At 41.9% G+C, this 63106-nt stretch overlaps 7 protein-coding genes across 11 annotated transcripts in view; 5 read left to right on the top strand and 2 right to left on the bottom strand.

Annotated features, from left to right (window-relative positions):
* The window catches only part of LOC122333310 (zinc finger protein 239), a 2851-nt gene extending 1740 nt beyond the window's left edge, over nucleotides 1-1111 (top strand). For both annotated transcript variants that reach the window (XM_043230867.1, XM_043230868.1), the window contains exon 3: nucleotides 1-1111. This exon is cut by the window's left edge and continues 514 nt beyond it. In XM_043230867.1, the coding sequence (XP_043086802.1) occupies nucleotides 1-364 (364 nt within the window). In that variant the 3' untranslated portion in view covers nucleotides 365-1111.
* Nucleotides 1112-1332: 221 nt separating this feature from the next.
* On the top strand, nucleotides 1333-14335 carry LOC122333307 (meiosis regulator and mRNA stability factor 1). 2 transcript variants are annotated; one of them, XM_043230864.1, is made up of 27 exons: nucleotides 1333-1463; nucleotides 1572-1638; nucleotides 1744-1821; nucleotides 1927-2274; nucleotides 2413-2530; nucleotides 2608-2810; nucleotides 2884-3001; nucleotides 4799-4971; nucleotides 5233-5640; nucleotides 5874-5974; nucleotides 6106-6219; nucleotides 6301-6478; nucleotides 6581-6759; nucleotides 6840-6920; nucleotides 7021-7254; nucleotides 7385-7504; nucleotides 7962-8143; nucleotides 8219-8439; nucleotides 8997-9139; nucleotides 9218-9351; nucleotides 9642-9844; nucleotides 9914-10141; nucleotides 10289-10522; nucleotides 10929-11153; nucleotides 11233-11293; nucleotides 12172-12249; nucleotides 12321-14335. In XM_043230864.1, the coding sequence occupies exons 4-27, from the start codon at nucleotides 1936-1938 to the stop codon at nucleotides 12662-12664; spliced, it is 4419 nt and encodes a 1472-aa protein (XP_043086799.1). In that variant the 5' UTR covers nucleotides 1333-1463; nucleotides 1572-1638; nucleotides 1744-1821; nucleotides 1927-1935; the 3' UTR covers nucleotides 12665-14335. The 2 variants fall into 2 exon arrangements, with proteins under 2 accessions (XP_043086799.1, XP_043086800.1); XM_043230865.1 differs by lacking the exon at nucleotides 5233-5640.
* Nucleotides 14336-16354: 2019 nt separating this feature from the next.
* On the bottom strand, nucleotides 16355-25460 carry bmerb1 (bMERB domain containing 1). 2 transcript variants are annotated; one of them, XM_043230873.1, is made up of 6 exons: nucleotides 25221-25460; nucleotides 20283-20403; nucleotides 20110-20183; nucleotides 19872-19986; nucleotides 19720-19781; nucleotides 16355-17280 (listed from the first exon to the last, which is right to left on the bottom strand). In XM_043230873.1, exons 1-6 carry the CDS (start codon nucleotides 25306-25308, stop codon nucleotides 17168-17170), a joined length of 573 nt encoding a protein of 190 aa, XP_043086808.1. In that variant the 5' UTR covers nucleotides 25309-25460; the 3' UTR covers nucleotides 16355-17167. The 2 variants fall into 2 exon arrangements, with proteins under 2 accessions (XP_043086808.1, XP_043086809.1); XM_043230874.1 differs by having other exon boundaries at nucleotides 20283-20398; nucleotides 25221-25445.
* A 976-nt stretch (nucleotides 25461-26436) lies between these two features.
* On the bottom strand, nucleotides 26437-28003 carry LOC122333311 (mpv17-like protein). Of its 2 annotated transcripts, none has more exons than XM_043230870.1 (4): nucleotides 27328-28003; nucleotides 27147-27217; nucleotides 26848-26877; nucleotides 26437-26673 (listed from the first exon to the last, which is right to left on the bottom strand). In XM_043230870.1, the coding sequence occupies exons 1-4, from the start codon at nucleotides 27629-27631 to the stop codon at nucleotides 26551-26553; spliced, it is 528 nt and encodes a 175-aa protein (XP_043086805.1). In that variant the 5' UTR covers nucleotides 27632-28003; the 3' UTR covers nucleotides 26437-26550. The 2 variants fall into 2 exon arrangements, with proteins under 2 accessions (XP_043086805.1, XP_043086804.1); XM_043230869.1 differs by having other exon boundaries at nucleotides 26437-26766.
* Nucleotides 28004-28440: 437 nt separating this feature from the next.
* Nucleotides 28441-49973, top strand: LOC122333308 (methyl-CpG-binding domain protein 5-like). The gene is made up of 10 exons (XM_043230866.1): nucleotides 28441-28734; nucleotides 31070-31569; nucleotides 32017-32119; nucleotides 34918-35098; nucleotides 36762-38579; nucleotides 44831-45045; nucleotides 45130-46086; nucleotides 46408-46481; nucleotides 47288-47363; nucleotides 47476-49973. The coding sequence occupies exons 2-10, from the start codon at nucleotides 31463-31465 to the stop codon at nucleotides 47533-47535; spliced, it is 3591 nt and encodes a 1196-aa protein (XP_043086801.1). The 5' UTR covers nucleotides 28441-28734; nucleotides 31070-31462; the 3' UTR covers nucleotides 47536-49973.
* A 1097-nt stretch (nucleotides 49974-51070) lies between these two features.
* sowahcb (sosondowah ankyrin repeat domain family Cb) lies at nucleotides 51071-53796 on the top strand. The gene is given in 2 exon segments (XM_043230840.1): nucleotides 51071-52387; nucleotides 52389-53796. Coding segments are annotated over 2 exon segments (1494 nt in total). The 5' UTR covers nucleotides 51071-51901; the 3' UTR covers nucleotides 53397-53796.
* Nucleotides 53797-56432: 2636 nt separating this feature from the next.
* On the top strand, nucleotides 56433-57293 carry crygm4 (crystallin, gamma M4). Its single transcript, XM_043230893.1, has 3 exons — nucleotides 56433-56441; nucleotides 56601-56840; nucleotides 57018-57293. Exons 1-3 carry the CDS (start codon nucleotides 56433-56435, stop codon nucleotides 57291-57293), a joined length of 525 nt encoding a protein of 174 aa, XP_043086828.1.
* Nucleotides 57294-63106: the final 5813 nt, after the last annotated feature.

Here is a 63106-nt window from a genome sequence, read left to right on the forward strand (position 1 = left end):
GCGCATCCACACAGGCGAGCGGCCCCACCGCTGCACGCTCTGCGAGAAGAGCTTCTTCCGCTCGGGCGACCTGAAGCGGCATCACAGAACGCACACGGGCGAGCGGCCCTACCAGTGCTTCCAGTGCGGGAAGAGCTTCTCGGAGTCGGGCCACCTGAAGGAGCACCGGCGGATCCACACCGGAGAGAAGCCCTACCACTGCAACCAGTGCGACAAGAGCTTCTCGCGGCTGGAGCGGCTCAAGGGCCACCAGAGCATCCACACGGGCGAGCGGCCATTCCACTGCTCACAGTGCGGCAAGAACTTCTTCCGCTCGGGCGAGCTGAAGCGGCACCAGAGGATCCACAGCGGCGAGCGGGCGTGAGACCGCGGCCTTCCTCCTCGTGTCCTGGTAGAAGTCGTTATAAATGTGTTCGTCGTTGTCGTAGACCGTATGAAGCGCTACCTCTGCACGCCTCGCCCTGATCTCGCCCGGCTGACTGATGCTCATCACACTGTCCGTATGTCGTTGAGAAATATATAGTCCAGTGACTCTGTATATTGTACAGGAGGATATTATTACTGTGTGTGCTCACATTCCTTGTATTTAATGAACCTCCCTCAAACTGTCTGTGGTTATGTTTTCTTTCTTTTTATATAAACCGAACTGTTTTACTGTCGACGTGAGCGGACGCCGCTGAAGCGCTTCTCGATGCGAGCGTCTGTGTGTTTTACTAGCTGCTGCAATGAAACACAGAATTACACAGTTATTGTTTCACCGTAACATCATTAACTGTCATAAAAGACATTACAGCGTATAGATGTGCTCTAATAACCGTTTGTGATCAATTTCTGAGCACCAGGTGATTAATGTAGAAACTGAGCTCATGAACCATATTAGATTTACCTTTTAACTTTTTAAAACTAGCTCTTTGCATTTACTATTGTTTAGAATCGTCCTCTATTTTTACTTTCTATTATGTATTTAACCACCAGTAGCTCAGAAGCTTTTTTTTATATATAAGAGGTGTGTGCAGGATTGAATTATAGTTGTTTGGGTTATTCATGTGCATGAATGTTTTCTTCATATGTGTCATCATCCTTAATAAACACTTCACCTCTAATTACAGCCGCACACGTGAACATGCAGTTTATTGGCTTTGTGTAACACCTCTGACTCCAGACTGCATCTTTATATCATTAATAAACAGTGTGACGTGAGATGAAGCGAGTGACTAAGGGTTGTTTAATGCCGAGCGGGAGTTTAGTTTTTTCACATATTTTCATATCTGTCACAGTAAGTTACTTACTGATAATGTGAGCTTTTTCGCGTATATTTCACGGTTTCGTATTTAGAAGTAAGCGCTGCAAAGCATTTCCGCTCATGTTGACTTTACGACATCCGTGTGCACTTTACGGCACGGATCGGTCGGAAGTTCGGTAACCAGGGAAACGCTTGGAGGTTTTGCAGCCGGAGGGAGACGGTGAGCGGCGTTTAATTCAACATTTGCCATCAGATGCGTTGAACTGTGCGTTTTTCCTGACCCAAAGATTATGATCTCATGTGTGTGGTAATGTTTCCCCGCAATCAGAAACCGCGACTGACGGGCCGCGCGCGGAGCACGGAACAGGCTCGAACAAAAACAAGCGCAGAAAGCGGTGAGAGAAGAGGGTCATGTGGGCGTCATTAGCTTTGATTTGACTGATTGGCGGCCGGTCGCGTTAGTTTCCGTCATTTACCTGCTGTGCTGGTGTTTTGGTCAGTGGTGTGAGCTGGTCTGAGGTCAGCGCTGATGGCGGACAGGTGCGGCGCTCAGGTGTTCTGACGACGCTCGCGCTCAGGTGAGAGACGCTTGTTTGGAATCTCATCAGAGAGCGGAGGGACTCTGAACCTTTCGACTTGACACGAACGGTTTTGACTCGTTGTGGTGATCTGTGTTTCTCCAGAGCCGCTCCATGGAGGTCCGTAAGCCGGTTCTGGAGCTGAAGGACGTTCCTCCGCCGCCGCTGCACGGTCCCGGTTCGCACCCGTGTCTCGGGCCGCAGGCGCCGCCGGGCAGCCTCAGCGTAAGCGTGTGTTCGTGCTGCGCAGCCAGCGTCCAGCTGCGGCAGGGTGCAGGCCTTCCTCTGTACCGGTCTCCTCCTCAGGCCTCGGCTGCGCAGACCCCCGCCGGCTGCGGGACACACTGCTGCGCCTGCGCCGTGCACTCTTTCACTCTCGGTGACCCGTCCTCACCCCCTCACCTCTGCCCTCACTCTGTGCACACTCACTGTCTGCAGGACCGCTGGAGGAAGGTTGGTGGAGCGCACCGCTGCGGGTGTTTTTGGGAGCACTGCTGTTCTTCAGTTAGACGGACCGTGAGACCGCGGCCTGGTAGAACACGTCTGCGCTGATCCCACCTGAAGCCTGACACCAGTCTCCTCTGCTTTCAGAGTTTACACGTGGACTCGGAGAAGGTTTGGCCGAACATTCCTCCGCCGGCCCCTGTGTGCAACGGCTGCAGTGACGGTCTGCTGGGGGTCCGCCTGGGCAGAGCTGTGCAGAAATACGGTCCGTACCTGTGCTGCTTCTGCTGAGTGTGTGTGTGTGTGTGTGTGTGATCTGGATGGGCCGCTCTGTGTCTGCAGGTGCTCCGGAGGAGGCGCTGCCGCCCATCGGGGTGTTCTGGGACATCGAGAACTGTGCGGTGCCCAGCGGGCGCTCGGCGGCGAGCGTGGTGCAGAGGCTCCGGGAACGCTTCTTCCAGGGACACCGTGAGGCCGAGTTCATCTGCGTCTGTGACATCAACAAAGAGAACAAGGCCGTCATCCAGGAGCTCAACAACTGCCAGGTGTGTGTCACTCTCGTCATCTCTGTGTGTGACCGGTGTTCAGGTGACCATGGCTTGCTTTCTTTCTGCTCAGGTGACCGTCGCACACATTAACGCCACCGCCAAAAATGCAGCAGATGACAAACTGCGGCAGAGTCTCCGGAGATTCGCAGAGACGCACGCCGCTCCTGCCACGGTCATCGTTGTTTCATGTACGTGTCTGCAAATGCCCAACTCTAGGTTCAAAATATTAGGATATTATGAGAAATCAGATTTTTTTTTTTTTTTTTTTTTTTAATGTGCTGTTTATATTTGGTTTGGCCATAAATGTAACTAAATGATGCACATTTTAGGTTTATAATGCTGTTAAAATCTTACAGAACCCTTATTATAATATAATGCAGTAGCATTAAAAAAATGTTAATTATAAAAACCAGAGGTTGTCAAACTCTTTACAGTGACGTACTTCTTGGGGCGTTTAAGGGCATAGTGAGTAACCCTACTTAGGCCACAGTCACATCTTTGCCATTACGGGTCAATATTTTCCACCTTAAAGGTATTGTTCACCCAAAAATAAAACTCTTTGTCATTTTACTCTCCCTTGAGTAGTTTCAAATCTGTGTGAATTTCTTTCTGTGAACACAAAGGAAGGTATTTTGGACAAAAGGCTGGGGTAACCGGGCTGCTTTGGGTCACCAGACTATGGAAGATAAAATATCTTCTTCTGTTATGTTCAGCAGAACAAATAAATTTGTACAGCTTTGGAACTACAGGAGGGTGAGTCATGGGTGAATTTTTACTATTCCATTAAGTGTATTATTAAATAAAGCAATAAGTGATACTTCAGTAGGTGTTGGTGAGTCACTGTTTAAATGAGCGAGGCATCGTTCGTTCGTTCAGTAAGGAGGCTGTATTCATGGTTCGTGAATCACTGACACACTGAATCGTTTAAAGCTAACGTTACAGATTCCTTCATGAGACGCAACAGTTCTGATGCAGATTTCAGTGGAACTATTATTTCGTTTTAAAATATAACTGACTATTGTTTTGAAAATGAATGGTACATTTTAAAATGTAAATCTTTACATTTTGTTACATAAAATCAATGTCACGTTTACAATCGTTTATATATTCAGATAAAATTGCAAAATCGCACGGGTATGTTTCTGTATCTAAGGGTTTTTTTTAATTGATCTCTGTGTAGTCTGTCAAGATGTGTTCTTTTATGCTGTTAAGTGAAATCTACTTTCTTTAAATTAAGCAGCAGTGTGATTTGCTAAAGCTGCATATTTAGCGGTGTCCTGTCATATGTGTGCTGCTTGTGGTCATTTGACTGTTTACATCACTCCAATTTTCCAGTTTTTATACTAGAAGCCACATTTTGATTTGATTTGGTTTTAATGTTACTTTTAAGTTGGTGTAGAATTAAATGACTGGAACACCTTTTGTTTACGTATCCCCATCTGAGAACCAACCCCTGATAAACTGCACCTGTGTGTCACTGTCAGTATGGCTCCCATCATTCAGTATTTCTTCCACTTAATCAAGCTACTCTTTCTTTAAAGCATGCTGATGTTTTTTTCACATCACTCTGTTTTTGTTTTTGCACTCATCTACAACCATTAAGAGTTCTACAGCATCTGTTTCGGCCCACATGATTTTCTGTGAACTGCGTTCTCTAGTTCTAACTCTCCAGAGGTTTGCCCGAGCGTCACACTTACAGTGGCCAACATTGGAAGTGGATCAAAAAAAGGTAATCTAAATTGTTTGGAGGTCCTACGGCAAGGACCGGTATTGGTTTGGCTTTAGGACAGCTTTGATGAAAGGTTTTGGTTCACTTCAAATGTTTGTTGCTGCGTTTTGCATTTAGTAGAACAGAATGAAATGGTTTTCCAAACTCTTTGTTCTTTACGTCATCTATTACGTCTTCTGTGTGGTTGTGCACATGTGCAGCTTAGGAGCAAGTGTTGAGCATCATAACGACAGCTTTCTGTCTGTCCTTCACGCAGCGGATGTGAACTTCGCCAGTGAGCTGAGCGACCTGCGACATCGACACGGCTTCCAGGTGATTCTGGTTCACAAGAGCCAGGCCTCGTCTGCCCTGCTGCAGCATGCTCACCTGCGAGCCGCCTTCGAGGAGTTCATCTCGGACCTTCCACCCGGGATGGTGGTCAAATCACAGGTCAGCCGCCACACCTCACTCCCTCTGTTCCTGATCGTACTCCTCACAGGTGAACACTGATCTGATGACCGGCTGACCGGTGTTTCTGTTTGGAGAGAGAGCAGTGCTTGGACGCTGCTTTTTAGAATGTGATCGTAAGCTCTTGGCTGTGACTCAGTGCTCTGAGATTTTAATGGAGTTGGTAGAGAGTTGCGGGCCTAAAGCTGAACTCCAGCACCATCTCAGATCTCCCAGAGTGCTGTTTGTGTGTCTGCTCCTCAGCCCAGTTTCAGCCTTCTGTTTGTGCACCACCTCCCCACGCACCGCGACTCCAAGGCGGTGGCCAACCGTCTGCAGCGTCTCTCCACTAACTGTGGAGGGAAGGTGTTGGGCGTGTCGGGCGGCTGCGCCGTACTGCGATTCTCCAGTGCTGAGGCGGCCGAGCGCGCCCGCAAGCGCATGGAGAACGAGGACGTGCTGGGTCAGCGCATCGTGCTGTCCTTCTCTCCGGACGGACCGGAGGAGGAAGAGGAGCGCACCGCTGCCTCCGCCGTGTTCCTGCCGGTGGAGAAGCCTCGCTCGCCCCGGCGGCTGCGGGCCTCTCGCTCCTGCCATGGCGGAAGCCACGCCCCCGAGCGCCCCTATAGCCACGCCTCCTCGTGCAGCCCTGTGACGAGGCCCCTCCCCCAGGTCAGCTGTGTACCCGCCTCTGCCCGCCTCCCCCCCGTCATCCTCCAATCGCACGCTTGCTCTTCTCATTGTGCTTGCGCTGCTCGCCTGCCGCCGTCCGCTGCTGAGACTCATCTTCCTCTTCCTCGTCTGTCTCCAATCACACTCCTGTCTCTCGCCTCATTGGGAATTGGCCGTTTGCTGCTGTGTGTTAAAGTTAGCTCTGTGTGTGTGTGTGTGTGTGTGTGCTGCAGGCTGTGAGTACTGTGACCCGTACTGCCAATGCATCTCCTCAGAGTCTCACTGTCCCGTCTGCAGCTGGTAAACCAGCAGAGCAACAACAGCGCAGTCGCAGGTAACTCATACTCACTCATAAACGCAGTCTTTTGGTCTTAAAAGGCATTAAAGTGGTTGCTGTTGTTGTTTGTCATGTGACTTGTGACTCGAGAGTTTGTAATTGGTGGTTTTGTGTGTGTGTGAGAGAAGGCGGGACTCTCCTGCACAGCCATTTCAGGTCAGCACTCCTTCAGCGTTCAGTAAACTAAGTTTGCAGCGGAGCTTCAGTCCCATGATGCTCTCTCAGAGCTCTTGGTCATCACGGTAAGTGAACACCGTTCTTTTAGATGTTTTGTAAAGCTGTCTGGCATCTAGGTCACGTGTGTGTGTGTGTTTGTCTGCAAGGAGCGCATCTCCCTGCCTGTCAAACCGCTCGTCTCCTCTAAGCGCTCCGTCTCCCAGCGGCTGCGCAGATGAGCCCTTCTCTGACGGAGTGGACGTTCAGGTCACTAATCTGGACTACAGGATGTCACGCAAAGACCTGCAGCAAATACTGAGAGATGCCTTTGCTAAACATGGCAGAGTGAGTCACATTTTACTCAAAATCCAACTTAAGCATATGGAAACAATTTCATTATTGTGTGTGTGTGTGTGTGTGTGTGTGTGTGTGTGTGCGCACTCGCAGGTGAAGAGTGTGGATCTCAGTCCTCACACAGACTATCAGCTGAAGGCTCGGGTGCACATGAGTTCTCTCCAGCAGGCCATCGGAGCGGTCAGCCTGCTGCATCGCTATAAAATCGGCAGCAAGAGGATTCATGTGTCTCTCATCACCGGAGCCAGTAACAAGTCTCTCACCTGTCTCAGGTATCATGTGGTGTCTTTCTCCATCTGCGTTTGTGCTTGGTCTCTTTCTATTGTAGATGTGGCCTGTGTTTGTTCCTTAGCTCCGAGATCATCAGTATCCTGCAGGACGCTCCGGCCAGCTGCCTTCCGCTCTACAAGTTTACGGAGACTTACGAGAGGAAGTGAGTTTCCTGACCACAGCTCTGTGTGTGTGTGTGTGTGTGTGTGTGTGTTTGAGTGTAACTGAGTCCTGACTGCTGTGTGTGTGCATGCTTGCTGCAGGTTTGGTCGTAAGCTGGTGGTCAGTGACCTGTACCGGCTGCCGGAGGTGGTGTGTGTGCGTGAGCAGGGCAGCGGGCGGCTCGTGTGTCTTCTGTCCAGCACTCAGGCTCGGCAAAGTCCGCTAGGATCAGCTCACTCTCATGACAGCTCCAACACCGCTAGTCCGGTTCTGTTTGAGGAACTGGAGTACCACGAGCCCGTCTGCAGAAGACACTGTTCTCAGCAGGACTTCAGGTCAGGCACACTCGCGTTTTCATTTAAGTTCTAGAGCTCAGAATGTCGTTTTGGAATTTAGTTTTAGTAAATGTTGGTTTTTGGACTGAAGGGAAAGATCTTGCTCATAATGGTTCTCTTCTGGTTTCAGTGAATCTGATTTTGATCCAGATTCTTACATGATCCCGTTTGTTGTGGTGTCTCTGAAAACTCTGGCTGCTCATGTCCACAGTTTACTGCAGAGTCACGAGGGAACTGTACCTCTCCTCAGGTATACAGGGATTCTCCATAGCCATAATGCTTTTCATACTGAATGAACTGTATTTTATAAGCAAACAAGAAAAATATTTAAAACATTGTCAAAAAAAACCCTCTGCACAACAGTACATGCAAGAAATTCTTGCTGCTGTTTTGTCCACTGGCTGATGGTGTTTGTGACAGGCTGATTCATATCTTCTGTTGTGACCTTTTTTCCTTAAAATGTGACTTAGTTTTTCTGCACTTGGTAAAATGCCATAAAATCTGGTTTAATTTGGAATTTAGGGTAATAAGCCATTTAATGTTTGAGTAATCGTAGTGCACTAAGAGATGAGCATGTGCACTAACTCTCACAGACATCTGATAGTTTAGTTCAAAAACTCATTGGTCAATTATGGAACCAGTTCAGTTAATCTATAAAGCATCCCCTGATAAAACAGTCTGTGTTGATCTCTTGCACATGTGAACAGTTTCCCAGAATGCTATGCAGCAGAGTTTGGTCCTTTAAATGTTGAAGAGGAGGGAAAGCTGGAGGGAAGCGTGCCATTAGAGCACCTCATCACCTGCATCCCTGGAGTCACTATCGTAACAGCCCAGAACGGCTTCAAGATCATCAAGTGGATTCACAACAAACCCCCGCCACCCAATGCAGGTGTGTGTGTGTGTGTGGTGCTGGTGAGAGAACACATACACAGTGTAAGTGAAAAGGCCTGTGTGTGTTTGTCAGATCCGTGGCTGCAGCGCAGTAAGAGTCCGGTTGGGAACCCACAGCTGATCCAGTTCAGTCGAGAGATGGTGGATCTGATGAAGAACCAGCCATCCTGTTTGATGCCCATCACAAAGTTCATTCCAGCATATCACCACCATTTTGCCAAACAGTGCCGTGTGTCTGACTACGGATACTCCAAACTGCTGGAGCTGCTGGAGGCCGTTCCTCACGTGCTGCAGGTCTGAACGCCACACACCTTCTCATCCAGGCAGTGTTTACACAAGGCATTAACATGTGATCTGCTAGATCAGACCATCAGTCCGGACACTTGATAACATCAGCTGATTTTTGTGTCTGGATTATTCATTAGATCAGTCTTTCTTGCCCAAAGGCTGTAGAAGATGCCCCAGTGCAAAGTCAGACAGAAGTGGTGTTTTTTTTTTAATCTGTTATTAATTGTGGGAAATTGTACAAATCCAAATGAATCTAAAAGTCTCCCTGCACTCCACGGCCCGGAGTTCTTTTCTCTGTGGACAGTTTACAAGAGAGGGCCGAGGTTTTGTGATGTTGACCTGTGAATGCAGATACGATAGCTGGATTGAGTTTACTCTACACTGAGATCCGATCACAGCATGATTACCTCTGGACCAGGACACTCTAATCAGTAGCCCGTTCATCTGTGTGTATGTGGACATCATCCAGATACAGGTCGCATGTAAATGCCAAGTGTAAACGGCCTCAGTTCAGTTTTGAAGTTTCCTGTGATCTTAAGCCATGCGTCTGTATGCGCTCGTAGATCCTGGGTCTTGGCTCCAAGCGCTTGATGACTTTGACCCATCGTGCTCAGATCAAACGCTTCACTCAAGACCTGCTGAAGCTGCTGAAGTTTCAGGCCAGTAAACAGGTGGTGATCAGAGATTTCACGCAGGCATATCATTGGTGAGCATCTCTCTGTGTGCTGCAGGAGTGAGAGACACCGCCGCTCTGTCCTGAACTCTGTGTGTGTGTGTATATTAGGTGCTTCTCCAGGAACTGGCAGGTGGTGGATTATGGGATGTGTGATCTGATGGACCTGCTGGCCGAGATTCCAGACACGACGATCACGGTCTCTCAGCAGGACAGTGACACCCTCATCTCCGTTCCTAAGAGAGGTGAAGCACTGCTGCAGATGCTTGAATGTGTCTGTGGTTTGTTTGTGTGCTTCAACACACTGCATCTCAAGAAAGTAAAAATCATGGCTGGAATACATTACACAACTTCAGAACAGATATCAAAGCAATAAACGGCACACTCTCTCAAAGTAAAAATGTTTACAGACGAGCGCTGTGCATCATGTGCTAAAGAGGCTTTCAGGAAAAAGGTTAAATTCTTTGAGCACTAATTTGGTCTGAAGACATTTCAGTGTGCAGGACCAGTCAGCTAACGGGTCTGTCTCCTCCAGAGCGGACAGCGGAGGAGCTGGAGCGCACGCGGCAGTTTGGCAAGGAGGTGGTAGATCTTCTGAGACATCAGCCTCACTTTCGCATGCCCTTCAGCAAGTTCATCCCCACGTATCACCACCATTTCGGGCGTCAGTGCAAGCTCTCTTACTATGGCTTCACCAAACTCATGGAGCTGTTTGAGGCCATACCAGACGTCCTTCTGGTAGGTGGGCGGCCTCGGAGGAGAGGTGCTGGGGCGCTAGCGGTGTCTGACGCTGTGTTTGTGTCTCAGGTGCTGGAGTGTGGTGAGGAGCGGCTGCTGGCGCTGACGGAGGTGGAGCGTGTCAAAGCTCTGGCGGCTCAGCTGGTGAAGCTGCTTCGAGCCCAGAGGGACTCGGGCCTTGCTGTGAGTCAGCTGCTGAGTGAATATAGCAAGACGTTTGGCTACAGCCTCCGCCTACAGGACTACGATGCTTCCACACTGCCCGCTCTGCTCAGCAAGCTCTGCCACGTGGTAAAGGTGACTTGACTTCGAATCACTTCCTTCCCGATCACGGCTTCACTTCCTCCTTTCCTCTTTCCAGATCTCAGATTACTTCCACACTTCCCTCCAGATCACTTCCTTCTTTTTTGGCATTTTTCCCTCTGTGTGTCTCTCTCTCTGTAGGTGGTGGACACTTCTGAAGGGAAACAGGTGCAGCTGATTAACAGGAAGTCCCTGCGTGCCTTGACGTCGCAGCTGCTGGCACTGATGATGTCACTTCCTGAGGATTGCGATCAGCTCGCAGTGGAGGATCTGAGGAAGCGGTACGAGCTTAGCTACAGTGCTCCGCTCAACCCCTGCGAGTATGGCTTCATCTCTCTGCCCGAGTTGCTGAAGAGCCTGCCTTACCTGCTGCAGGTACGAGCGACAGCTAGCGCTGAACGATTACTCAAGTGGAGTAGTCAGTAACGCTGTGATCCGTTGTGAACCTCAGATATGTGCTGTCAGATGGAGCAGCATTTACTACACAGAGCTGGGGTTCACTGAGGAACTATACTCATCATCACATTTATAATTGCAGACTGATCGTGCCATTTATGAAATCATTCTGAGATTCTCAGTCTCAATCAACTACGGCCTTGTGTAGAAAATGCTGCTCCATCTGACAAGTTTTACTCATTTTACAGTTTTTATTCAATTCACTTCATAGTTGTGCATTTATTAGTCATGCTAGCACTACAGGGATTGCCTGGCTTTCTTCTGTGGAGCATACTGATGACAGAACCGTGCTACACTGATAAGACGTTTGTCTCTTGCTCCTCAGCTCTCTGGAGACGAGCGGGACGATGGTAGAGACGAGGAGAACGTAAGGCTGACTAGACTCTACCAGTTCGCCCGTGATGTCCGTGCGCTGCTGCACACCTACCATTATAACCAGATCTTCCTGTCAGAGTTCTGTGGCGCTTTCAGCAAATACACCGGCCGAGAGTTTCAGCCGCAGACGTATGGCTACAAGACGCTGGAGGAGCTGCTCGCCGCCGTGCCTCAGGTGCGTTAGCGGCTTTGGTTTGACTCCACACACATATTAATGGCTCGGGATGAACACATTCTGTTTTCTGTTTCAACAGGTGGTCTGGATTAAAGGTCATGGTCACAAAAAGATCATCGTCCTGAAGAACGACATGAGAGGTAGCAGAATCCTTGACTCTTCTCTAAAGTCTGTATCTCGGGGTGTCCTGTAGAGATAGGGTCCGGTCCAACACCCCTGATGCCGCTTGTGAATTTTACACTTTTTAGTTTGCCAAAGCTGAGGATGTTAAAGGGGTGGTTGCTTTTTATGATTTCACTTTTTATTTTCTTTGCTAGTATGTTATGTTGGTGTTAAATCATAACCAACATCTGTGATGTTACAGCGTTCTGAATGACGTAAAATAGAAAATGCTTTCAGTGTGGTTCAAGGTGTCTGACAGGAACACGATTTTTAAAGACAGAACATTGTGGTTTTCCCTCGCTCAAAGAGTGCTCCATCACTGCTTGATCACAAGTACAGTTCACGTCAACGACGTGTGATACCTGCATAATTAGCAAGAATGCACATTTAGCTAATTTGATAGAGAATCGATCTCTTAATTCAGAAAGAATGTGAAGGCTCTGATGACGTGAAAGGGAACGTATACTTTTTAAGAAATTTGTCACTTCATTTTTATTTTGTTTTAAAACTATAAACGCTTGTTACAAAATCCCATCGGTCTGCTTCAGGGCACATGCGCTAACCCCCCGAAGGCGTACAGGTTAATTTTAGGGCGCATTACTTGCAGAAATACCCAGATTACAGAGCTTCAGAATAATGGCTTCTATCCACAAGCATTACCAAGCTTGGAAAAAGTCAGAATACATTTTTAACGAACTTAAGTCATATAAACCTAAGATGGCTTGAGGTGAGTAAAACATTCCTGTAACACTATTCCTTTTAATACATGTCATGAGCAGATCTGTGGTATTTAAAACTTCAGTATTTCAGCTCAGAGCAGAATGATTATTAAATGCTCTGTGCGTGTGTCCTGCAGCTCGTGGCAGTCCTGCAGTCACTGCAGAAGAGCCTGGTCCAGATGAAGAGCCCTGCGCCGCCGACAGCCCCGCCAGCGGTAAAAACCAGCTGCTAGTGCTAGCTATGCATCCGTCAGCAGCGCCAGCTAACCATGTTTGTGTGTCTCAGGTGAGATGGAGCTGCTATGTCTGGGCTCTGGTTCTCCAGTAGATCTGCTCTGTGCTCCGGTGCCCTCCTGCCTCCCATCTCCTCAGCTTCGGCCCGACCCGGTTCTTCTGCAGCCCAGGGATCTGATCCGCTTCGAGCGAGAGCCGGTTCAGGATCGTCAGCCTCGGTCGTCCAGTGCTCTGCTCACGGCTTTGGCATCTGAGAGCGGCTCAGATCATAGTGTGAGCGACTCGGTGGAGTCCTCCAGCACCAAAACATCCGTCACAGACAGCCCCGGCCGGCGGAACACACGCAAGGTTAAACTAGCGGCTAATTTCTCCTTTACTTCCACCCTACCAGTCTAAAGCTGTGTGCGTCACAAAACCGCTGGCATGACAAAGGATTTATGTGAAGCGTGTTATTCTGAGGCTGACGGACGTTGTGTGTTCAGTTGGTGACTCTGATCTGTTTGAGCTTGTGTTCTTCAGTCGTGTTTGTGAGCCGCTCCTCCGTGTGCGATTGTGAATTTTTTTTTTTCCGTTATTACAGTCGCTCATTATGAGGCGTTAGTATGAGGCCTGAATCATGCAGACCGCAGCTGTCGCTCTGAGCTGCTGTGAACAGGAACTGTGAATCGTGACGCTCTCGTCCAAACCTTCATTAGGTGAATCTGCTGAGGCGTGCCGTCGTGTCTTTTGTTTGCGACGTTATTTGTGTTGTTTGAAGCACATGGGCTCCGTGTGATGAAATGGAAGAATGACTTGCTGGAAGTTCACTTTATTCTTTTCCGCTCTGAGATCTCAAGCGCTCACAGATGCTTTTGTGTTAGTCTGTTTCAGAGCCAGAGCCCAACACCAAAGGGCCTTCCACCCTTTTAACTGAAATTTTTCGAAGCTGCCCGTCTCGAATCACTTACGTTCGTATTGGGAATGAAGTCTGTGTTTATTGAAACTCTTACAGGAGTGTTTAGTTTAAAATCGTCTCGGCTGCTCATTGGAGGAGATTCACACTCATCTTACAGTTTCATTGGCGTCCAGATGCATTATGAGAGTCTGCATAAAGACGTTCAGCGGGCCAAAGAGAAAAGCCCTCGTGTTCTGCAGGCCGAGGCAGTTTGTGGCTTTTACATTTGTTTTTTTTCTTGGTCCAAAAGTTGCTTTTGATAGTTCTATGCACATGGTGCATAAACCCTTGTTTGAAAGCGGTCGTTTGAGTCGCTGCAGGCTTTTACTGCGTTTCTTTTTATGCGTTTTGGCAGAGTCGTGCTAATTAGATGATGCTAATCAGTGTAGCTGCTCCTCTGGAAATGCCAAGGTTGTTTACTTGAACCTTGAGTTGGCGCGTTCAGTTGCGGTTTGCTCTCCGATGGCTTTTACAATGGCTTGTATCAGCCGCAGTGCTACGAGAGCGAGACGCCAGCGCGAGACTCCGCTTCTGCTAATGGCTTTGGGTCACAGTGAAGTTGATTTGAGTAAATGTGTTTTTTGTTTTGAGTGTTTCGGCTGGCAGCGACACGAGGTCCTCGGACACCTGCTGTCCGTGAGAGTAGCCCGTATCGTGGTTGTGGAGCGCATGAGTTTGTTTCTTTAAGGATGGCTCTCTTTGGCCCTCGCATCTGTTGGCCGTGTTCTTGGAAGCTTTCTGAATGGTACCAGCTGAAACTGAGCTGAAGTACGTGTGTCTGTGATTTTATGCATGTTTGCATAACGTTTGCCTCATGCTGTTGATTGGAAATATTTGATTCAGAAATGTGTGTGTGTGTGTGTGTGTGTGTGCGTCTCTGTGTCTCTCGTCTTTAGTGTTTCAGTGTTAGTGTGTGTGCTCTCACTTCTATCAGACGACCACAGTGAACACAAGTCTCTCAGATTGTGATGTCAACTTCATGATCTTCATGTGAAATAATGTGGACGTTCAGCCTCAAGACACTGGAGGTCTTGTATGATTTTAGTCTCCACCAGAAAGTGCTGTTAGGAGGTTTTTTTATTTCTATGTAATGACCAAATTTCTGTCATGTATAATAAATATCACTAGCATTATTTGGTGTCCTGTTTTCTGTGGTTTGTTGAGGATCGCTGTTTCTCTGGTTTTCTCAGCTGATCATTTACAGAAGAACTGACATGGTAGTCTTTACCTGCATCAGTTAAACACAGAACTTAGAATTAGGTTACACGTTAATATCTGCCATAGAACGTGATTCATTAACAAACACCTGCAAGAAAAAACTGTGGGAAATATCATTAAATACAGCAGTGTTCTGACCTTATCCAAAGAACAGTGTTACTGAGATCTGAGCAGAAGATACCAGACCCATCTTTCACTCAAACTGTAATATCATAAAATGGCCATTTATTTGATTTTTGGAAAATGTTTCCTGTGTGCTCAGATGTCAGAGTGGTTTAATAAAGCGAACACGTTCTCAAATCCTTCAAGAAATGCTGCAGTGTTTTGTCGATACAGTGAAAAGTCAGTGGGCCTAAAGTTCTTGCCAACATCTTCAAAATGTTTCGAAGGAAGAAAATGAGGGCAAGGAAATTCTGATGTTTCTGAGAATGATTAGGTCATTTGTAACGAATGAGAGCATTATCAGTACTACGGTACGGTCTGAATCCTGATTGGAAATCCTCAAAGATACTATTTTTCTCTAAAAAGGAATGTAGTTGTGAGGATACTACCTTTTCTATTATCTTTGACAGAAAAGGGAGATTTCATTCGCCATTGGGATCTAGGTGCGTTTTTTTTTTTTTGTGAGGCTTAACAGACAACTTAAAGGTTTTGGGGACATATCCTAATGACAATGATGAGTTAATAATGGTCAGAATAGGATCTATGACTTCTGGAAGCAGCTCTTTTAATAGTTTAGATGGAATAGGGTCTGGTTTAGATGATTTAAGTTTGTACAATTCTTCCTCTCCTGTAACAGAGAATGAGTGGGTTTTTTTCCTGAGAGGATCTATAGTTCACTGACGGCTGCATAGTTACAATTTTATCTCTGATAGTATCAGTCTTGAAGTCAATACTGCTGTGGTTGAATAAATATGGGGGATTATGTTTGACGAAAAATAATCAGATCTAGCAGTATTTAATGCTTTTCTGTACAATAGGGTACTTTCCTGCCAGGTTGTATGAAATACCTCTGATTTAGTTTTTCCTCCACTTGTGTTCCATTTTCCGGGCTGCTCTCTTTAGGGTGCGAGTGTTCTCATTATACCATAGAGCCAGATTGTTTTTTTGTTTTTTTTGTTTTTTTTTGTCAATGAATATTCAATTAATGAAAATGAAAGTTTAGAGCAGTCGGTCCTCACATCTAATTGCCTGTCTTACCGTTTCTCTTTTCCCCCTGTACCCCTGAACATTGCACGACAAAGCTGAAATTCGGCCTTACGTACTTTGATAATATCAGAAATATGGAGGGAATTAAGTTATATCTGATCACTTTAAGCAAGAGAGAGTGATAAACAGAAAAGTGAAGCTACAAAGGGGTAACACTTTTCTTTGTGTTATATTATCTTTGCATCAAATTACAAAAAAAATAGTTTGCGCTAATGCAAGGGTGTTTCTAATGCAGCATCTGTGGGAGGGACTGTAAATAATCAAGCAGGAAGTTTGTTTTTATTAATGAAGAATGCAGACCGCAGCACTTCAGACTCATCTCAGGTGTGCAGAGAAACTCAGCCATGCTCTGGACATACAATGAGCAATACATTTGTTAGTGTTTATTAATCTTTAATAATAATCGTTAATAAAAATACAGTTGTTCATTGTTAGTTGTTAAACTAACAGTTCTAAACTAATTTTAACAAATGGAATCTTATGATAGTGTTTCCAAAGAAAGTCACTGGTATGTATTTTTTTGTCGCTTTTGGTAGATATACAAGTTTTAGCTAAAAAAACCAAAAAACTAATGGTGTTCAGTGTGTTTTAAAAAAAAAAAAAAAAAAATCAACCCCCTTTTCACAGGATTATAAATGATGCCTCCTGTGTTGGAAAACACAATCACTGGGAACAAAGCTGAAATATAAGAGCCGTTTCCAAAAAAGAATAAAGGAGCAACAGACTGCAGGAAGATACTTTATTTGCAGAATATTCACAAGCTGATTCACTACTTCATTAAGATTCAGTTTGTCTAATTATTTCTGATTATCATGCCTGTTTAAATACCACCACATTTCAAAAGGCAAAGAAATTACGGTGACCGTACATGGCATTTATCCCGGAAGCATTCCGGCCAGGATTTCTGTATTGCTTAAAATTTCTATGTTTTGGCTTTGTTTGCGTGTGCAGACCGATGGGTGTATGACATCGGTTTCTTATGTTTTCGAAACACTCTTGAGGTACTTCATGATTTAAAGAAATATAGAAATCCTGGCCAGGATGTGTCTGGGTGATGTATGGTCACCTTAAAGAAATACTAATACTGCACATTTATCACAGTTCATAGCTGTGCTGATCCACTTCTGTTTTCTTACAAGTTCCTCTTTAAGGAAACAGAGAAACAAAACCCTCAGACATCAGAATCACTTCATGGGGAATATGTTTTCTAATGTCTAAAATAAAGTATCTGTACGCTGTCAGATGAAGCTATAATAAACACTAGATTATGATGCATGTGTGTTTAAAAACTCATAGCAATGTATTATTGTTTGACAGTGATTCTTTTGTGCTCGTGAACGATTTTTCAATAGGGTGAAGAATAAATGAATACTTCTCTCTGAGTTTTGTGTGGATGTTTTGGGCTCCTCCTGATGGCCCGATGGAGTCATGCTGCAGAATCACAGAGGGGTTCAACTTCTTTCTAATGCTTAGTCAGCAAACTTTATATTCATCAAATTCAGGTAATTATTATTTGCTTTGGGGAATCTCTGTGAACTTCACATGATGATGCACTGAGTGGCTCCGCAGCAGTCTTTAATAAGGGCTGCGCTGCTCTTGCTGATGGAGGGTTTGTTGGCTGGAGGTTCAGCAGTTCTGGGCTTTGGAGCTCCTGTGGAGAGAAACCAAGCCAATTAGCAAATGCCATGTGACTCAAAGTCATCTCAGCTTTAACCTGATGCCACTTGACCTATCAAAAAAACAAATGCAATTGTAGTCTGCAACAAGACTAAAGAGATATAGAGACTCTAGTTGCAGTCAGTGGGTAAATTGAGCCAGGTATTAGGCTGGTAACCGTTTAGTGAATATATTTTTATTTTCATGTTATGCCCATTCAAACTGAGGGAGCATGTGCCACCTCACCTTTTTGTGCCATGTAGAGTTTGAACATATTTGGTATGTTCACATTGGCGTGATTATTATGTTGAGTGCAGTACATCACTGCTAAATGGAAGTTGAGTGGAAGTCTACTGAACCTTTGTACAAATCAACATGGTACCCATTTTTTCATTGCTAATATGCAGTAGCCTACACTTGCACGAAGTGTAAGACAAGAAGTGTGAAACCTTACAAAAAAGAAAACATGCAGATAGAGTGGTTGCTGCGGTTGTTGCATTACTCTGCGGTTATAAGCACCCCCATTTTGGGGTATTGCCAGATAACAGTTATCGCGACAGTGACAGACAACTAATTAATGACACAATTTTCATTTTGGGGTGGTGTAACCTTTTAAGTAAAAAAAAAAAAAAAAAAAAAAAATGAAGCTCTAGCCTCTAGAATAATATTAGTGACTCTCGCTGGGAGCTGACTTGACTCCTGTTGAATAGCCAGGCATGAAAGCTCCACTGTTATAGCTGGAAATACAAAATCTTGCTCTGCCTTGTGAGAGAAGGTCTCTCCTGCAGACAGCTGCTTGATCATCTACGGAAACAGACTTGGTTTCAGACTTGCCTGATAACCTGAGATAGCAGGACGACTGGAGTAAAGGCATACAGATCAGTGTTGGCCAATCCTGGGTAACAGCATCCCTCTCTGTCTTGAGAAATAGGTTGAGCAGTGATGGGGGAAGAGGTTGACCTTTTTTTGCCGAAAACTGACCAAATCTTTGAAACTATCGGGAGACGTAGTCTCTATTCCCCTGGGGCTACATTGTCCCTGGACAATATATCTACTCTCTGGTTAAGTCTTCCTGGCATATGAACCATTCGTAATAAGAGGAGTTCTCTCTGTGCCCAAAGCAGCCGCTGCATAAGCCCTGTTTGCCAGGGCCGGCGTCATCCTGCAGGGCTTGGAAGGGTGTGCTGCAGTTTTAAACATGTTGTTCAATAAGAACGGGAGCTTGTAGTACCCCCTGTCTTCAGCGCAGTCAATAGTATTGAGAGCACTACAGTAGTTCATATGTGCCAAGTACGGAGCACACTATGATTTGGTGAGCCAGTCAAGGACTGCAGGCATGAATGAAGCTGGTTGCTGTTGGAGGATGGTTAACACTGTCCAGAAACCATTCATCAAGGGGGTGGGCTCTTCCAGGACCGACCACTTAAGGCTGAGTTCCTCCACCGTATGTGTGAGAACTCGGATCAGCTCTAAGTCCATGCAAACTGCAGACTGAGACAAAGGAAGGGTTTCAGGCTCTTCACTGGAACAGACCCACTCTTCTGCGTCAGATGTGGAATCGTTGGTTACCTCTTCAGGTTTTCAGTTAACAAGAATTTACAGGATAAACATTTAGCTAGAGAAGAATCACAAAAAACAGAAAGACGTCTATAATGACGGCAATGGACTTGAGCAGGAAGTTATAGTTCAAACAAATGTCATTTTACAGTGCTCATCATTGATCCAATTTCAAATGAGCAGAAATCTAATAAATGCAGCGATCCATGGGTTAAACGGCATACTGTTCTTTTAATCACAAACAAACTGTGCACTGCAAACATTTTGGAATGTGATTGGAAAAAGTTCAGTAAGCCACGCTCCTGTAATTTATTAGGTTTTCTTGTAATATAAGCTATGAGCAAAACTGTGATAGTACTGAGTGTGGAGAGCGGCGGGAGCAGGGAATCTGAACCGGAGCGGAAGCATACTAAATGCTTGAAACACGGAAATTGTTGGCACTACAATCCGCTTACATACTCTGGTCTCGTCACTGAAGGAGAAGATTCTAACTACATGGCCAACTTATATAGCCATATAGTTCTCACCCTTCAGCTTAGTCTGTTTCAGTTTGACTGTTCATGTGCTTCCAGACAGATTAGATGATCAGATCAGATCACTGTGTTGAGCAAACTAAAATAACTGCATTATTACAATTAATGTCAGAATGAATGTTTGAAAACATTAACTGAGATTTTCTACTGACACATTACAAGATTAATAGATCTAGAAAGATAGAAATAACTGACTTTTAGCAACCACTGTATATAGAGGCAACTCATGTCAACAGTTTTCCGGCATCCCTCCTCCAACTGAACTCCTTACTCTTAAACCGTTTTTTATCCCATAAAACTCCTAAAGCGTAAAAAAAAAGAGAGATGGCTGTGCAAACTCTTACTGTTTATGACGCTGAGCTTCTGTCTGAGGAACTCTGCCATCTCTTTATCTTCCTCCTGCTCCCTGTGAGACAGAGACGAGCAGAAAAATCTCTCAGAAACTTTCAAAGAGTAAATTTGATGACAAACGTCACCAATAAAAGTTTTCTCTGACCTCAGACGCTCAACCTCAGCATCATCCACCAGGAAATCTCTCTTTTGCACCAGCTGATGAATCTCCTGGATTAATTTCTCTTCTCTCTGACGATGTTTCTTAGTCTTCTCTGTGTCTGTGTGTTAGAAAATGCAAACGTCAATACAATCTGAGACGCGCTTGTGTGTGTGCGTGTGTGCGTGTGTGTGTGTGTGTGTGTGTGTGTGTGTGTGTGTGTGTGTGTGTGTGTGTGTGTCACCTGGCACTGCCACTATCTTCCTCAGTTCCTGCTTCAGCTTCATAATGTCTTTGCAGAGCTGAATATCATCCATCCTGAAAATTAAAAACAAAGAGTCGCTCGGATTCCATCATTTCAAGAGAAGAATCCCATCGTTTCATTCTGAACGTGCAGTAAATGCAGCAGCTACTCACATGAAGCGCAGCTCAGACTCGCGTCTCACCAGAACCTCCCGCAGGCGCTGAATCCGAGCCATTTCCGCCTCCATCTCGTCTGCAGACATAGAGCTTTCAGCCATGGACACGTCCATCTGGCCTTGGGTACAAACAGACGGTAAGTGAGAGAGTGTGTGTGTGTGTGTGTGTGACAGAGCATGTATTTTTGACTTTGTGAGGACATTTAGGTGGTCCTCAAAAGGGAAAGGTTTAGGAGTAGGTTTGGTGTAGGGAGATAAAGTATTATTAGGTCAGTGTAAAAACAATGTCTGTCTTGCAAATATAGCAAAACAAACGTGTGTGTGTGTGTGTGTGAGGGGGAGAGAGAAAGAAAAAAAGGTCTATGAGTGTATGTGTGTTAAAGTGTCATTAGGATGTCCCAAAAACCTTTAAACTGGCTGTTATTAAAGGAAAAGTTCAACCAAAAAGGACCTAAAACAGCCTGGTTACAAACTTTTGTGGTCGGCAGAACAAAGAAATTCATACAGTTTTAAAACTACTTGAGAGTGAGTAAATGATAACAAAATGTAAATGATTGGGTGATCTATTCCTCGTCGCTCATTAAAAACCCCAACTTGACCCCAAAAACTGAATTACAGACCAACCTTTATTCTTTTTCTGCAAAGATACTAGAAAAAGTAGTATCCTCACAGCTATGTCCTTCTTAGAGAAATCTCGTTAGGATTTAGGAGTTAAAAATGACCTACTCTTATCATCCGATCGTGGTTCTATCTGTCTATTAGTGTTTCTGGATCTTAGCTCTGCGTTCAACACCTCGGGTCACATTTTTTTGCATAATCTAAAAAAAATCTAGCATAGTGTTAGTGGCAGGTCAGGTTAGTCAAGCCTGCATCAGCTGACCCCCATCTACCTACAGGAATAAGACACAGGTCATTCAGTATTATTAGTAGTTTTTGCGTTGCTCAGTAGATATTCATCCTTCTAACAGTATCTGCAGTACGTTCTCTGGTTGAGAGAAATAAAAGCAAACAACGGTTTGTTGCCAAATTGTCGCAAAATTCAAAATCAAAAGTAAAACACACGCTATTTAAAACCAAAGGAAAGGAAAAGATGGAAAACTCAGACAACCCCTTACCAAGCTGATATGACTGGTGTTGTCACGCATCAATTAACCGCTGAGGAAAACTCTACTACTACTCAGTGAATTCTGTCATAGAAACCTAGGACTGCTACTTGATAGAAATCTGTTTTTTTGGTTTTTTTTGAAAGCCATGTTTCTAGCATTTGTAAGACCACATTTTTCCATCACAGAAATCAATTAGGATCTATGCTCTCAATGCAGAAATGGTCATTTATGCATTCATGAACTCAAGATTAGATCTAAATTAAAAACTGGTTTATAACACACTCGCATTTCTATTATTCAAATCTGTTAAAGGGCACCTATGAAAAAAGAAGTTCATTCACATGTAGTTTGGACATAAGTGTGTGAACACACTAAAAATCCACCCAGTCCTTTTTTTAATTTCCATACATCATTAGCAAGTGACCCACACACGATCCTCCATGTTTATCTTCATCCTAAAGCATTTAAAAGTAGCATTCAAGAAATGTCGAAAGCAGTAAGTGATTCTGCTCTGCTTTTATTTTATTCTTTGGGGTATATTAATATCATAGGCAGCAGTATAAGTGCTATATATTAAGCTGATGTCACTTCATACACAGATCTGATATAAACATGCAATTTTTTTTGCCCAGATGTTTACCTTCACAAATATAAAAGGCTGTTTTTGTAGCTTATACATGTTCTTAACATAACCTAGTACTTACATGCCGTGTTCAGCTACTTTCTTTACACATATGTTCAGAAGTCTAAAACCTCTATGGCTTTAAAAAGTGATTTACGTCACTTCTCTCTTCTGGAATAGAGGACAGCTCATCTGCTTTCAAAGAGACATATACAGCGGGTTTCTTCTTCCACTCAAAATAATATAATAAATCATCTGTGGGGTATTTTGAGATGAAACGTCGGACTCATTCCAGGGACAGAAATATTATAAAGCTGTTTGTGACACACTATATTCTGTTCTGATCAACTTAAACTGACCGGAGGTCACGAAGAGGAATTTTAAAGGAAGTGTTATTTAAAAAAGTAATAATGAGGTGGAGCAAAACTGAAAAATTGTTTAAACCTTGAGATATATGGAGTTAAATAGTGTTAAATAGTCCTGTAAAGAAATGTTACTCCTTGTGTCTCAGTGGCTAATTTTTATTAGATAAAGTGATTTATAATTATATAAAATTATGTTTTGTGTTATAGTTGTTGGTTCCTGTTTCCGGTGTTGGGATTTGTAGTCCTTCATAGTTTTATTAGTGATTTGTTTTACCCTGAATTGTGTTTTATGTTGTCTAGTTAGTCTGTCTGTATTAATATCAGTAGTTTAAGCAAAACAAAAACCCTGAGCCTGAATTTTTGTGCAGAACACAAACTTTAACATTTGAACGGATACTATGGCAAAGATATTTCTTATTTTATGAATATTTGCTTGACCTTAAGAATGAAAGCTATATCAGACACTTTTAAACAAAATGATATATGACTGTTTACTGACACTAGAAGTGAGACGATGTGAGATGAGACGAAATACAGATACCTGCTTCACGAGAACGTTCTGATTTCTCACTTTTAAGATATTTGTCTTTTAATGATAAAAAGTTGAGCAATGCAGTTGTATTTTGAAATATAGTAACTAATCTAAGGGTATTAATGTAATTAATAATTATGTTGGTGATCAAGTAATCTGATTATATTGATTTGATTTGAACACAAGTGAAAATCAAGCTTTAGCATGACTAAAGATGAGGCAATATTAATTGGCTCAAAATATCAAAACCAAGTAATTAAATGTTTTTTGGTTTTTTTTTAAATACCTATACATAACATGAACATAAAACTTTAAGCTGCAGTCAGTAACTTTTTTTGGTTAAAAAGTATTCCAAATCAATATTTGAGCGAGTACATGACATCCAGTGTTTAGTCCTCCTGGAGTAATAAGATGTCAAACCCATGTTATAATCCAGAAAGGACTGTGTGGTTATGCAACACATGTAAATGAAATTATATTCCAGTTTTAAATGTGCTTTTGTATTTAATCACTATCGGTAGAGCTATTTATGTATTGTTTTTTTTCCACAAGTCAGAACAAACATGGCAGATTGTTGCTTACTTATTCAGATGATAATAAACGTCCAAGACGTAGTTTAGTGATTACTAAGAGCACATTCACCTCCAAACATTAGAAGATAGCGCCGCAAGGAACTTTAATTCCAGGTTTTTAAACATAGATGGCGACAAAGAAGCAGAACTTACTGTACCTTCAGTACTCTAACTAATACCCGCAGGAGCATTTGATCCCCTTTCATACAGGTTTAAATAGTAAATGAACATTAAGAGATCACGTGTGAAGAGCTCTTCTCCATTCATCAGGACAGCAGCTTGTGTTAAGAAGAAGAAAAGATTTAGCCTGTCCTGTTAGATTCACACCATTGGTAGATGAACTCGAAAGTGATATCATCACCTTTTTTTTTTCATGTAGAATTATTTTTTTAAAGCCAGATCTGGCACAGTGCCGGAGAACCTTTATATATTTTTTCTTTTATTCTTGGTCAGTTGTTCCTGGTGTTACCTGTTCCTTCATCTGTTTTTGCTCTTCTTATTAAAAATCTTTAGGAAAATTTAGAAAATGTGTTTTTAACAATACAGGTAAAAACTGCATAACAAGCACCGATATCAGTAATGAAGACCACTTCTCCTTTCATACACACTATACTCATATTTCTTCTCAACTCTACAAGCTCTTTAGTCGAGGAGATCTGCTTCTCTGTGGATGAGGTTCAGAAACCTCACAGCTTCTCGTGTCCTCCTTCAGTCTCCAGGACTCTTCTGTCTGTTGAGATTCTGTGGCTCTGTTTCATGTTCCCTGATTCTTTGGACTTTCAGTCACAGTTCAATGATCTTGGACACTTTCAGAATCTTCCTGATTGTTAGAAAGTTGAAGTCAGGTGAATTTGATCAGGACTGGAAGTAAACTGGAGTATAGGTGATGAGATGTACCACTTCTAGAAACACATTCAGCACAGGAGCAATTCAAAGTTGTCAAATAACCAGGTGCTGTTTGGTGTTTTGCCGATCAATCTCTGTTTTCTCGGGAAATGGCACATTAATCTGGAGTCATGAAGCCCTGCCCTACAACAATCCTAATTATTGTGAAATGTTTTTCCCCCCAAAAATTAATTTCACATCATCATAATGTCCATTTTTGCCATATATGCCGCTTTAAAGTTAAACATTTTTAAGAAGTTAGCGTACTTTGTACCAAGACGACAAGAGAGTGTTTGAGATCAAATGTGAGACATAGGAAGTTTAAAGAAACACTTGACGCACTACAACAGAGCAAAACAGAGGAGCCGGACGCTTTATTAAAATATATCTCACAAGGTCACCTGCTCCTGTAGTTCTTGGGTTTTCTGAAACTAAACTGATTTGGCACACTAGTCCAAGACAGACAGCTCAAACTTGACTTAATCGTTACTAAAACTAGTAATAATAGAAATATTATTTAATGGCCAGAGGAATTGCTGAGCTAAGAGGATGTGTTTATATTTATGCATTATGATTGATTGGATGAGACACCACAGGATGCTATTAAACACAACACATCATTAATGCAATAAAATGGCCCATGATTTACCGTAAAAATGAAAAAAACAACAAGACGGAATCAGAGTCGTTGAAAATTAATAACGTGAAGTCATATCTGATAACAACACTGCAACCATATCTGATAATAAGACTAATATCGCATGACAACAACTGTAATATCATGCCTGATAATAACTGGAATCACGTCTGATATGATATCTGATAATAACATGGAAATCTGAAGTGAGTGTCACCTTTGTCTCTGCTCCGATTTGTCTCTTGCAGCGCTCCGTATGTTTTCATCGTCGCTTCGCGTTCAGAAATGGCTTTCTTTAACTCCATAATAAATGTTGATTCCACAGATCTCGGATTTGCTTGATTTAGTCGCTTTCTCGTCGCCGTAATCACGCTAATCTGCGCTCATCCGCGGAACCGAACAACATCTTGACGGAATGAAGCTGCGTGACGTCACCGCGAGGAGGGATGCAGAGCGCATGCGCACAAACGATGACACCAGAACAAAGTTTAAACTGCATCGTATAGCCTACCGTTCACATGTAAACCCTTGTTATAAAAACGTTTGTTTGGATTGATTCTATTATCACTTTGAATAAAAACATCTGCCAAATGACTAAAAATCATTTTTTGAGAACAAGCGCTTTACAGAGTTCCTCTCTTCCAGCAGCGTTCCTTTCCGTTCTGTCCCGGAGTCCAGCTTCTTCCACAGTGAGAACGGCTCCTTTAAATGAAGACAGTTTATGGAAGTTGTTAGAGTAAAAATGAGTCGATTTCAGCTTCTGCAGGATGCGAGATTAGTCCGGTCCTGACATAGGTCTGTTCATTCATAGATCAGATAAATAATGCTGTGCTCCTTTCTTTCACAACACCTGAACGTTTTGAAACAACAAATGTGTAAAGGTTATCCTTGACATGGTTTTATTATTTTAACATAATTTACTGTAAATACAGAATACACAGGACGTTCCATATTTGTAGCTGAATAGTTATTTGAATAATAATAATAATAATAATAATAATAATAAAAAGATTAGGAAGACATTCAAGACATTTACAGTTTGCTAAACAACAAGCACCAACATAATGAATACATTTTAAATCACTTCATTGCACTGGACCTACTGTAGTGTGCAAATTGAAAATAAGATGGATAAAAATATAATACTAAAAGTAGCATAAAGAAAATGTTTAAACCATTAATTAGCTGCTTTATACACAAATAGACAAGAAATACTTGCATTTAAACGAGCAAAGCATCAAATAAAGTCAAGCGCTCACAGAAACTACATCCTCAAAGTAAGAAAACTCATCATTTATAAATGTGAAGGCAATATTTCCAGGGAGAAAAGTGCTGAAATAAATACATTTATTAGCAAAATAATGTCTCAGGAACTGTGTGAAAGACATTTCAAACACGATAGACAAAACCAACAGAACTAAATATAATTGATGTCTTTAAAAAAAACTTTTCCTTGTTTAAAAAAGGAAACCTTAAAAATGAAAACTGACATAAAATAATCTCTGTCCGTGTTTTGAATGAGAACCAGAACCGACCGGAGGAACGTCTCAGTCCTTCTTTGAGCAGGAGCGTCTTTCAGCCGAGTCCGTTCTGGAGATCGGTTCCTGTCGTTTGTCCTCCATGTCCCGAATCCAGTCCAGAGCCGCCGTGACGGTGCCGTCTCCGCTCTGCTGCGAGAAACAGAGGAACGTGGCCCAGAGGAATCCACAGCAGCCGGTGAAGGCCGTGCGGACCAGCGGAGGAACCAGAGCAAAGTTGAGGAACTGAAGAGCATTAACGTGTGAGATAGTTCAGATGAGAGCCAGCAGCCGTCTGCTGCAGAAGTGTGTGAGAAACGGAGCTACCTGCATGAACGGCCAGTACATGAGTCCTGTCTGAACACAGAAACACACACGAAGCCCGCCGTACATCACTACCATATCATATCAGTCATAAAAAAACATGCCCCTCTGCCATTAGAATCTGAAATTCACAGAAACTTAAAAGTTAGGAGCAGGACACACTTCTGATGAAGGATATGTGCATCATGGGAGTGTTTTCTGGTGTAAATGTAGGCACTTGGTAGAAAAATCTGTGTATCATTGCTCTGTGCAGTCCTCTTTCTGAGGACAATAAAGAATGAATGTTTGCTGCTCAGACTCACCTTGTAGGTGTTGAGGAACTTTTCCCTCCAGTCCTGCAGAACCTCCTCTCTGCCCTCCATGAAGCTCACACCTGGGCAACGACACACACACACACACACACACACACACACACACACACACACGCCTGAGCTCTACTGCGCGCGCCTCATCGCCCCAGTCACGTGACTCACCTGCGCTCACCTGTGTAGAAGGCGCTGATGGCGAGCGGCGCGGCGAGCGTCTGGTCCAGCAGCAGCTTCCGCAGCACCGACCGCTGCGCGTTACCGGGGAAGCGTCGCTCCAAAAAGCGCATCCAAAAGAAATTGAAGTTTCCGTGAAAACCGAACGCGACTACGGCCACGTTTCTCGTGTGAGTCCAGTCAACTCGTTCTTTACGTGAAAAAAGCTGGTGAACAAAATCTCCGCCCGCGAACAGGCAGCCGTACAGCGTCACGTTGGTCGCCCACGGGAAGCGTCTGACGGGCGTCAACAGCGCGTCGCGCATCTCGGCGGCGTCCTTCCCGACTGACAGCCCCCACGACGAGCCGCGATCCGTTCACATATGGACCGACTCTGAGAGCTGCGTGATCTATCGGTGCACGGGAATATTCTCCAGCGTCACTAACGCTCGCGGCTGTCAGACTTCAGAGAGGTGACCGAGAGCCCGAGGCGCGCATGCGTAGAAGCCCCCGGTCGCCCCGCCCACTGAGCAGACGAGGATCTCAACAAAGAAGGACTGAACGAACAAACGAATAATGACAAAATACTTTCTGTTTTGTGTTTTTATTTCGAACTTATTAGTTTAAACATAATACTGTATTACACTTATTGACATGTCCCCCTGATATGTTTTTAAATAAATAAGCTGACACATGGTTTTGTTTTTCTGGGGTTTTGAGTCATTTTGTTGAGGCCTGTTAATAAGAAAACCTTCTTGCAAACTATTTTCTATTACTTGTTTATCTTGTTTTTTAAGCTAATCTTGAACTGTTAGAACCATGCGTCTATAGAGAAGCTCATTCAGAAGCTGGAAACATTTATTCCTGCAGTCATCAGAGTACTGTTACGAGCTATTTATTTATTTACCATGTTCTGTACATATTTGATCATGTATGGAAGATGAAGCATGTTATAGATGTCTAGCGGTGTTTCCACATAAACCTTTTTTGTATTGTGCTTAACGTGTAGCGTTTGGTGTTTTCTGCACGTATGACTCGTGTTCTGATGAAACACTTCATAAACACCCTCTGTAGGGAACACGGCTGAACTCATTCGTGTGTCCCGTCATGCCCCGGTGCATTGTGGTCGCTGTCAGGGGCGCATGCGCACAGCGGAGCTCCATCTTTCCATCCCGAGCGCAGAAGAGCAGCGGATGTGTTGATGCTTTTGGACGTTTTGTTTTTATTTTTAAACCCCCAGAGTCGATGTGAAACGAACGCGAGCGGATTCCTGCTCCGTTATTGTGCTCCAGGGACCCTGCAGCGAACGCGATGCGGCGCGAGGCGGGTGTTATGAGGTAGATCGAGCCGCTGCTGCTGCGCTTCGGCCGCGGAGACACATCTGAGTGTAAATCCGCCGCAGGAGCGTTTCCGGCCCGCTCGCGAGCAGGTACGTGCGTGCGGCGCGTGCGATCGTCTGTCTGCTGTGCGTGTGTTGTTTAGGTTTAGCAGTTAGCTCTCTCGCTCTCTCTCTCTCTCTCTCTCGCTCGCTCTCTCTCTCTCTCTCTCTCTCTCTCTCTCTGTTTGTGTGTGTGTGTGTGTGTGTGTGTGTCTGCGCGCGCGCGCGTGCGCTCGGATTCACCCGCAGCCATAATGAGCCCAGAGCCTCATCCCGAACCGAACCGAAGCCGCTAGCTTTAGCTTTAGCATCGTTTATGTGCACTGGTTAGGGTTGCATTATGACATGCAGAAACGAGTGACTGTGATCGTGATACAGCTGATGATTGTCACCAAACACACGAACACACATCTCTCTCACACTCGCTGTTTGAGCAGTTAGATCAGATCCAAACGTTATTTGCTGTCACTCGGAAAATCAGGCAGAATACAGTAGTGGATGAATGTGACAGGTATGATGGGAAAGATCTCACTGACAGGTGAGCAGCACCTGGAGTCTCACACACACTGATGTGCCTCATGACATTCATAAAGGGATCATCTGCCATATAATGGTGTGTGTTTATGAGCTGATGGTCGTGTTGATGTTGTGTTATCAGCACCAGGTACAGTCTGTGACCTCTGACCTCTTTAAGGTCACAGTTGGGCAGAACTGTTGGATGCTGTGTGTGCGATTCAGGTGTTTTAGTCATTCGTTTGCTCTGTGTGTGTGTGTGTGTGTGTGTGTGCTTGTTCAGTCCTGTCGTGAGTCAGCAGCACAGTGACACACAGATCTTCTTGTAGTCCGTCCGTGTCTCTGTCCAGCTGAGGGTTGTGTGATCTGGACTCACACCTGTTCATACTCGGGCTCTCAGGAGTGACTCCAGATCTCTTGCGCTCACTTAAGCCAGTGTTTGTGCTCCAGAATAGAAAAGCTCTTATTAAAATCACTGAAATTCATCTATTATTTTTGAATCTTTCTTGCTGTCACGTTCACATTATAAAGGCCTGCTGCAGCTTTTTTCATTGGTGCAGCTCACCTGTCAGTCGTGGTGCTGACCAATCAGGGCTCTCCTGTTTGTTGTTTGTTGGATGCGGATCACTGTACACTACTTTGATGGACTGAAGAGCTTTTGATGATTCTCTTTTAGTTGATCAAATCATTCGCTGTATAAAGTACATCAGCACAACATCATAAAGTAAATACCAGCGACCATGATGGAAGAAGATTATTGTAAATTTTACCTGTAATTTACAGTTATTTTTTAATAATAAATCAGTTCTGAAATGGATGACTTCAGAGCCCATCGTGTCTTTGCTGGACACAGATCCTGAGAAATGTCTTTATGTTCCTTATGAGAATGATTTAGATATTATAGTTTGGGCTGCATGATACTGAAAAAAACTCACATTGCAATATTTTGTTTTTCTGCAATTATGTATTTTGATATAAAAAAACTCATCGTATGACTTGAATAGCACTATTTGGAGAGGGGAAAAATGAAATGATTTTGTTGGTGAATAAATTAGTATAGAGAATAAACATGACAAGCGTAGATATATGTGTCAGGTATGTCTAGCAGTATTCAGGTACAGAAATTGAATAATCAAATATGAAATAACCGCATAGTCTTCACTAAATAGATGCAATCCAATAAATCCACGCTAAAGATACAAAAGTGATTAAATGTGATTTGTTATTTGATTAACATGATGCAGAACATTGTGACACTTTCTCCGTTGTTCACCTTCACCTGAGCCAGAAGCAGCAACTTGCAGAGATGTCCTTTTTGCAACATTTTTGCACTTATTTGTAACTTCAGATACAGATAGATGCAGAAATGAATGTCATTCGGTGTTCATGTGCATCTGCACACACCAGATGACGAAATATTACAGAACACATTATAATCAGAGCGGCTGCTTTACCGGACGAATCCCGACAGGAAACTGACACGGTTCAGATGATTGGCTCGCATCCCACTTCAGCTTTAGACGTAGTGTCTGCGTGTGAGCAAAGAAAACAATCACTATACATATAATGACCAGCACGTCCTGAAACCATAAAGATTTATTTCATTTTAAATTTCAACATTTGACCAAAGGACGCTTTGTTCCTGGTTTCATTTCGAAGTTGGGACGGTCAATATTTGGCTTACAGCTGCATGTGGGTGAAATCTTCCATGTACAGGATGTTATGGTGTGTATGACATTATCTGTAGAGTAGCTGCTCGGGGTTTTCGTATAATCAAGGTTTGGATGTAAAGAATCAGGAAACTAGAGGCGTTTCTGGACGAATGATCTGATCTTGAAGTGTTGGGATTCTAATGTTCTCTTTCTCTCTTCAGGAACCATGAGTTTGCGAGAGCTGTATCTGAACGGGCCGCGATGAGCAGTGCGTATGAAGCCTGAGCACTGTGGAGACGCCTGCTGACCCTCGGCCTGCTGGGAGCTGCCACTCTTTCCATGCGTTTGCTCATTTGAGGTGCTTTTATGTCCAGATTGGAAGAGCTTTCGGACTTCTTTCTCATGGCTTTGATTGGTCAGACACTAGCGGTGGAGATCCTGTCTGCATCGAGTGGTAAAGTAATGCGGCTCTTCCTCGTGGCTGCTCTCTGAGCGTCTCGTTGCGGTCCTGTTGCGCTCCGTCTTCCCTCTTCTGAGCGTCAGAATGAGACATTGTGTCGGGACAGAGAAGAGCGTGTGATCTCTCACCAGGAGTTTTGCACCGGTCCATAAAAATGAATGGAGGAAAAGAGAGGGAGGGTGTTGAGGGCAGAGGTCAGCTGGCTCAGGTGCCCATCGGCTGGCAGCGCAAGGTGGACGTCTCGGGGGTCCTGTATGTCAGGTATGGACCGACACTCTCTGATCATGTAGCAGTATGTCTTTGTTTTTTGTCAGCGCGAGAGCAGCATTGTTTAGTTAAGGGTTAGTTCAGGGATGTCGCTCGCAGCAGCATTTATGAGATTCTGTGAAAATGCACCTGACAAAAAAAACCTCTGATTTTAGTCCTGTTTTCATACTGATGGTTTAATCTGAGGAGAGTTCTGTAGGGACAGCACTGCAAAAAAAAAAGGTGCATCCCAGATGAGCATCAGGTGTTCAGTGTTGGTTTAGAATCACATCAGAGTTCCTCATAAGTTAAGGTTAGTTACCAACCCAAAGCCAGCTGCCCTCGTCCGGAGCATGTCATTTTGTGTGGTTCTTCAGACACTTATTTGTAGAACGGGTCTAACATTATTTTAATAGATTGCTGTCTTTACTGTAATTGTGATGATTTGACGTGTGTTTGTAGTCCGAGTGGATCAGTGCTGTCCGGCCTCGAGCAGGTGAAGTCGTACCTGCTGACCGACGGAACCTGTAAATGTGGTCTGGAGTGTCCTCTCGTCCTCCCCAAGGTCAGTACTCGGACTTCATGCTGCCCGTTTCATACGATATGGACATCTTTCCAAAAGCCAGTTGTCTTTGAGCATGTTTACACGCACACCACTAAGCTGACTGGGTTTCCCCGTTTACATTCACATCAGTACCTGACAACAGAAGGAAGCTGCGTTTACATTTCCGTGTAATATACTTTGTAATAAGAGTATTCCATACATTTGTCAGTTGTGATGTTAAATTAAGCTTGCAACATGTCAGCAGGAAACTAACAGCTTGTATATTACTTCTGTTTCTGCTGCACGAGACGAGAACACTGTTTTATCATTTTCTAAATTAAAAGTCTGCTTGTGTCATATGTTTCATTCTCTCTTTATTGTAAGAGATTTGCTTAGATGCGCTTAAATCTGCGCTATCCATGCATTCCTGTCACGTATCACACATGAGCAAGCCGACAGAACGTGGGTTGTTGAGTTTACATGCCCATGAAATTGGAGTAGGAGCTAAAAAACTACCTGTTATGACCGGTTTATACATAAGCTGTTTATGACCTTACTCTGATAAAACTAAACCGTTACCACATTTACATGACCATACACATGTTTTCAGTTTAAGTATAATCGGCATGTAAACGCACTCCCTGATAACAGTGCTGATGTGAAGAATAAATCACTGTGCTGTATTTTATTGTCAGATCATGTAAAAACAGTATTGTGCTTAAGAATTTTTCAAAGCTCATTTGTTTAAATTAGAACTAGCCATAGCAATGAATGGCCTGAAAGTCATTTAATTGCTCTCTTAACGATTCATTAGAACTTCAGTCATTCAAAAAACCCCAGATATATATAAAAACAAATTGCACAAAAAAAAGAGCGTTTTTTTTAAAAATAAAAATAAAAGCCTTATTTTTTTTCAGTTAGCTAGAAACATCAGCTGGTGTTGCGTCATCAAAATGAGGAGCTGCACAGGAAGAAAGTGTTGCCTGTGGTGTTTTTGAATGGTTTTTTTTTTTTTTTTTTTTTTTTTACATAAAACTTTGCTGTGTTTTATACTTTATGTTCGGCAGTGTGTTTTAAAGGATATTATCAGGGTCCACACAAGGTCCTTGAATTCAGAAATTATAAAAAGGAATAGAGTCAAGGCAAAATTTATTCTGACTCCTTCAACATTTCTTACATTATCACAGTTTATTCACTATAGTCTGTGGTGGAAAAAAATCTCATTAGCATTTGAGCAAAAAAAGTGTCTTAATAATATGATCCAAAATATTTATCAATTTTACTGGTAGTGCACTGTACAAAGAATTTTTGGGTATACTTTAAGCACTATTTTGCTGTCCTCACGTACATAAATGAAGTACAGCAGTGATTGCGCCCCACCGCTCTTCATATTCAGTATGTGCTTTACTTGTTAGAAGAGAGAAGATGTCCATGAACTGTGTTCTGATCAACATGCTCCCTACTCCCTGAGCAGTTCACTTCACTTCGGAACATTAATTCACAGATTTTCTCGCATACTTCAATGCACTTTAAATTAAAAATATATAAATTCTCTTTGAACTGGAATTATGACAGAATATCCGGTGATGTCTACTTTGCAGGGCACATACGTTTAAATAGAACAAATGCCTGAAAGTGACGAGAAACATAGAAAATGTGCAGAGCATTGGGCCACGAAGTCTGTAATTGAGAATATTCAGAAATAATATTGTTAAAAATAGACTGAAGATTGGGGTAATCCCCACAGACTAAACACTTAACGGTTCAGATGAGATAGAAATGACCAAACCAGTCCGTCATACTGTACAGAAAGATGGATTCAATACAGGCATGATAATAAAGGAACATGACCCTCTGAATATATGAATATGAGTCTGTGCACTGCTTAAATATCCAGAGGAATTGGTGCTGTGAATTCTCATTGTGAGTATACTGTAGTTACGCCATCAGTATCAAAAACATGAGAGATTAGTAACAGTTTCTGAAGGAAGGAATCACCTCAGTGTTTTTTCATCAGCCAGTAATTCAGCATGAGAATTATTAGCTGTGGGATGTAAGGCAGGGTAGATGATTTGGTTAAAAAAACAGCTTTTTGAAGGGCTCTTCACATCCCGATAGCAATCATTGTTAAGTGGTCTAAGTGTATTTAAATGTGTTTGTATCTTCTGTGGAAGGTGTAGGACCATCAACTAATCAGAATCTCAGCCTTGTACTATAATGTGTCCTCAACGGGGAATGAGACATGCACTAATCTGATAACTTTTGTGCCGTCTCTCGTTGTGTTTCTGAGTCTGGTCATGTGTTCTGCGGGAGGCGTGGCTTTAGAAAGTGATTTGCAGGGAAGGTGGGGTCTTATGTTCTCAAAGCTAGCTCGCTGTTGTCTACCCTACCTTTCAGTGTCATTGCAGTCATTCGAGACTTACTTCGAGTCTTATAGTTTAATGTAATAGGAGTTAATATAAATGTTTGTCAAACAGACTTAAAGTCAATATATCTTTTGGACATAATATTCTGTTTGTATTATATGAAGGATGAAGAATACATGAGGAATAAAAGGCCAGTCGAATGAATGAATTAATTGTCAATTGTATGCATTCACCAAAAATGGTGCTGGAACAGTAGGCTATCTAGGTATTTTATGTGTGCCGTTTCATAAATACTGCTTATTCTCACAAATGACTTGTTATATAGGGAAGCGGGCATTGTGAGGTTAACTTCCTGTAATCAGTGTGCTGTCATTGAGATTTACTCATCCCTAAATCTCACATCAAATAAACCAAGCTGACTTTATGGCAACACTCAAGTCTTGTTTTTCTCAGGTTTTCAATTTTGATCCTGGTGCGGTGGTGAAGCAGAGGACAGCGGAGGATGTGAAGGCCGATGAGGATGTGACCAAGCTCTGCATCCACAAGAGAAAGCTGATCGCAGTAGCTACGCTTCACAAGAGCATGGAGCTGCCACCTCCGTCCCTAACGCTCACCAGCCCCGGTGGAGGAACAAGTACGACTACACATGGGCTTTTCTCTTAAACTAATGCTAACATTTCTGGAGGAGTGAAGAATCCTTTATCCTTTATAGGGCTAACTAGCATTCAGAAGTTTTTGATATTGCTACCAATACCTTGACGTTATTACTTTAACGTTATCATTATTCTACATTTACTTATTTGCTCAAACTTGCTATCACTTGCTCTTTTCAGCTTGACTCCTAAGCCACTGCACAAAGGCAAAAGTTCAAATAGTTTTAAATTTTCACATATTTTAGGCTATGTTTAGTTGAATTTTCATTTTAAAATGCTTAGCGCAGAATAATTTCTTTTGTTTTGTGCTGCTTCCAGTGCTTTCTGTTCATATGTCAGTCATATTCCATGTTCAGATGGCCATTACAATTCCACATTCAGTTCTGTAAAGAAAGCAACCCTGGAAAAATTTCTACAGCTCAAAGAGGAAGCTAATAAACACACGATTATGACAGTATAGGATTTTTATCTGATTTTTAAGAGATTCTGCCTATGTAATGAAAATACAGGGTGTTGACAGGAGAAACGCTAAACAGATGAAGCGACTACTCCTGGAATTTATTACCGTCACTTAATGTTGGGTTAAAGTAAGTTGAGTAAAAGCGTAGTATAAATCTTATCATTTTTAGCGTGATGCACAGTTTGCTTGAGTGGTCACGTAACATGTTTTTTTGAAATACAGTAGAAATTACGATTATAGATGATGATCTGCACAAGTAATTTGTAAAATCTTCATTCATTCATGGTTTTATTGCTTTATTGTTTGTTTGTTAGACTTCCTTCCTGGGGAAAAGTCATTTTTCTTATGCATCCTGATTTAAGAATTTTTAGACTGGAAATAACTGCAGTTTTTTGCAGTGCAGGTACATTAATTTGTTGCACATATTTGCATGATTCACAGACAAAAATAGCATGAATTTTTTTACATGGGGTTCTGTAGATAAGAAGGGTGCATTCATTTGTGAGGAGTTACATTACAACGCCTTGCTTTTGGCTGAAAAGAAGGCAAATGTTTATTTCATTACCCTAATTAAGAAATGTAGCATATTGTGTTAGAGAACATTTAATTGTGTGAAAAGAGCTTTAGACTGTGTGGGAAAAGGTTGCTGTGCATTTAAAATAGATACTGAATGAAATGTATTGAAAAAATATTTGTAAAATCATGTACCCTTCAAGCATGCGGACATCTTTTTGTTGGATGCTGTTGTCACTATGATTTTAAAATTTACTAGAATAACTCCTTCGCTACTCTCTCTCTCTCTCTCTATATATATATATATATATATATATATATATATATATATATATTTTTTTTTTATTCTCGTTTGCGTTGAGGCTATTCTGCCTGCTTAAAAAGCATTAAACTCCATATCCAGCCCTACTGATCTCTACCCTTTTAAAACTTGTTCCAGTTTCTTTTTCTTTTTTTTGCTGACTTTTACTGTGTATCGTGGCAGGGGTTCCTATGATGTAGATAAAGTAATGCTAACCTGCTGATAAACAGCATCACTTTCTGTGGCAAGTAACGTAACCAGCAATGATCTCAGAAACCCAAGGCAGTTTTAGCACAAACTCTCAGGGGCTCTTTTACCGTTGTTAAGAAAACCATCACTAAATGAGCTCTCTCTCTCTCTCTTCCTGTAGGTGTGACCTCCATGGCCTCTACCGCACAGCCTCGAGCAATAAGGAGTAAAACCCACGAGGGCCAGCCAGAATGTAAGAACCCGTTCAAGGCTATGATGGCTGCGGGGCAGCGGCACTTCTCTCCAGATGCGTGCGGCCCGCAGCAAGAGGTTTTCCCTGCGTTCTCGCGGCAGAGGCATGGAGGCATGCTGAGCCCTCCCTCGCAAGCCTTCGGTGACGGCTCTCTGTCCCCACGAACGGACGCTCTCGGGAGCCCCGACGGCTTTGTGCGCAACACCCCCTGCAGCTTCCAGGGGACCGGCAGCCCTGGGTCCATGCACAGCAGCGGTCGCATCCCTCTGTCTTCTCCCGGAGTCATGATGCACGGCTCACCCGCTGCCCAGTCGTCTTGCATCATGGCCGGAAGGACTAACATGCCTCTGTCTCCCCCGGTCCCCAATAAGAGCCCCATCATGAAGAAGCCCCTGTGCAGCTACCAGCCGGGCATGGACTCCAGCAGGGCTGTGTTCCCTCACAAGACTCCGTCTGCTCCCGCCTGTGCCCTGCAGAGCAAGCAGCTGAGCTCCGAGAAGGACCCTCTCGGGATCCTGGATCCCATCCCCAGTAAACCCAACCCCTCCGCTTTCCAGCCCAGCGCCCACTCTCAGGTACCAATGATGAATGTAAACATCCCCCCTGCCATTGTTCCGCTGCCGAGTAACCTTCCTCTGCCCTCTGTAAAACCCGGACCGGTGGGTCACATGCAGAGGACGCAGCACACCGCCTCAGTCTCGCCATCGCCCGTCACCTCACCCGTTCACATGTCCGGCCCGGCCCTGGGCCGCATGGAGGCGTCTCCGCAGCGCTCCCGCTCCTCCTCCACCTCCTCAGAGCAGGGTGGCTTTGCTGTTCCACCCTGTGGCACCATGAAGGTGCCGCCACGCTCTCCCAGGTCCTCCATGAGCTCGCCCCGGCCCGCTCTGCCCTCCAGCCCGTCTGGAAAACCGGACGCTCTCCACCAATACAAGGATGTGCCCAGCCAGCTGCTGGCCGGGATGAGCGCTCAGCACAACCCCATGTATCCGCCGGCCCCGGGCCCTGCCCTGCAGAAGGAGCATCCAGGCCTCTTGGGAATGCCACTGAACCAGATCCTTAACCAACACAATGCTGCCTCTTTCCCCGCCAGCAGCCTCCTCTCAGCGGCCGCCAAAGCACAGCTAGCAAATCAAAACAAGCTGGGGAGTGGCGGGGCGAGCGCGGGTCCGTCTGATGCTGGCAGGGCCGTCGAGGGCCACAATGCTCTAAATACCATGCTGCCACCCAACCCTGGCATGATCGGGGCTAGCAGTGAGGGCCAGAGTGGACGTGCAGCGCTTCGGGACAAGCTAATGGCGCAACAGCGCGACCCTCTGCGCAAGCGCAAGCTTCCTCCCAGCGCTAATCACGACGCCTCTTTCTTCATGAGATCGCCCTGCCCCTCGGCTGAGCAGATGAGGAAGACTGCCCGGATGCCCTCCAACACCTCGATGGCTCAGCTGCTGCAGTCTCTGAGCAACCACAGCTCGCATGGTCCCCGGGGCCGAAGTTTGTGCGAGGCTCCGAGCGTGCAGGTCCAGCAGCGGCTCCACGGCCCTGGAGTGGAGTCTACGGTGCAGTATCCTGCCGGGATCAACCAGATGCAGGCCACGGCCATGGGAAACTGCAGGCCTGTGAACCAAAGCGGACAAGTTCCTCACGGAAACCACGTGTTGAGTCACGCAAACGTTCACTTCCAGCCACGCACCCCGCAGAACACCACCTGCATGCTTCCCAGCGGTGCTGAGGGTGCGCCCGACACAGGTGAGGGTCTGCACAGGTGTCATGCACTAGAGGGTGGGCGGGGGTCATGTGATACACTGTAGTGGGCTTATTTTTTATTTAAATTTTCTAAATATTCCCAAATGTGTTAGTTTACCCAAAAAAAATCAACATTCTGTCATTCATTACTAGTTGCTGGAGACCATCATGCATGCATCCACATCATGTAAATGAGGCGTGTGTGTGTTTGTCTGTGTGTACCTTTTGGCTCTTATGGTTTTGGAATGATATGAGGGTAAGTAATGACAGAATTCTGTAATTATAGGCCTTTCATGAAACAACTTTATTCTCAAATATGTGTAAGTAAATGCGTTTTGCAACTTCATAGATCATGTTAGTTGATGTATAACATGACGTGCAACGTAGCCTAATATTAATGTAATCCAGTGGATACTATGTTGGCACTAGTGGAAGTCAAGTATCACGGGCCGCTTATCATTTACATATTACATCACCAATAAAAGTAATTTTGAATTTTAATATTACAGTGTAAATGTTATTAGATAGATATCTATATCTAAAATAATACCCCCATTAATAAAACCCCTAATGCTGTCAGTATCTGACCAATTTTCTGAAATTTTGCCCTTTATTTCTGTCAGAACCACTATCATCAAAGATGATTGGCAATTAGCATATAGTTTGGATTTTTGATTACCCCTTGTATGTTTAGATGGCATGAATAATGTACCTTGTAGTTTACTTTTTGAAAAGTTTGCACACCTGTACATAGACTGTCATCAGACTCCTATTTACTAACTTCACCCGATCCTTCGTCTTTGGGTGTGAAATAATCAACATTGTTTAGGGCACCGACATCACGCAGATCATTTAAAGGGGCAGCTAACGTTACTTCAGACTGCATTGTTCTCTCCCACTCCTCCATGTCACAATATTATAAATTAAATAAACTTTGTGTGCAGTAGTTTACACAGGACTGAAAATGTGCATTAATACACCACTATATGTTATGTGGTTTATTTTGGATATTTTTGTGGTGAGAAAGCTCTTAACATTTGCTGCAATAAATCAAACAGCACACCTAGGTTCCTAACTGAAGAGGAATTAAGAGTGTTAGACAATGTTCTAGATTAAATGCAGGGTTTTTAGGTCCAATAATTAGCACCTCCGTTTTTTCAGAATTTAGCATTAAAATGTTACACATCATCTAGGTTTTTATATCGACTATGCATTCTGTTAGTTAGATTCATCCTCAGCATAGCAGTGAAAGCTAACACCATGACACCTGGTAATATCTCCCAGAGGTAACATGTACAGGTTGAAAAGTAACGGTCCTTGCACTGAACCTTGAGGAACTCCACATTTCACTTGTGAACAATATGATACCTCCTCATTTACTGCTAGAAACTGATAGCGGTCAGATAGATATGATTTGAACCATGCTAAGGTGCTTCCTCTAATGCCAACATAGTTTTCTAGTCTCTTCAAGAGAATGTTGTGGTTGATAGTGTCGGACGCTGCTCTAAGATCTAATAGCACTAATAACGAGATAAAACCACGATCAGATGATAGAAGCAGGTCATTAGTAACTCTAATGAGAGCAGTCTCAGTACTATGGTACAGTCTGAATGTTGATTGGAAATCCTCACAGATACCATTTTTCTCTAAGAATGAATATAGTTGTGAGGATACTACTTTGGGAAAGGAAGATTCGAGATTGGTCTTTGGGGTCAAGATGTGGTTTCTTAATGAGAAGCTTAACTTCAGCCAGTTTGAAGTTTTTGTGGACATATTCTAATGACAGTAATGAATGCTGGAAGCAGCTCTTTTAATAGTTTAGAATAGGGTCTAACATACATGTTGCTGGTTTAGATGATTTGAGTTTGTACGCTTCTTCCTCTCCTATAATAGAGAATGAGTGTAATATTTCCTCAGGGGTCTATAGTGTACTATCTAGTGTGAAACTGTAGCTGATGGCTGCATGGTTTACAATTTACTCTCTGATAATATCAATCTCAGAAGTAAAGTAATTCATGAAGTCATTACTGCTGGGAATGTTAGCTCCTGTTGATGCTTTATTTTTTGTTAACTAGTCACTGTATTGAATAAATCTGTATGATGGGATACTTTTCTGCCAAACAATAGAAAATACTTCTACTAAAGACTATTTGAATTTGGGAGAATTTGCCAGAGAGCAGAATTCTCCCAGTGAGCACAGAACAAGACTTCTCTGAATGTCTCTGATTGGCCGTTTCTTTCATAAGCTCAACAGAACTAATAAAGCACAATGCAGTAAAAATGTGCCTGTATCTGGCTCAGTGCCTGCCAGTAAAGACAAATCTGAATTTTGCAGTTGCTGGTGACACAAGCACACCGCTGTGATAGGACATCAAATATAAAACATATTATTTGCCTGTTTCTCTGCTTATATGTGGCAGCTTCTAATTACAAGGCCAGAAGAAAAATAACTTTAATGTTTTGAAAGTTGTCATTAAAAAACATTTAAACAATTAAATACATTTTTGTGGTGGGCCACTGATTTTTTTTTTTGCAGGGCATGTAGATATGAAAAAAATCTTGCACTGCATCCTGCTGAAATTATTATACAGTATAATAGGTACCACTCTGCATATTGATATGTTATCCTATCCTGAATGTTTGTTATTGTTATTTCTTCAAAATATCTTCCAGTAGAACAAAGAAATTTAGTATAGATTTGGAACTACTTGAGGATGAGGAAAGGTACAGAAAACGAGCCGGGAGTCAGTAACAGGACATGGTTAGCTATCTGTCTATATGTACACACACACACACACACACAGTTGTGGAAAAAATTCTTGAAATTTCTTGAAATTTGCATGTCATTTATTTCGTACTGTTCTGAATAAGCCATTTCACATAACTGATGTTTATATACTCTTTGCAAGATGATAAATTGCCAGAATTGACAGTAGTTCAAAAGTTTACATACCCTTGGATCTTAATACTGTGTGTAATTTACTGGTTGATCCACTTCTGTCTTTCTGTTTCGTGATAGTTTTTCATTTGTCTGCTTTCTGTTCTGCACATTTTCTGCCTATTTGATACCTTTTGAGATCTATTTGTCATATAGCTCTCTATGAGTCCCTCAGTTGTCCTCTGTATGATTTTGAGATCCATATTTTCAGACTGTCAATTTTGGATAGGGTTTCAATGGTCATAGATGCTGGAAAACCAAAGAATGAGCAGGAGCTGGAGGATTTTTTTTTTTTGAACTGCCCTGATCAACAAGGGACTTGTGAACAACTATCACAAAATATAAAAACCTTCAAGGTTTATCCAGGAAATGACACACAGTACAGATTCAAGGGTTTGTACACTTTTGAATAGGTTAATTTTTATAAATGTAGTTATTATTTTGTCTTGTGGAGAGTGTTTAATCATCTGTTATGTGAAATGGCTTATTCAGGACAGTACTAAATAAAAATCATTTTCATGATCCCTTATTTTAATAATTAGCATTTTGCAAACTCTGCAAGGGGCCTGTAAACTTACGAGTACTACTATATATATATATATATATATATATATATATATATATGTATATGTATGTATATGCAGGGCTTAATTTGTGCTGAAACAAGCAGTATTCGGCACCTCATTTTGTTAGATCCTCTTCCTCACATGCCACTGATATAAGAATTATATTAGATAATCATGGAATTTTATTTAATAAATTTTCCGAAACTTTGAGGCCTGTAAATTACTGTCTTTAAAATGCATTGGTTTTCCAGGTCTTTTCATGACCACACGAACCCTAATAATAGCAGCTGTTGCATGCTGTAGACTTACGTTGGTCCCCCAAATGATGGCGTGGATGCTTCACTACTTCTCCCTTCTCTAATCACATGCCAGAGGTGTGTGTGTGTGTGTGTGTGTGTGTGTGTGTGTGTGTATTCTGATTCTGGCACATCCCTAATGGGAATTTTTATTTATTATTATGTTAATGAATCATTAATTACTACCCATACTACAAAAGGTATAACTTTGCAATGCTTCTTTTTTGCTTGTTTAAAAATTAATTTGAATATTTTATTTTAGCTGTTTTTAATGGGTCACAGCCACATATTAATTCAAATGAAATTGTAATTTAACATGATCTTGTCTGTTAATAAATTGTTGGTTAGGACGTTCCTTTTTCCAATGCAGTCTCCATGAAAGTTTCAGGAAAATCATAATAATACAACTGCCCCCGCTTATGAATAGCTTATTCCTTGATAATCAAGTATTTAAATATAACAAAGTAAAAAAACTTAAAATCATAATCACTGTCCTGTTCGGTCCTGCTATGATGTCGTGGGGTTTAAAAATTATAATAAGACTTATAATAAGTGAGTGAACAGGAAGCCCCAGTGGAAATGACGCCCCTGCATACTATAGACTGGTGTGTTTTTATATCAAAACACTGATGTGTTTGATGTCCAGTGTGTACAACAAGAAAATTGTGAATTGTAGAACTGATTTTTAATTGAAAAATATAATCTAGATTTTATTTGGACCAAATAACCAGTCATAATGTATTAACCTCAAGGCAAAACTTGCTTTTTTTCTTTGATTTGTTTGATCCTGCTTAATAAGCAGGATTTTTTGTTGTTAATTTTTTGGAAAGTCTCTAACTGTTCCTATAAGAGGGTTCTGCTGATGTTTTAGCATCTTTTGATCTTGTCATTCTGTCATTAATTACACACCCTAATGTCTTTTAAAACACACAAGACCAATTCCAAAATTTTAGATTAAAATCTGAGAGCTGTCTGACCCACCATAGACGGCAATGCCAGACCCATAAGCGCAGTAAGGATCTGTAAAATCAGTGGTTCAAATGTAATTTTACAGACCTATGAGAATACTTTTTGTGTGAAGAGAAAACAAAACTAACGTGTGCGCTTTTATTTATATCCTGGAACATTTTGGTTGCTGTCTATGGTAGGGTCTGAGAGCTCTCCGATTTCATCGAAAAAAGGTCTTTAAAGGGTTTAGAAGGACATAAGGGTGTGTAATTACTGGCAGAATGTTCAGAATTTGAATCTTTAAGTCAGTCTGTCCAAACTAATTATATTACAGACATTACCTGCTGTCAGTTCACCATAATGTCATCATAAAAACTGCTGTCATAATCACTTTCGGTAATCACTAAATCAGTCATTTGTTAGACTGTAAGAAAATAAAAGAAAAAATGGAGTTGTCCTCAATGCATGCCTGTAAATTACTGCTTTTTGCACAGATGCAACACTAGCATGTTCTGCTTGAGTTTCTGTTTTCTTTCACTAACATGCTTAAAAACCTGTATGTTATACACCGTGTACACACATCTTCAACTGACCCATTCAGTTAAAAGTGTGTGTGTGTGTGTGTGTGTGTGTGTGTGTGTGTGTGTGTGCGCGTGAATCATACCTTGGAAAGCAGTACCAGTCATCTCACTGCTGTCTCCATGGCAACCTCCCCAGCAGCCGCTGGCAGTCTCTCTCTCACACACACACACACACACACACACAAACAAACAAGCGGTCGCAGGAGCATCGTTCTATGACACTCAGTGTTCGTTACGCAACACGACATGGCTGCTGTCGCACATGCATGTCATTTTAGTGTACTTTGTAGTTTAATCTTGATTAAACCTTTTAAAAGCAGCTCACTGACCACATTAGCATTCACACACACGCTGATCTGCAGCTCCGCTAACGAGACACACACTCACTGTTAACAGATATTTATAAACTCCAGCCACTAGTCTGCTCTGGACCTCATAGCCCTGATCAGGTGTGTTTGATCAAACCGGAGCCGAGGGACACTTCGAGAGCCTCCAGGAAAGGATGAAATATCTGCAATGCATGTGTTGCTTACATGAGGCCGCTTTTTAGTTATAGTGGCTTTACTAGCATAACAGGTCAATTTTGACAATTAAAGTTAATATTTGCTTCATTCACACTACTCTTATACACAAACTATAATATTGTTTTACATTTTGTGTCTTTTTCTTTTTAAATCAGGGCTGCCATTCAGATATAAAAAAAAAGCAATCATACTCTCTAACACACATTTTTCAAAAACCAGATCAATTCCAACTTTACCTGTCTGGATGGAGTGGGTTTGTAGCACACTGTGATTTCAGGAATAAATATGATGTTTTAGTTCCTTCTGCTTGCATTCTTTTGCATACTTTATTTCCTCTGTGCTGACCAGTGCAGCCGATGTAAAGATGTTAGGGCCTGACGCTTTTGTGCCATTGCTAACAGGTGATGCAGCGGCTCTGAGCTGTAGCATGGCTAACGCTCCTCAGATGATGGCATCAGCTGGGCACCTGTACCATCAGCATCATCAGCAGCAGCAGCATCCGGTGCTGCACGTCTCTGCTTATCCCGGTCAGGGCCATTCCTTCACTACAGCTCCTTTCACAGACAGTAACGTTCCCAACTCCAACAGTCTGCCTTGCCTGTACCAGGATTACCAGGTGACCTGCTCTGTCCAATAGAACAGCTCTATTCTCTGACTGTGGTGACTCTGATCTCAATGACATGCTTCTGTTTGTGTTCAGGGCTGCATGTCTGAAGGCGGTCCGCCGGCTATGAACTCTCTCTCTGGAGACGCAGGCCTGTACCGTGACGCTCCGCAGAAGCTGCCAGCCGAGGTGTCCGTGCCAGGAGGCTCTGGAGGTCAGAGTTCAGTGGACGCGATCTATAGAGCGGTGGTGGATGCCGCAGGGAAAGGCGTGCAGGTGACCATCACGGCGGGTGCGAGCGGAAGCACACAGGCCAGCCCTGTCCCAGCGCTCAGTGCCATGAGTACCTTCACCGCCTCTATCGGTCCTCCGCTTGGCCTGCCTCACGCCGTCAGCGCTGTTATTCATGCCCCGCGGGGATCAGAGGGCACAAGCCGGCCGCCGGTCAACCGCAGAAGCTCTGAGCAGAACACCCCCGACTCCGCTGACGCCCACGAGTTCTTCCGCTCGCCACGGCCGCATTGGGACGAGCCCAGCCACGTGACCTGGAGAGAAGAGATCCTGGAGTGCTCCACGCAGATGCGCAGCAGCAAGCCTGAGAGGAAGGCTCTAATGGAGTGTCCGGCGGAGACGGCCTCGGACGCTCAAATGGACGACAGCGTGACTCTGCGGTTCAGTCACCGAGCCAGAGAGCGTCTGGACCTCAACGGAGCGCTGCCTCGCGCCGGATACGGGGAGCCGCTCACTGGAGACGACCAGTCGCCCGGCTCCTCCACCAGCTTAGAAGGGCCGCTGCTCAAAGACTACACTCACTTCAATGGGCACTTTAACGGACACTGTGCGCCCAGCCCCTCAGACACCAAGAGCCTCAGCAGCGAGGAGGAGCTGCGGCACCCTGACTCTCCGTCAGCAGAGCTGCTGCACTACAGGCCCCGGGCCTTCAACATGGGCGAGCTGGTCTGGCCAATCAAAGGCTTCCCGCCCTGGCCAAACAAACTAATGGGAGAAGAGCATGGGCGCAATCCCAGCATGCAACTGTCAGAACAGGCCAAGGTAAGTGATGCTGCCTTGTCCCGTCTGTATGCTTTCAAAGGTACCTAACGCAGAAGTCAGCCTGTTATTATAAAAAGTGAAAATATGTTACAGAAGCATCCTGTTGACGGTTCGCGGCTAGCACAGCGGTAATTGCTTCAGGGAGATCTGTCTCGTAGTTTTGGTGGGGCATGGGATGATCTGTGAACTTGTCAGTGATTGCTTGGATTATAAAGGCTTTGAGATCAGAGATTAAAGTCAAATCGTTACGCTGTAGTACTATATATTGCAGTTAATAGTTCTTTAGGTAATAGATCTGCTGTTTGAACTATTGTTTTTTAGGTGGAACCAGAGCAGCTGAAAACACTAACACAAGATCTTCAGATGCTGGACAGAGCCAGCAAAAAAAACAGGAAGTAAGTTTCTCTGAAACGCATGGATCTTAAAACACATCTGTCTACAGGAGAAAGAAAAGAGATTAAAACAAAAAACTAAAATTTACCTCAGAAGTTCAATGCTCACATGAGAATAAAAAAGTATTGAGAATGGTGAATGCTGTGTCTGACTTTTTACATGCTGTTTAAGAGCTAGTAAAATAAGCCGACGCTATCATGAAAACCAGCAAACAAGTCTTGTTCAGACACTACAGCTCTTTATAATGCTGTCTAATTTTCTGATTCTCCCTTCAGCAATCACACAGAGTGGAATAATAGAGAGCACTGAAGTGTTTGAAATGCCACGAAACTATTTAAATCCTCAGTCACCTTTCAGCCAATTTCTAGTGATAGGTTCACAGTTGTGAGTTTAATTCACATTTATTTGAATAGTGCTTTTCATAATAAATATTGTTTCTTTGATATAAGGTCCTTGGCGAGAGAAATGTCTTTACTCAGTTCTTTAATAGGCTTTGAACCCAGTATGTTTGTTTCCTTTAAAATACATTAATTCCTAAAAATAGCAATGGATGCTGTAATGACAATAAAATAAAATAAATACAATTTGGTCAGGGATGAGGAATTCTCTCTAATCTCCAGTGAGGTGTTCATCTAGCAACCAAATAACGTGAATAACAATAATACATAGACTAGATAGATCATGACATGAATGACCTGAACTTTCATGTTTCTTTCAGAGTGCTTGTGTGTTTGTGGAGAGGTTCAGCTCGAGTCTGATGTTTTTAGAGGGTTGTTATTAATGCATCTCATGTCTCTCTCCCTCGCAGGGCGGGAAAGCTGAATCATCATTTAGAAGCTGCGATTCATGAGGCCATGAGTGAGTTGGACAAGATGTCTGGAACTGTGAGTTTCTCTCTTACACACACACACACACACACACCTCATGGAGCTTCTCATACTCGTTCTGATTGGATGAAGGGATGATACAGTGAAGCTGTTGTCTGTTGATCTGCAGGTTCACCAAGATCGTCAGGTCAAACTGCCCAAACCCAAAAGGAGGAAGATCTCCAGATAACAGCAGCGTCAGTGTGTGTCTTTCTCTCTCTTTGATCGTGGTGCTACACTCTAGCAGACGGCTCTTCATGGCCCCGCCCTCATCCAGTGACTGACAGGTGCTGGATCAGCCAATTAGAAAAGGCAGCAAAAACAACTTGCTGAAGAACTATTTTTTTCTAGTGTACAAGGAAAAATATCAAAAATGCAAAAAAAAGAAAGAAAAAAAAAGAAAGAAAATTACTGCATTTAAGAACACAGACAGTCCAAATATTTCTGATATGTTTTTGATGTGTACATAGACAATACAGAAATTTCATGGTAAAAACATGGGAAGAAGTGTAAATACTGTAGGATAATGACATGTACAAGCCAACTCAATGCACACTTTATCTTCAGCTGTACAAAACACAAAGCAGAAATGTCTCATTGGCCCATAAGGCCCTGCGACATTACAATGAATAAGAGTCAATCTGAGACTTTTCTAAGCTTCAGTTTGAGTTGTATTTTGTGTGTGTGTGTGTGTGTGTGTGTGTGTGTGTGTGTGTGTGTGTGTGTGTGTGTGTCAGGGTGGACTTCACCAGCTCAATGCGTTAGATGCGGGTTGGAATCGAGCTTGTGGGCTTCTATATATATATATATATATATATATATATAGTTCAGGTCTTCCAGCACTAAACACTAATGCATGAATGTTTATCATTGTCCCGTGTCATTCTGCTTTACAGTCTTTATACGGTTAAGTTGGCCTCTACTTCGTGGTATTTGTTTGAGTTAGACAGCAGTAGTTCGTTAGGTTTCATTGGAGTCATTCATACCGTAATGGCCAACAAAGAGGAAAACTAGGGGCCTTATAATGGGTGTTATAAATGATGCATAGACTCCCTGTTTATTTCACATGTTCAGTTAAACTTGGCAATAATACGGCCCTGCGCACAAAGCCTTATACTTGTGCACACACTTCAGTATTATTCCGTTATCACAGTGTTTCTTTGCCATTCAGCTTGCACTCAGTATTTTCTCTTTTAAAGTTCAAGAAATGATCAGTACTTGTGGAAGATCTTCATTTTGCTGTCCACCTAATGATAGAAGCCCCCAGTCATATCAGTAATGAAATAAAACTTGATTTACTCTACATAAAGAGGCTCAGGAGCCTCAGCCGAACAGCAATCACTTTATCTCCGTAATGTGGAAAAAGGAAAACGTTCTCAGTAGCTGCAGACTTTGGCTTTTGGCACTGCATCCACATGTCAGGTGTCCGAATCAGTCACAAACAGGAACATATCAGCCAGACGACGTCAGAAACCACAGAGCAGTGTTTTCTTTGAGTGCTGTATCATGAAAGGACACAGATGAGCAAATCTCATACAGACTCAGGAAAATCCTGCTATCGTTCAGATTCGGGTTCATGGGGTTCATGAGAGACGTTACTTCTGAGTGACAAACCGATAGGTGTTTGTTGTTGTCTTTGTGTCTGTTATACTTTCATGAATGGAACAGAAAGGTTAGAGAAGTGACTGTAGGGATCATAGGCCAGGGGTCAGAGGTCAGTGCCGGTTGTACAGAATCATTGGACAACATGATGTGACATGGACATCTGCCAGTAACACTAAGTCAATATGAAGAGCTGATTAAATGATTAAACTCTATAGATATGTGTGGGATTTGCAGCACATTGCTGTGTAAAACACTCATCAGTTTGAAACTCTAAAGCAGGGCAGGTTAAATAGCTCTTGGCCATTTTCTCTCCTTGTCATCAATCTTTACAGAAATCTCACTACAAAATTAAGTGCAATATTTCCTTTCCGTTGAACTGGGAACTATATCGGCACAGATATCGTTGATGGCGTCTCTGAGGTGAAACCTGCTCATGACTCGATCGACTCGTGTGTTTCTGCTGGTGAAGTCGACTCTGTTGTCAGTGCAATGCTGCGGCTCTGTGTCTAAAGTCTTACTGTTCAAGGTCAAAAACATTTTGTGTTCATGTGGTCAGTGTTGCCCAAAACATTTTCCATTTCAATTCTTGAGTCCTTTTCTTTCATTTCCTGTGTGTGTGTGTGTGTGTGTGTGTGTGTGTGTGTGTGTGTGTGTACACATTTTTATTTTATTCTCTTTGCTTGCTATTTTATGATTGGTATCTGACTGGTATTACAAACCTCTCTGATGTCAATATTTTGTTTTCGATACGTATCTGAGTATATATTTTCTCACCAGTATGTACTTTACAGCAGTCGACTTTGTAAAGTATGTTGTGCACTTGATTATGTTTGTTTCTGATAGCTTTGATGTGGCTGTTAGGCTTAGTTTGTTAAAGTCCATAATTTCTTATTGTTTCATTTGATTTTTTTAAGATGTCCTAAACAGCAGTTTTGTAAATATTGTGAACATTACAGGTCATGCTGTGATGTGACATTGAAATGATATTGCACCAATGTTTCAATTAAAACCTGGTCACTAAAATCTTGGTCATTAAACTGGCGTTTTTACCGTAGCTTTATATGATGGATCATCGGAAATTATTAAAAGTATATTTTTGGTTTTTAATGTTTAGTTTCAAATTCACTGTAGATTTCCATTTCATTCAGTGGTTGGTTACATTTTATGTTGAATTTTTTGGACAAAATTCACAAATTTCAAATTGTTTTAGTTTTAGAGATTAGCTAATATTAAAGTTGTTCAATTTATATACAGTCTTTTTGAATTTAAGGTTGCCGTTGTGCAAAGCTGTGTTTTGTCACTGCTAAGAAGAGACGTCAATAAAAGGAGTCGCTGGAAGGTAAATCCGGTCCAGCTTTAATCTTAACTAGTAACAGAGCGATGGTCTCTTCATCTGAGCTTTTACTGTCTATCAAGATCAAATGGTAATGCTAGAAATGTGAGGTTAATGATCACGTGATGAAGCATCTCATTTGACACAACATTTCATGTGTATAACATTTTTTTATGGTTTGAAGTTTTTCCTATTCTTACTGCAATATATCTTTGGGTGTTGGTAAAAGGTCAACTAAGATCAACTGATACTCCTGCTTAAGAATCCAGAAAAAAATGGTCTAGCTGAGATTCTGTAAGCATTTGTACTTGATCACAAACGTACATGAGCCATTCGTAAGGGAAATACTGAAGAAGACACTGCTGCTTTGTCCAGGTGGAGTAAGATTCTGCCTTAACATCATGAATCTAGCATTTTTTTAATCTGAAGTAAAATGAACATTTCCTCTTATGCCTGATGTCCAGCAGTTTGTTTCTTCCTCTCTTGGAAAGGCGCTAAGATTGTGTAAAATATGCTGCAGACAATAGACCATAGTGTGATGTGAATTATTCATTGTCAGAAGGATCATGTAATGGATTTGACCAAAATTCTGTACCAGTCTGGATTGTGCATTGGCACCTGATCAGTAGACTTGATTACAAAAGAAGTGGGGATTTGGTGTTTAATTTCATGACATGTGCAATAAAAAGAGAGAGCAGAGGTATGAAGTTCAGAACAGTACACACACGTGTATATATATAAAAGCTAAATTGCTCAATGTAGGTGCTCATATGTATGAATTATGTGGGACCAGGCATTCGTTTCATACATAGAAGCCAGACCATTTGGGGTCCATATATATATTACATTTATTTAGAAATATTACAGCATGATAGTGCAGCATGATAAAATTTTCTTGACTTCGTAAGAATGGCAGCTTGTTTATTGAGGATGTAGGAAAACCACATAATAATTAATTACAGTAATCCAGTGTAGAGGCATGAACTAGCTTTTCGTCATCAGATGGTGGAAGAAGGCTGAGTCTCATTGCCCAAACAGTAGGAAACTACTAAGAAACAAAAATAGTAACACTTTGCAGTAACAAATACAACATTTTACCTCAATCCCTGTAACACTACATGCTATTTTCTTACTAGACTTCCGACATGGCATCTTTAATTAAATGAAAACAACATATTCACACAATTTCAGACAAGGCTTAGTCCTACACTAAAATGTAATTCTGAGCTGTTTCAGCTGAAAGAAACTTGCACCAAATGATCTAAAATATGTGCCTTTGTTTTGTCTCATGATGCACACCTATAATGTTTTTCTCTAAGGCAAGTTTATAAAAAATGACTTCAATGTCCTAATTGAACTATGGTTTAATCTTGGTTTAGCTGAAACCTGGCCATTGTGATACGATGCATTATTGATAAACGAGAGAAGCGCAGCGCCGCCTGCAGGACACACCGAGCACTGCAGGACCGGGCGGGGAAGGGAAGAACCGAGCAGATTAACGGTGGAAAAACGCAGCTTTGTCTGTTTACACTGGGGTTATCTAGCTAGATGTCTGTGACCTGCTCCATTATAGTTTATTCACAGAGACAATACTTCGTAGGCTTAAAGAATAAATCCGATGGCGACCGAATGCAACCAAGAAGCGGTTTTATACTTCATAAAGGAGAGAGGAGGTCGCGTGAAAAACGTGGATTTAATGGATTATTTTCGTTCGACAATCCCCAAGGATCCTGCATTAAAACACGTGGCAAAGGAAGCCTTTAAACGGTATGTAGACGGCGTGGCTTACGTTAAAGAGGAAAATGGTGATAAGTACGTTTGCCTTAAAAAGAAATTTAGGAAACCATCTGGTTCAAACGAGAAGATTGACAGAAAGAGTCCAGAAGAGGAGCACAAATCCCGTGGAGATCCCAGAAACCTCGTGTTCTCAGAGGCCTGTGAGAGAAAAGAAGGGATGTTACCTGGTTCAGGTTACGGAACAGGTAATAAGGGAGGTGCGCAATCAAAGGCGGATATTTCTGTCAGATTTCCAGAGGTTGTGAAAGAGTCAGGAAGAGGCAGGACAGAATCTGAGCAGCAGAACGGCGGAGGACAAACCTGCTGAGAATATGAGTATAAATCAAGCCCAGGCGGCAGAGAAAAGTCCAAAACCCGAGAAATCTGTGTGTAGTTCTCCATATTTACAGAGAAATCCAACTCACGTTGCTGAAGTGAATGACGAATCACAGGAAGAGTCCGGGAAAGAAAACAGAGCCCAACGCCCGAGAGCTCGGCAGGTCGACGACTTAACAGATGAAGAGCAGCCGGACTCCATCAGCAACACTCCTCAGGCGCGGAGGCAGTGTCTCTGGGGCAGATGCAGAGACTGTCCTCGGGCAGACAGCGACTGTGAGGCGGCCGCGGCGACGCTCGAGCCGCTGGAGCACGAGTGGATGATGTGCGCGTCTGACGGACACTGGGAGAGCCTCCAGCGGCTGCTCCTCACAGACACCAGCCTCCTTACGAGGAGAGACTTTGTGACGGGATTCACCTGCCTGCACTGGGCTGCGAAGCTCGGCAAACACGAGCTGATTGTAATGCTTTTCAACTTCGCCAAAGAGCATCGAGTCACGGTGAACGTCAATGCGCGTTCCAGCGCGGGATACACGCCTCTCCATCTCGCTGCGATGCACAGTCATCTCGAGGTCCTTAAATTATTAGTCGGAGCGTTTGACGCCGACGTGGAGGCACGGGATTACAGCGGGAGGAAAGCGTGTCAATACCTGAAGAGCGACATCGCGCAAAACATCCTGGACATCGCGGGCGCGTGCGTGGCGTCTGACGCAGACGGCGTGGATGCTGAGGACACGAGTCGCTGGAGATTATCCAGAGTTATTCAGTCCAACTTTAGACCTCTGAAAACTCATAACAGCGGCGAAGAGGACGGCGGAGGCTTCACCAAACACAGATCTCTCCGCAGGAAATCTTCCTTTACTAAAATGAAGCCCAGTATCAATAAAATCCGCATGAGGTCGCAGATAGTCCACAGCACTTCTCTCCTTGACAGATTTGATAAAGATACTGCAGAAGAGTCCCCAAACCTTTTAAGACCCAAATCAAACCTCTTTGGATGAATATCTGCAGTCTCTTTTGTTTACGGATAGCTTTTGATGATCTCTTTCTTTGCACAATATGTGTTTTAAACACAACGATTTGGTATCACACTGTTTTAAATGATTTACAGATAATAGCTGAATGCGACATACAGCATATAAAACCTTTCTTTTAAGGGAGGCTGTAATGTCTTTTGTTACAGACCACTGACTTTGGTTTAAAAGAAACACTGGTTTTGTTTTGTTAAACTAAACTGTCTGTAAATAACAAGATGTAATTTACTGTTGAGTGTCCTGAACTAGAGTTCATGTACAATTTTTGCCTGTATATCTTTAGTGTCTTCATGTCTTTGCATATGCTTAAAGGACCTATAACTTCTTGTGATATGTGAGTAAAGTGAATATTGGATGTAATATCAAATCAGATGGTTGGGATGTGTCTTGCTGTAAAGGACATATTTAGCTTAAACTTTGAAGTTCAAAGCTTGTTTGCTTTTTTTGTATTTAACATAAGTCTTTGAGTTCTTAAGATCAATGTCAGGTTGAAAAGTCTTATTACTACACCTGGACACACCAGGATATTTTTTGAGACAAACGTGAAGAGTATCCTTGTGCTGCTTTTAGCTGTGAAACAGTGTAAAAATCCAGTAAATGCAGTAAAATGATGAGTCTCCAGCCTTACATGTAACTACAGTACATCTGCAATACAGACTGAAAATGTAATTTAATTGTTTAATGCATACATCTACTGCCAGAAGAGTTTCAATATATTGTTGTAATGTACTCATTACAAGGGAATGAGGGAAGTTTATACAAGGAAGTTTAGCTTTAGCTTTAGCTTTAATTGAAAGTTGTTTAGCTTAGCTAGTTCATGGAAAGTTCCAAGATGTGCTTTTAGAATGTGATTATTAGAGCTTTAGGGCTGTAGAGATGGTCATTAATTCTAGATTTGTGTATGGCACAGATATGTTACAGGTAGCCTAATAATATGATTCAAAATTAAATGATGTCTTAAGTCTTTTGAATACAAAAAATAATTTAATAAGTTTTATGTGGTTTATTTTTACCACCACAGCCCCACATTGTTTCTTGGGCTCAGCCTCAGCACACCTACTTCCTGCTGTAATGGACTCTATGTGCTTTTGAATTGATCTTGCACTCCCTAAAAGAAATACATGGGCCTGCCGGGAACGTGACCATCTCTCAGGTCTGCCCCAGAAACTCATCCAATTGTCTATGAAACCTATGTTGTTCTGCGGGCACTATTTTCACGTTCCATACAATAGAATCTCCAATTACTAGAGCACTTTGATCAGGGTTCTCAGTGGTGCGTCACTGAGTGGGGAGAACCTAATTAGTGTATCAGAATTAGCCTCACGCATCTATTTCCTCTCCGAAGACATTCTTTGCACCTGCACATTTTGTCATGTAAATAGCGATATGTCATGGCACGAATTGTATTTATTTTTTCGTAATTCAATCATATCAATCAATCAGTTGAGCTAATAGTTCAAAATCAAAAAGCATCTAATATTTTATCTCAGCAGTTTGGTCTAGCACTACATTCAGGGCAGGTCTATCAGTCTTTTGCTCAGGTTGTGGTGGGGTTGGCTGTTTGTGCTTGTTCACTCAGATGGATCAAACAGAGGCTGTTCTGTAATTTCAGCGCTATCAGCGCTCCAGTACACTCTACTGGCACATGGTCCACCTTCATGGGAAAATCTCCCTGAATCATCAGCTCGGACCTTTTGTCTGAGGCCTCAGATACTGAAACAAATACATTTATTTGCATTTTGAATAATACTTAACTAATGGTCATTTTCAGGATTTCCTTCTGCTATTTCTGATGATGAATGACTATGTATGTATATATATATATATATATATATATATATATATATATATATATATATATATATATATATATATATATATAGCACTTCATACAACGTATATTGTTTTAAAACAGCTTCACAGTGGGAAACATGAAAGTCAAGGTTATAGTTACAATACATTCATTATGAAACACTTATAGTTTCACTGTAAAATATCTCTACAGTAGACAGGTGCGCTGTCTGTTTATGGAAGTCTGCTAATAGTTCATAACCGGTGTTGGTGGTAATGCATTACAATTAATGTGAGTTACGTAAGCACATTACTTTTTTCAAGTAACCCATAAAAGTTACACATTACATTTTAATTTAGAAGGAAATACCTGAGTTACTTTTTCAGTATTACAGTATCACATGTTACTTTACATGTTTCCTTTGTCTTGACTGACAGCACTAATGTTGCCATTTTGAGAAAAATCAGGAGTAAGTGCAGAATGTTGTGTGTGAACATTGTTACCATAGCTTTAGACTAAATATGAACATGTATTTACTCATCTTAGTGCACAAAACAAATGCAGTATTTCTCAAAATGAATGAAATATTGTAATGCATTACATTTAAATGTAACTGTAAAACGTCTGGTAATATCCTGGAATAATTCAGATCTTGAACTACTTATTTATATATATATATATATATATATATATATATATATATATATATATATATATATATATATATATATCCCACTACTTTCTAAAAATCCTAAATAATTAGTATCAAATTATATGAATGTTTCAGTTCTCCGTGTTTTTCCTAACTTGTATTATTATACACTTATTTTTGAAATAAATACAACATGCTTGTCAGGCTGAGGCTGATCTAAACTCTACTACTAGAGATATTTTTATGAAGAAGCAAGTGTGAATATTTTGTAAAGTTATATTTTTTACATCCCACACCCCAACATAAGATTTGGGTGTCAGGGCACTGTACTTATTGTGTTGATAATGTATTAAAGAAATGGTTAAAAAAACATTCAGGTCCACACTGCGTTCAAGGCAGAATAGTTTTTAGTGGCTGAATGGCTTTGATAGACACAGAAATTAACAGAAAAATCCTGTTGCTTGTTCATCAGCTTTGACTATTTGAATAACAAAAGCTACAGCACAGCTTATCAAGTATAAAAGTGGCAGCGGTTCATCATTCCTGCACAGAACTAGCCATGAACAAGGTAAGTACTGAAAAAAAATTTGCACAATACTGAAAAATCCAACACGAAGCTCTATAATTACTGATTTGTGAATTGAAACAATGGCAGCATTACTAGCCTGTCTTAATTAGTGTCTTTGATAAAATGTGAAAAACTTGACAGCATTTATTCTTCATGTAGATCATCTTCTACGAGGACAGAAACTTTCAAGGTCGCTCCTATGAGACCAGCAATGATTGTCCTGAGCTCAGCTCCTATCTGAGCCGCTGCAGCTCTTGCAGGGTTGAGAGTGGTTGCTTCATGGTGTACGATCGCTCCAATTTCATCGGGAACCAGTTTTTTGTGCAAAGGGGCGAGTACTCTGACTGCAAGCAAATGGGCTTGAGTGACTCAATAAGATCATGCCGTATAATTCCTCAGGTATGACACTCTGCTCTTGTCTGTGACAAATTGTCCTTCTCTTATTGAGATGTACTGCCACATGATTGTATGAACAATGATTCAAGAAAAGGCTGCCAATAACAGTTATGTATGTGATTAGAACTGCATTGGCCAACTTTAGAGTGCCACTCTCACTAGTCCTTATCTCCAAAACAGCACAGAGGACCCTTCAGGATGAGAATCTACGAGAGAGAGAATTTCGGTGGTATGATGTATGAGATGACGGATGACTGTGAGTCCATGAGGGATCGTTATTGTATGTCTGACATGCGGTCCTGCCACGTGATGGATGGCCACTGGCTGCTATATGAACAGCCCCACTACAGAGGCAGAATGATGTACCTGAGACCTGGAGAGTACAGGAGCTTCAGAGACATGAGCCTTGGCTTCAGATTCAGCTCCATCCGCAGAATCATGGACTCCTGCAATTAATAATGATGAATCATTACTGATTTGGATAATTATTAAATTACCTTCATAATTACTTTCTATTCATTTTAATGTTTTTGTCACATTTAAAAATGCTTCAGTGAAAATATGGATTTTTATTCTAGTTAAAATGTTATTTTTTTTACGATTCTTCATGCAAATGTCTTAGACACAATGACAGTTTATGTAAAAGTTAACATATGCTGCCCTGGTAATCAGAATAGCCCAATGCTGAAATAAGTGCTTATTGTCGTACAGTAATTTGTGGATCAAAAAGTGTCATACACAAATAATCTTCCCTATGTTTTCACACTGGTTGTGGCTAGTATGTTTTAATTCCCAAACTTCATTCAGAAACAGCTAACTAACTAGGGCCCAGTCTAACCACTTGCTGCAACCTGTTGAAAAACCAGAGCAAATCTCTTGCTGGTAGGTCATGTGACAGTAATGTCATGGTAAATGTAGTACACTCAGATTACATTTGTTTTACACATAATATATAGAACATACTTTTTTCTATTTGATAAGTCTATTTGATTAGTGGTGGCAAAGTAATTACTTATTCAAAGTAGTCCTAACCCACACAGGCTTTTTGGGAGGTGGCACAGATAGGTCTAATCATCTCTTGGTTTGCTTTAAATTGAAACTCTTGGACTCTTAACTCAAAAGACTCAAACGTTTTTTCTATATTTATTTTATATGTTATATTCACAAAATTATTAACATACTAAGCTTAAAAGACTAAAAATGTAAATAGTAATCTGTTATCTTAAAGTAATATTTTAGTTATATATATATATATATATAAGATGAATGCTATGAGTCTTAAGAATGTTTAGACCATGTTTACTAATAACTCAATTCACAAATTACAATTCACAAATTACATGTATGACGAAATTGTTCTATATATTAAAAAAAGAGCATTGTAACGTCTGGTCAAGGAAGGCAAACACATTGAATCAAACTAACAGGTGAGTATTTATTAGCAGTTTAATTAAATAGCATTCATAGATGAAAGTTGGAATCTGAATCGCTTTCCTTTGCAGGATGAGTAGACAGCAGCAGACAAGTTGATACAACCAGAGAGAAGGTTTGCAACCCAGGGGGCCGCCGGGTCTATTCCAGAAAGCAGGTTATGTGACATACCTGGGTATGTTTAAGGGTAAGTTCGTGGATAACCTCAACTTTCAGTTCCAAAAACGGAGGTAACTTTCTGGGTATGTATGTAACCATAACAACTGACTCTCCGAAGATAACCTGCTCGGGAGCAGGTTATGTTTCAGAGTAACTTCGTTTCAGAAGGTTGGTGAGCATGGCGTGCCCTTTGAGGAAGATCCTGTGGACGAGAAGCCCAACTTATACGAGGTTTTTTCGCCGGAGGCTTGGCACGAGGCGCGGGCTCTGGGCAGGGTTATAAGACCACGTATTGACGTGTTTGCATACCCCAATGAATATTTGAAAGAGCGTTATCGTTTTTTCAAAAGATTCCTTAGTTTATTTAACACGTCTTTTAAAACCGCATGTCGCAAATGTGACAAACCGCAGTTCTGCGCTTAGCACAGAAAACATTCTGTGCATAGCACTTAGGTTTTTTGCGTCTGGCCATTTTTTGTGCAGTGTGGGCGATTCGGAGCATGTGGGAAAGGCAACTGTGTGTCGAGCCGTTCGTTCAGTATGTCTGGCCCTTAAACAGTTCTTACCCACGGTACAGTTCCCTGGCCATAAACCTCTGCTTGTTATTAAAGACGAATTCCACAGAGTGGCAGGTTTGTCCTTTGTAGTAAAATCTATGACGCATATTTAATCATATTATTGATATCTATACATGTATTCATTATGCACACACACTTCATACTTCCATAACTTTCTGTTTCAGGGTTTCCAAATGTAATTGGGTGCATTGATGGCACTCACATTCCTATTAAAGCTCCATCAATAAATGAGGGAGACTATGTTAATAGGAAATCTGTTCATAGTATCAATGTGCAGGTAACAACTTAACTTTTTCTCTTCTTAAAATCATGAAAGTCTACTTTTTCACTACATAGGTAATATGTGAGGCAACCCAAATAATTACCAATGTCGAGGCAAAATGGCCAGGATCTGTGCATGATGCCAGGCATTTCAGCAGGATATGTTTTACTTTATAGAATTTTTTTTTCCTTTTTACTATATTTGTGTTGTACACTTCAATCATTACAGGACAGTACAATGGTTACTTGCTGGTGGACAGAGGATACCCTTGTCTGCCCTATTTAATGACACCCTACCCTGAACCTGAGCCTGGACCACAGACACGCTTTAACCTGGCTCACAGCCGAACACGGGCCGAGGTGGAGATGACTATAGGATCCTCAAATCTCGGTTTCAGTGTCTGCGTGGGCCCGGTTAGTCCAGAGAGGGCATGCGACATTATAGTGGCTTGTGTTGTGCTTCACAATATTGCCACTATAAGAGGAGAGAGCCACCCTCCTTGTATTAAGGAAGATGGCCCAGAGGAACATCTACAGATTTTACAGGCCAACAGAGATGGAAGACTTTTGAGAGACAGGATCTGTCAAAATTACATTTATTAGTTTTTTTGCACTGGTCTGCCAGGCACTTCATTTCTTTATTTCCTGAAAAAATAAATAAAAGTACAATTCAATAAAATGTTTTTTGTTGTTGTTGCTTTATACACACAGATATATACATATATACATGCACCCAACACTTTTATCATGCAACAGATTGTTCTGACAGAATATTCAGACAAGTTCTCACCTTAAGGCGATGCTCCAGTAATTCAACTTCAAGTGCTGCTTTTTTAACGAGGAGCCTTTTCTCTTCCATTTGAAGCTGTATAAGGTCCATCTCCACATCACTTTTCCTTATTTGTTTTTGAAGATGGACCTTATACAGCTCCTTTGCTGGCAACTAGGAAGGTGGAAACAATTTAATAAATGAGATTGTTTGGTCAGACAATATAATTAAAATATGGACACTTTAATGCAAAAAGGGCAATACATTATAATGGTATGCATCATACCTCAGTGGATCTACCAGCATTGTCCACTTCTGTCACAGCAGATGTGGTCTCTTCATCGTCATCTTCATCATCTTCATCCTACAGGAGAAATATTCAAGTATACATTATCTGAAAAAAAAAAAAAAAAAAAACCTAAAAGCAACTAAAGGTACCTGACAACAAATCACTTACAACTGTGACAGACTGTGTTCTTTCTGGAAAGTCCAATAATACAATCCGTCCATCAGTTTCTATAAGAACACACAACCCATAAAATTCTCAATATTATCAAAGAAAATAATACATGAAAACAGTAACATGCCACTCTAAGATCACAGTAGCTTATACATCATATGCAGTTAAATAAAATAAGCCTACATAAAACATTTATCTTGTTAAAAAAGCCTTTAAGTGACAGAGATAGTCATTTATTAGGACAAAAAATTAAAACAAATCATAGAGGTAAACTCACATTGCACCATTTTTTCACCATCACTTGTGGTGCATGGTGTGTGTGATGAACTGCCCCCTGGATGCTCTTTATTAAGGGACAGTGCCAGCTCCTTGGACGGGGTGAGGGGAGGTGGTGGTGGGCTTCAGTCTTCTTTCTATTAGCTACATGACAGAATGAATATACTAAATCCTGTTATAATAATAGTTCAGTAATTGTGTAATCAAATATTACCTTTTTGCAGAATGTTTTTGTGTTTCATTTTGACTTGGCTTAAACTTCTTGCGGCTCCAGAAGGATTACACCTTATTAAATAAGAAACATACATTATTATTTTAAACTAAACAAATAAATGGCAGCAAAAGTAAATGCTTTCATAGTGATATAACATTCAAAAGGATGTATAAATCATACTTCATTATTTTGCATTATAATAAAACAGGAGCCAATACCAAATTTGTAATTTAATATACTCACGCATTCACTCTGTCGGTTATTTTTTGCCAAGCCAACTCTCTTGCTTTAGCTGATGTAGCTGTATTGCTTCTTTTTAATATTATTGGCTTAAACTTCTCATAAGCGTGCATTAAAACCTCCAGCTCCGCCTCTGTGAAATACGCCGCTCTCTTTTTTTTCGCTTTGAGTTTCCATGGTGACTCGTGAAATCGGCGATCCATTGAAAATGTCTTTCTACATGCACCGTGCACACGCATTAACTCTGGGTAACCAGTTGGAGGTTGACTAAACTAACTCTTCTCAGGTGTTTTGGAACCGACATACTCATGGTATGCCTGTTTGGGGTAAATCAACCCAGAGGTTTTGATTTATCAAATGGTAAGTTAACCAAGCTTTCTGGAATACCCCCCCGAACAAGCTAGAACTTATAAACGGAAAGGTAGTAAATTAATGACACACACCTGAACATGATGACAGTGTGGGGAATACATGAAACACATGTCCAAGAGTGTGACAACCACAGATAAATCTGGATGTTTTTTTACTTAAGGGTCTTCAAACTATTTACCTCTAGGAGTCCTGTACATCAGATGTTCAACTATACTGATATTCTCTGGTAAAAAAAAAAAAAAAAAAAAAAAAAAACCTTTGTGACTACTGATGATGCTTTTTTTAATGTTTTGTCCCTCAGGTGAGAATCATTAATGGCCATTGTCACTCCCCGCATACAGGCTTTTAGTGACAAATCATCATTTTAGACTCAAAAGTCTTATTTATACTCAGTATGGGTTTTATGGCCTTATTTCAGCAACATTAATGAGATAATGAGCAACAGGTGTGACAGGTGACCAGTGCCAGGTACAGGGCTAATGGGAAATGTAGTGAACCTAACATTTGGGGGAAAGATCCCTCTGATGGCCTAAAGAGAGAATGGCAGAGGCACTTTCTATCCCGCTATCACTCTGTTTCAAAAGTTTCCCATATTTCTCCTATATTTTTAATTTTGCTGTTAAAAAGTCCCACTGGGTTTCTTTTATGTTTGTTACATTTACTCCTGTAATTTGTATGGCCATAACCTCATTATATGAATTATCATGTCAATATATTCCAAGTTTGTCTTGTTACCAGATCATGCATGAAATGCATCCTTTAAAACATTCAGTTTTCAACCCATTTGTCCCCTCAGTTTGGCAACTTTCCAACCCAGTGATGCTTTAGATATCTGCACAGTAGTTATACACAGATGACTGTAACATGTGTTTCCACATAGAAGAAGTGCAAAACGGAATTCCAATACACAAGTTTTTAATTATGAAAAAACAAGAGTCAAACAGGAGTTTACTTTACACAAAACATACTTTAAAGATGGACAAAAAGGATTAAACACAACGAGATTATAAACACTAGGACACAATTAGGGAGAATGAAAACATGTGGGGAGTACTTAAACAATACTAAACAAAAACAGAAAAAACATAAAGAAACACAGGAACTGAATGAGAAACAGGAGAACGAAACAAAAATACACAGTTTCTGTGACAATACCAGTTTTATGAGTGGGCGCTGTTGATAATATGCAGGTCGGGTAATAAAAATTTTTTTTGTGTTTTAAATATATTTTTTGATCAACGATGCAAGTTTCAAAGTTAGGTGCTGCGCTGCTTTGTTTACCATGGTTAGGTTAGGAAGGTTAAAGAAGTAGGTTAGGTTAGGTTAAAAGAAGAAGAAGAAGGTTAAGAAGAAGTTAGAAGAAGTTAGGCTTAGGCTAGGTTAGGCCTGAAGAAGAAAGAAGAGAAGAAGAAGAAGAAGAAGAAGAAGAAGAAGAAGAAGTTAAGTTAGTTAAGAAGAAGAAGAAGAAGAAGAAGAAGAAGTTAAAGAAGAAGAAGAAGAAGAAGTTAA

This window comes from Puntigrus tetrazona, unplaced genomic scaffold, assembly GCF_018831695.1.
Source record: "Puntigrus tetrazona isolate hp1 unplaced genomic scaffold, ASM1883169v1 S000000234, whole genome shotgun sequence".
Taxonomy (NCBI): Eukaryota; Metazoa; Chordata; class Actinopteri; order Cypriniformes; family Cyprinidae; genus Puntigrus; species Puntigrus tetrazona.

Excerpts from the sequence above, each read along its gene's own strand:
- crygm4 (XM_043230893.1), top strand. Across the intron at positions 56,841-57,017 it reads CATGCCGTATAATTCCTCAG|CACAGAGGACCCTTCAGGAT; the intron begins GTATGACACTCT and ends TCTCCAAAACAG.
- LOC122333308 (XM_043230866.1), top strand. The coding sequence starts at position 31,463 with ATGAATGGAGGAAAAGAGAGGGAGGGTGTTGAGGGCAGAGGTCAGCTG. Across the intron at positions 31,570-32,016 it reads TCGGGGGTCCTGTATGTCAG|TCCGAGTGGATCAGTGCTGT; the intron begins GTATGGACCGAC and ends GTGTGTTTGTAG. Across the intron at positions 46,087-46,407 it reads AACTGTCAGAACAGGCCAAG|GTGGAACCAGAGCAGCTGAA; the intron begins GTAAGTGATGCT and ends ATTGTTTTTTAG.
- bmerb1 (XM_043230873.1), bottom strand. The coding sequence starts at position 25,308 with ATGGAGTTAAAGAAAGCCATTTCTGAACGCGAAGCGACGATGAAAACA. Across the intron at positions 19,987-20,109 it reads GAAGATAGTGGCAGTGCCAG|ACACAGAGAAGACTAAGAAA; the intron begins GTGACACACACA and ends TCTAACACACAG. Across the intron at positions 19,782-19,871 it reads GCTGAGGTTGAGCGTCTGAG|GGAGCAGGAGGAAGATAAAG; the intron begins GTCAGAGAAAAC and ends TCTGTCTCACAG.
- LOC122333307 (XM_043230864.1), top strand. The coding sequence starts at position 1,936 with ATGGAGGTCCGTAAGCCGGTTCTGGAGCTGAAGGACGTTCCTCCGCCG. Across the intron at positions 10,523-10,928 it reads GCCTGCCTTACCTGCTGCAG|CTCTCTGGAGACGAGCGGGA; the intron begins GTACGAGCGACA and ends CTTGCTCCTCAG. Across the intron at positions 11,294-12,171 it reads CCTGAAGAACGACATGAGAG|CTCGTGGCAGTCCTGCAGTC; the intron begins GTAGCAGAATCC and ends TGTGTCCTGCAG.
- LOC122333311 (XM_043230869.1), bottom strand. The coding sequence starts at position 27,631 with ATGCGCGACGCGCTGTTGACGCCCGTCAGACGCTTCCCGTGGGCGACC. Across the intron at positions 27,218-27,327 it reads CATCAGCGCCTTCTACACAG|GTGTGAGCTTCATGGAGGGC; the intron begins GTGAGCGCAGGT and ends GTCGTTGCCCAG. Across the intron at positions 26,878-27,146 it reads AGTTCCTCAACACCTACAAG|ACAGGACTCATGTACTGGCC; the intron begins GTGAGTCTGAGC and ends TTCTGTGTTCAG.